The following is a 72089-nucleotide window of genomic DNA, read 5'->3' as shown; positions in this document are numbered from 1 at the left end:
GTGTGTTGTGTTTGTCTTCATGCTGGTGTCCTCATATCTACAACTTTGGGATATACTAATGATACTGTGCTCCATGCAGTTAGTGTATCTGTCATCCTCTTTACAGCTGTGGACAGATAAGGAGCACGAGTTAGTTATTCTGTTCGATGGAAGACAGAAACATTGGTTAGCACATTTCATGACAAAACTGTAAAATCCAATAAGTATGAAGACATGCAGTTAACAAGTGGTGTTCTGATTTAGGACTTCCAGGACCAAAAGGACCTGCTGGCCCAATGGGTCTTTCAGGAACTCAGGTGGGTGTTGTAATATTGTTGTGTGAATTTGAAGCAAAAGATGCTCCACATTGATAATACTGTAGGAACAATCACAATAATATTTAGGGGGTTATTCCAAACATGTGTTTTATGTATATTATTACACTTGTAAGAACCACGTCCATCAGGTGTGGTGAAAGCAGATGGATTTTATTCACTGCAATTGCAGCAGCCACTGCGGAGCAAATATCAGGTCTTCCAACAACAGAAGGTTATTTTTCTTAGATTAAAGCAATCACAGCAGTGGGGTCACATCTTCAGCTGTACACAAAGACAGTGGTCCGTCCTTATCCTGGCAGCTTGACACTAAACTCCCATCTGGCCTATCACCTGGCCATCTTGTTCAACATCAGGAGCCCTGAACCTTGTTCCCAGGGAATTTTTAAGCCAAGCTCTCAGGAACTGGCTGATGCCAGCTGGTACTTTCAGTCAGCTACAGAACCTGGACCAGACCTGCCATACACCCTACACCCAGGTAACCAGGCGGTATGTCCCAAGTCACTCTGCTCCTGAAAACCAACAAACACACAAACATACACACACACATACGTATGTATACACACACACACAAACCAAAGGCTGGAGAGAGGAGGAGCCCAATAACAGGGCATGCACAGCTCCCTCTGCCATCTGTATCCAGTGCAAAGAGCTCCGACAATCAGAATTTTGATCACATTGATGTGAAGAGAAAAAAATTTGGTCCCTCAGTGGGGTTACTACTGTGCAGTAGCCTGAATTTGTGATTATTATTTTTTTCACACGTCTGATGAATAATAAGGTATTAAAATGTATTTTTCCCATGGACAGGAGCTACCAGCCAATATACATCACTTCAGTTTAAAAATATATTAGTTTGAGTTCACGAATTTAAGCCAATATGGCAACCTAACAATTCATGTATTTGTTAGAATCAGTTTTGTGCTTCAGATTGTTGGCAACTAGAGTCAAAGTCATTTATTAACTATTGAATGTACACAGAATTGGGGGGGCGAGGTTTAGGCTGTACAGTTATTTTTAACTGTTTTTTTTTGTGCTGTTGCTTTTGAAACCTTATTGCATTGAGCAAAACAATTGCCTTTCCAGGAAGTTGGAGGTGACTCACAATTTTTGGTAATCCTCCTCACCCCCAGAAGAGATATCCGCAGATATCTGTACCCCCCCCCCCCCCCCCACACACACACACACACACACACACACACTTCCTAGTGAAGCGGGCAGGATGTGGGAGAAAACACTTGGAATTGTGGTGCTGTTTTCAGGAGGCAGGGCTAAATGATGTGAATATGGACCCTGCCAATCGTGCCGCTACAGTGGGGTGTGGGGGTAATGACTTTGCCCCCCAAAGTTGGCTGCATAGTCTCCTCTCTGGGATTCTCCAGGATAGGATTCCAATAAAACTGGCAAATATATGTTAGGTGCAGAGAAGATGTGCTTTAAAAAAGTTATTTGTATACCACTGAAAAGAAAGAATATGTTTAAATCACATTACTTTCAGTTGCCTTGGAAAATAAGTGGTCATCTCCATTATTCTCTAATAATAAACATATTGGGGGAGATGTGTGAACAGTTATATGGGGGAGAAGTGGTATGTGCGCCTATACTGCTTCTACCCAAGGTATGAAGGGGCCATTATTCATGAAATGACATGGGCACTATGCGTGAGCAGCGAGATTTTTTGTATGGCCAGTAGAGATAGCCGGGCAGGGAGAGATAGCGCACGCTTATACGCTGGGCACACAAGGGGGCATCACCTGATTACCCGGCCGTTACCTGTTAGATAATATTTTCTTTTTTATGCAATTCACAGGGTAAACCAGGACATCCCGGCCAACCAGGAGCAAAGGGTGAGAAAGGTGACCAAGGAGACAGAGTGAGTGTATTGAGCACATTTCATTATTTGATTCAGTGATTCTGCCAGGATCAGCTTTGCTTTAAAGACCAAAGGATAAAGGAAAAAAGTCGCCCTTACCAATGAGGAATTACAGTAAAAAACATTTAATGTACATACACATAACAATAAAAATTACATGGACATAATAAAAATCTCTCATACTGTATACGGCCCTTTGTGTGCGCCACTGTGTGGATATAGGTAATATATGTTAGGATCCGCTCCTATTATGCCGCCTGAATAATGTCCCTATTTGGAACGGTGCAGTTCTTAAGAGGGAATAGGTTAGCTTTCCACTGGATTCAAAAATATTTATTGGAAGTAGATATATTTACCACTGCGGGTCCCCTCTGAGTCTTGTATCCATTTAGGATTGCATGAAAAGCTGTGATCTCCGTTGGGTAAAGTAGGTGGAACTTTCTCCGCTTTAGGAATTGCGATGATTTGTGGAAAGAGGTGTATATTTTTCCCAAATAGGCAGTTCTCCGAAATGTGAGGAGATAAAGACGGCTGGTTGGATCCAAAAGGTGCACAGTGCAGCGATGGCAGTTAGGGGCCTTGAGAGTAGCAGCTTCCAACGCGTTTCACTGCCTCTAGGGGCAGCTTTTTCAAGGATATGAAATCCAGCAGCTTCACTTTGACCTCACATCCCACGGCAGCGCCCTCTGACCACCCTAGGGTGGTCTTTTTTCTGGTTGCTTTAAAGACCAGTACAGTTACTTTGTTTCTGATTTGCAGGCTCACCTTTCTCGAATGTGTGAGAAAAAAAACACTTCATTATTTGTTATTATTAATAATATTCACTTTTGTTTTGTTGCACGCCAACTAATTAAAAAGTTAATTACAAAAACTGTATACGGAAAATAATCTAGTATATAAATAAATAACAAACAATAGACGATAGACTATTGTTCAATATCAGGGCATTTAGTATATGCATTGAATCACTCAATAAAAACATTAAGGTCAAAAAATACCTCTCTGCATGTACAGTATGTAACATTTTTCCCTCTGTTATTGTCACCAGGGTGAACATGGCCTACCGGGAAAGCAAGGCCTTACGGGTCCTCCTGTAAGTCTTTAATAAAACAGACCTCATGAAAACTATGTGTGATATATTTATGAAAAGTATAAAACGAAAGAGAAAAAAATATAAGAAAGCACAAGCAATCAGATTAATAATAAAAGTAATACAAGTTTTATTAACTCAAGCACATTACTCATACACAGTAGGTCTTATCTCAAAGAGACAGGCACTCAGCGCCTATACTTATATAAACTATTACTAAGAAAATCAAGTAGTTTTTTCTAGTGAACTGAAGGTTCACACACACACTGGAGGCGTTTTTGCCCCGCTTCGATGCACAGCGATGAAGGGAAAAATCTCATGCACACTGAGCGATTTCCCCCTGTCCAAGTGATTTTCCCAGGGGTGGATGTCCTTCCATAGCAGGATGCTATGGAAAGCCGTCCACCCGATGCTCATCTGTTGGAAATACCAGCACTCCTCACTGGCCCATACACACCTGGCGGCTATTGAGCTGCGCAATTTCCTGCCGTTTAAAACATAAATTATGTGGCACTGATGATCAATGGATCCAATAGTATTAGTCCTTTATGGCCATGAGCTTTAAATGATGGATTTACCACTCTTTTCTTTGTAGCTTTGCGGTTGCCCCTGGGTAATGTCCTCACAGATTTGTAGGGCCGTTTTTCAGAGACCCTGTTAAAAATTGCAGTTTGTCCCAGGCAAGGTATTGACCAGCTGGTATAATATAGTAATCATCGAGACACATTTCCCCCCCTTTACGTTATCGCGGAGGCTTTCTCAGATGACTGAGTGGTGCCATACACATATAAATAGCACCTATTATGATGCAGTGGCATCAGTGGTGCAAGTACAAAAAATGTCTTAGTGGTACTGAAGGCGCGCAGTGAAAAATGGGCGTGGTTAGGGGTGTGGTCATATGACACGAGGAGGAGTAGCTACATGACAAAACTTTAGAACACGATGACATCTCTGTTTGGGCCTGTGCATTGCATCCTGAACACAAAATGTAGGGGCCAGGATCAAAGTGTAGGAGCCAAACAAACCATAAATAGGGATATTGCACGCCGAAGGCGCGCGGCAAAAATCTACACAGTACTGACTGTTACATGTCACACAACCAATACATATTACCCATGCCATAATGCCCATTACACATTATGCCACACATCGTAATGGCCATTACACATGCCACACACCGTAATACCTATTACAAATAATACTACACACCGTAATGCGCATTACACATTATATACCAAACACCATTATGCCACGCACTGTAATGTCCATTACATATAATACCACACACCGTAATGCCCATTATATATAATAAAACACGCTGTAATGCTCACTACATGATAAGTCACATAAGTGCCGCTTACTTACATGCTCGTTGATATGGGTTTCATGCTCAATGCCAAGGGTTTCAATGTTTCATGCTCGGTGCCAGGGATTGCATGCTCTCCATCAGGGGTTGCATGGGCTCTGCCAGGGGTCACATGCTTTCTGCCAGGGACTGCATGCTATATGCCAGGGGTCACATGCTCTGCCAGGGCTTGCAAAATGCCAGATGACAGTAGCTTGTCGCTGTGAGGAAGCTAGCTTAGGGTCAGGCATCACTGACAGGACATGCTGGGATCTGTAGTTCCACAGGGGACCCTAGGCGATTCCACATCCTGTCAGGATGTGGAATCGCCTAGGGTCCCCTGTGGAACTACAGATCCCAGCATGTCCCGCCTCTCTCTGTAACCCCCTAAGCGGCTGGGCCATTACCTGCATGGCCTTTCCAGCAGCCGGTGCAACAGTTCCCCGGTCAGGGCCTCCCCGATCAGAACACCTGGTTCTCCTCGTCCCCCGACCGGCCTCCACCCACTCCTCCTCAGCCGGCCATTCAGGCGGGTCCCCAGCTCCCACCGTGAGCTCCAGGCAGAGGTGCGGGCAGACGGGGAAGCCAGGGTGCACCGGCTGGGCTGCGCATGCGCAGTGCGCATCGGGGGTCATTTGTTATCGCGGTACGGGGTACCAGCACCATATGTTTTACCAGTACGCCATACCACCCCGTAACGCCATACTTACACCACTGAGTGGCATAGGATAGTGATGGTTATGACTTTGGGAATAATATACCATCTCTGGTCTGTTATAATATTATAAAAAAAACTATTAAGGCTTTGTACAGGTCATGGACCTGTAGCATCATTTCCAGTGGGAATATATTTAATTGCAGATTGGCAGAACACATGATTTGCATGGTACAAAACTCATGTTGTCTAACAATAGCATAAAAAAATCTGTATGCACGATAAAAGTTTTTATTTTAAAGACATAATTGAAACCTCAGATTGTGTGCTTATAAATCTTTACAGCATCAAGAATATGCAGGCCATGCCGGATTATAAAAAGGACCCTCTTTGCAATAGTGGAAAAATTAGACCTAACTTTAAATTTGAAAAATTAAAATAGAAAAAAAAAATTAGCCACGCCCAAGATCAACACAAACTACGTTTACACCTACCAAACCACATCCAGAGCCATCTAAACCAAAACCCATTGTCTCAAAACTATGTCCAATTTTGGTCTGTGAATCATGGAAATTCTATCAGAATTCAAAATAAGGATTTTCAGAAGATACTAACTAACTAGGCCTAATATGCCGGTTCATTTTATAAGAAACACACTCACAAGCATACAATACAGGTACACTACTGATTTTCCGGCAAACAATGGTCCGGAATGGCGTCGAAGGGACTGTGGGGGGCTTAGAAGTAGTTACGAGGGCAGTGGGAGGGTTTAGAGAGGCAATGGGAGGGTATTGGGGTGCCGGGGGGATCGCATTGCATGTAGGGGGGGGGGGGTCACACACTGCGGAGACTGATACACACTGCGGGAGCTGGAATGCCCTGTGAGATGAAAAATAAGCTGCGGGTGGTGTGGCAGAGGAGCAAGCTGTGCTGTGGGGTATCACCGATATTCCGGAAAATTCTGTAATCTGGCTCAGTGCTGGAACCGAGGATGCCGGATAATCGATGTCCAACCTGTACCACATTGGTGTACCCCAGTGGTTCCCAACCCTGGTCCTCAAGTACCCCCAACAGTGCATGTTTTCCAGGTCTCCACACGGAATCACAAGTGACATAATTAGCTCCACCTATGATCTTTTAAAATGTGTTTAAATAATGAGTGCACCTGCTGGGTGACCTGGAAAATGTGCACTATTGGGGGTACTTCCACTGGTGTAGCCTTTAAGGATACATGCAACAACGGAGGCTATAAGCAAATTTTTTATATCCGCCTTTAACCAGCTGTTTGGGAAACCACAGCTTCGTGAATTACTGCCAGGCCTTTAATTCAGCATTGAAGTTTCACTAGCAAGGGGGTAGAATGCAGATGGGTGACCTAATCTCTCTGAAGTATAGGAACCTTCCAAAAAATTGGTAGTGTCCTGGACATTCTAGGACAAAATAGGGGTCTTCCAAAAACACATAATCTTGCTTTACTTTCCTATTTTGGTTGTGTTAGAATACTTTATGATACTGCCAGTGGGTGAACATACAACTTTTGATACTTGCAGGTTTGTAAAATAAATAATATTCTCTTACTAGGGGGAACCTGGAATGAAAGGAGAAGAAGGACCTAAAGGAGAGGAGGTAAGACACAAATGTAATTCTCATTTAATCTCACCACAAATTAGGATACATTACATATATGGTTCATTTAGTTTTGGCTCATAACATGGTTCAACATATACTGTGAAAGAAATGCAGACCTTCCCCTCTTTCCAATCCCTCTATGGTTACACTATGGTGCAATTACAAGTGACCAGTTTGGTTGGTCTCAAAGAAAATGTAGAACATACTGTACAATAAAAGCTTCAGTACATACTATGGCCCTTATTCTGGTTGGTGCGGTCAGAGCCGCACACGGGGCTCTGACCGCACAAACCAATCCCCGCCCACCCTACGGATCGCCACGGCCGTCCGTACACGGACGGCTGGCGATCCGCATAAAAATGGTGGAGGCGTACGCCTCCACCATGCTGGGAGCTGCCCCCTGCATTCGATGGTCGTCGACCATCGAAGGCAGGTCCGCACGCCGCGGCAGCTCCCGCAAGCTGAGACCACACGGACGATTGTCCGTGTGGTAGCTTGTATGGGGGCTGAAAGCTGACATCCGGCGACGTCAGCTTTCCGCCCCCATGAGTGGCGTCATGCCCTCATTACCATGCATACGCCCCGCGTTTGCATGGGAACGCCCATGAAACGCGGGGCGTACACATAGGGAAATGAGGGCATGATGCCTCTCACGCCCCTATACGCCCCCTTTGCGGCGGACGAAAGACGTCTGCGGCGAAGGGGGCTGCACATGCGCAGAATGACCTCTGCGCATGTGCAGAACAAAAACATCGGCGGTACGGCCGCACGCGGGCCGTACCGATCCGATCAGAATAAGGGCCATAGCATGTACTGTACATAATAATGGTAAATTTGAGTATTCTCAGTCCATATGGGTTAACTAGAATAACATGTTTACACTGAGGGGTATATTCAATCTCCCACAGCCATTCCCGAAGGGGGAGATGGCTGCGGGGCCCTATTCAATGCGGTCTTCCTCGACAGCATTGAACAGGGGTTCTTGGCAGAACGAGCCCCGACTTCAAAAGCAGTCAGGCATGTTCTGCCGAGAACGGCTGGGAATTGATGAGCTCCCGGCCGCAGCGTGCCGATTCCCGGCTACGCCCCTTCTCGACCCGCGGCAATCGGGCCTACAAAATCTTGGTCGAGCAAACTCAGAATGGGACATGGCCCGACAGTCGTGACCCAACATTGAATATCCCCCTGAATGTTTGAACTGATACTCAACCCATTGTCTTCAGAATTTTTTTGAATAATGTAATTGGGCCTTATTGGGCCTTATTACATTTTCATTTCCTAAAACTGTCCACTGGGAATACGCAGAGAGCCGCATGTAGGGCCATTTATACAGAGAATAGAAAAAAAAGAGTGTGAGTGAGTGAGGCTAAATCTGAGCAGAACACGATATAAGCAAGAATGATGTCTGTGTCCGGCTGTTTTTTTTTTATCATTATCATCATTACCATTATATAATTATCATCAGCATTATGCTATTATGGGAATGACCTGTTAGTGCTTCAGACAAACGTCTTAGACACTTATATCACAGCAGAGGAGCTCTTTTTTCAAGCAGCCAGATGTGAGATCTGGCTGCTTGAAAATCTCTTAGAGTTGTTGTGTAGCGTCTTCCCTGTGTTCCACTTATATTGCACCCTTTCCCTCCAGATTCTGATGTACTAACATGGGAATTTCTCTTGCAGGGAGAGTCCGTCCAGCAGCTCAAAGAAGCTCTGAAAATTTTAGCAGAGAGAGTATTAATTTTGGAGCACATGATAGGAATACATGGTGAGTATGGCACGCGTTAGATGCATGTCTATGTATTTCTAACTTCCAGGAAGACATAAGTGCCCTCATAGCTGATGTGTGACACCCCTTTACAAACAATACAACCAACTTATCAACTATAATGGCATAAAGACACAGAGGCATGTACAGTTTATGGGGAAAGGAATGGTCCGCTTTATTTTACATGTAACCGATTTATATCCTCAAACTACAAAGTACTTAAAATAAGAGGAAAAGACAAATAAAGTATGGAGGCGTAAAAAGAACAGCCCCATACCTAACAACTGTCCCGGTTACCGCAGGAACGTCCCAGTATTTGGGACGTTCCCACGGCCCACCCGGGCCCGGCAGTGTCCCGCGGCAAGGTGGGGCAGTTGGGAGTCCCTTCCTGTCACCTGTGAGTAGACGCTGGGGGCATGCGCACAGCGTCTATTCATGCCCTACAGTGCCGGATATGGGGGCGTTGCCTCGTAGGAGCGTCGTGAGTATAGCCAATATCCGCCCTCACCAAAGACGCTTCTAGAGAGGAAGAGGCCCATGTGAGACTCTGTCTTGGCCCCTCCTATCTAATCGGCAGTATCATTGCCTCAGGGCACTAGGAGAACCTAGTGCTGTCTGAGAGTCTACTGGTCATGCGCAGGTCTCCAGGAAAATGGTGCGGCAGCCATTTTCTCAGTAATTTTCTTACTGTGGACTCTTGAATGACAGGAAAATGGTGTCTACACAACTGCTGCCTATTGGGGGACTCCAGATGGCAAGTATTGAAAAAAATGTGTGCAGGGTGTATGGTGTGGGATCCCCTGACTGTTCAGGATTGGTTCACTTTTATCTATTTTAAAGCAAAGTATGTACTAAGACTTGGAGAGAGCTAAAGTGGAGAGAGATAAAGTACCAGTCAGTAAGCTACTAACAGCCATGTTAGAGGCTGTGTTTGAAAAAAGACAGGACCTGATTGGTTGGTACTTTATTTCTGTCCACTTTATTTACCACCAAAGATTGGAACATGTAGTGATGTCACAAAGGGAGTGCGGGAGGTTGGCAGGACCCGCGTGTCACTCACAGGAGGGTGACACCAAAATACGAGTTAACATGGCACCTGTCACAGCGTAGGAACTGGCTCTGCAGTCTGTCTCCAGGGCCAAACTCGGGGACCCCTGAAGTGAAGAGCTTCCCACCCCACAAGGCCACGCCCCTTATGCCGGTGCACTCCTTTAGCACACTAGGTGTCACAGATGCTAGTGATGCCTCTGGTTACATAAACTCCTCTATGTTTCTTAACTTGTACCGTTCCTTTTCTTCCAGATACAGTTTTGGAGTCAGGCTCTGGTCTGGACATTTTGGGCACAATAACCACTAAAAACTTAAGACAGAAGCGGGGACAGCAAAAAAGATATCAGACATTGGATTTCTTCTCATCACTGCTGGATGACAGTGAATTAAGCCAGAACTGATAGCGCGGACCTCATTGCATTATTGTGAAATCCAAAATCTCCAGCCCACAGATTAAAACCAAACTTTTTCTTTGTAGGGAACTGAGAACAGGTGTAGTCAGTCGCACAGAAATACATAGGTTGGTATACATAAATGGACCCTCAGTGTATTAATGACAGTAATCAATTTCAATGTATACGAGGGTGTGCTACCATAGACACGGAAAGGACAGAGTTTATTGGTAGAGAAAAGAGTGTCTTTTTATGGTGCACCTGGAGAAAAATTAATCATAAAACGTCACTTTTATTTCATTAATTAAAATAGTTGCGAAGTATAAAAGAATAATGACAGGACATAAGACAACATTTAGTGAAAATAAAAAAGGATAAAAATCCTTCACCTAGTGGAAAAACCCCACTAACCAATCTCCCAATGATAGCTTAATTATATTGCTGCTGAACTGCGTTGTGCAGTAATCATTTATTGATTCTAATTAACTTTAATAGTCTGCAGAGTTGCTCTATGCTCTCAAAGGTAACTGCTGGCAAGCGCCTGAGCACGGATACAATTCCGTCTCAGCGCTGCTGCTAGTTTACTGGAGCCAGTGAAATCACGTCCTGTGTTCTTCCACAGAGCTACATCAAAGGAGTGCCTACCTGCACCTCCTTGCTCTCGTGGATTTTTTAGAACAGACAGGGACACTACCGGTTCTGGCGCCAGATACCGAGTCAGTGTCTAGGGTAGGGGACCGTGTCCAACGGTAACCCCTCACGCAGCCAACAGTTCAAAAATATACAATTAGTAAGTGGGGAGGGGAGAGTGGGGTATTAGACACACTAGGTGTGTAGTGTCGAGCGTACGCTTTCGCAAAAAAGCTTCCTCAGGTCCTGAGGAAGCTTTTTTGCGAAAGCGTACGCTCGACACTACACACCTAGTGTGTCTAATACCCCACTCTCCCCTCCCCACTTACTAATTGTATATTTTTGAACTGTTGGCTGCGTGAGGGGTTACCGTTGGACACGGTCCCCTACCCTAGACACTGACTCGGTATCTGGCGCCAGAACCGGTAGTGTCCCTGTCTGTTCTAAAAAATCCACGAGAGCAAGGAGGTGCAGGTAGGCACTCCTTTGATGTAGCTCTGTGGAAGAACACAGGACGTGATTTCACTGGCTCCAGTAAACTAGCAGCAGCGCTGAGACGGAATTGTATCCGTGCTCAGGCGCTTGCCAGCAGTTACCTTTGAGAGCATAGAGCAACTCTGCAGACTATTAAAGTTAATTAGAATCAATAAATGATTACTGCACAACGCAGTTCAGCAGCAATATAATTAAGCTATCATTGGGAGATTGGTTAGTGGGGTTTTTCCACTAGGTGAAGGATTTTTATCCTTTTTTATTTTCACTAAATGTTGTCTTATGTCCTGTCATTATTCTTTTATACTTCGCAACTATTTTAATTAATGAAATAAAAGTGACGTTTTATGATTAATTTTTCTCCAGGTGCACCATAAAAAGACACTCTTTTCTCTACCAATAAACTCAAACTTTTTCTTTACTGCAGAAAGATGAATTGCAAGAGCTTTAAATAATATAACGGCGTGTCAGAGCAAGAAATTATAATGGGAACCAGATCCTTTCATTTACTTCAAGTTTCTTAATTAGCGTTTGAATCAATGTACCATTTGTAAATCAAGTCTTCTTAAAAAAGGTTATTTGTAACATTATTTGTGCAGATTTTTACCGGATGAGTCAAATGTATGATTGCCACCAGCTTTGTTGTGTAATATATATGAATGTCTTGGATATAATTTGTGTAAGATAATATGTTTGTTTGAAGATACCAAGTCTCAAGTCACATAACAATTGACCTTATAATGCATATATACAGTATATATATATATATATATACATATATATTTTTTTTAGGCCACATGTCATCAAAATTAGAACAATATGGAGCCTAAATGGTTCCAGATGCAATTTATTTAACAAGTCACTGATAAAATATAAATGTCTCATCAATATGTGTTACAGCACTAAGTTGGAAACATTTTATACAGGTGCAGATGCAAATTATTTTTACAGTATGTCTAAATCTCTTATTACAGGGGTTTGTCTCGTGACTATAAATCATTGGAGGATAAATATGCCATATTCTTATGTAATCAGGAACACTGCTTCTAACCCATTTGTTATAGTAATTTCTTATCAACAATGAGTATTGTTACAAGTAAATATGGGAGGTCTGGACCCTCTCTCGTCATTTGCACTCCAGTTTGTTATTTAAATTTGAAAGATTTGTCTAAAACATCTTAATCTAAAAAAAAATCAACAAGAAAAATCATTGACCGGTAAAGATTGACAGGACCAGCACCTATTTTGGACAAACAGATACTGTAGGTCAGGCATGTCCAAACTATGGCCCTCCAGCTGCTGTGAAACTACACGTCTCATCATGCCTTACCACAGTTTTGGTATTAGGGAATACTAAAACTATAGCAAGGCATACTGGGATGTGTAGTTTCACAACAGCTGGAGGGCCACAATTTGGACATGCCTGCTGTAGGTGGAGGGATGAGATCCAGCCAATTGGTACATGGGCCAAGTAGATAATTTCTAACACCATGTTAGTGTAGACAGTAGTCGACCACATCCTGGCCAATAATCTTGTCTAAATACAATTAAACTAACTCCAATCCCGGGATTGAAATCCCGGTGTTTTGGGGGCCAAATCCCAGGATCCCGCCAATCCCAGGATTGGCCACCCTAGTCCACACGTGTGCCGTGATATATATTATTTTGCCTACTCTGGACCACATCTGTGGGGCGAGTGTGATTGGCTTGACAGCATGCTTTGCATCATTGTTGTGCCATCTTCTACAATCCACATCCTCATGCAGTGGTGGCTTACACTCCTAGAAGTCCAGGAAGAGTCTGTAAAAACAGGATGAAAAAGGCAGGTTCCGGATGACTGCCCAACAGGGGGATCCCGACGGTCAGTATCCCGACGTTGGAATCCTGACTCCCGGTGCTCCGACGAGGGGATCCTGACTCACAGGGGCTAATCTCCCTTGTGGGGATCCATGACCGCCATAGAGGGAGAAGAGAACCTGTGGCGAGTGAGCCACCAAGCCAGCAGCGTGGCGAGCGCAGCGAGCCCTCTAGGGGCTTCTTTGCGCTCACCTCCCTGTCGGAGCACCGGCAGTCGGGATTCTGACATCGGGATACTGATCGTCGGATCACCATACCACACCCAAAAAGGGCATCTTAAAATACTGACCAGTATAGAAAAGTTTTATAGAAGACAAAACTTTTTCCATTAAAATATACAAGTCCAATTAACATTGCACATTTAAACATTACAAAGCATAACATTAAATATTATCAATGCTACTAAGTATATCCGCCATTATAAATCCCATATTTTTTTATCTTAAGTACAAAGCACATATATGATATTTCAAACCTCTAAACAGTGTTTTATGTACAGTATACAGTGCATAGTAAGTAATAAAACTACTACTACTTATGTGATAATTTATACAGTAGAACAGCCTTGGCAGTTGCTAAATCATTATGCAGATGGTTAAATCGCTACCCATAACTGATATCATAACTACTACAGTCAATATATAATCAATTATTATTTGATATAATGCTCTGACTTTAAGCAATATACTATTAGTTATATAACATGAACTATATGTTTGTTATTAATTAGCAGCGATTCATTTACTAATGTCCAGCATTGGACAACCGAGTGGCTGAGTCTTTATTACGGATTTTTTACCATTGAACAAGTTTATTTTTATATATCATCCTGTAACCGTTTCTAATGGCGTTGTTTTCCAGGAGTTTTTGTTTTTAAACCAAAAAGTTATATTGTTCAAAGCAATGTTTATTTTATGTTTAATTCTGTTTCCATATAACATTGGAGGTGATTCTGGTTTTCTCACTATTTAGCGAGTTTGGACCCGTCCCGATGTTTTGGCGACTGCGCATGGTCTATTATGCGCAAAGGCAGCTCCCCTTTGTGAATTACTACTGTAACTTGCACAGTTGGTGTGCCGTTCGTAGGTATCAGGGCGGGCTGGGGGTGGAGGGTGGTGGGGTCAGCGATCGCCCATGGGAAAGTCAAGCGTTTTATGGGTGTCTCCATGAAAATGCTGGGCAGGAAAATGTCTGCCGTGTCTCCATGGGTACGCGGGCAGGACAATGTCTGCCGGGGCTGGCGGCTGATGTCACAGGTCAGCCACCTGCCCCGTCTTCTTTACGGTGCTCGCAAATAATAGTTAGTTCCCACTGGTTAAGCTAGGAGAAATCATTTGATGGTCGAATGATTTCTCCTGCAGCGGAGGCATTGGAGGGAATGTGTCTTCTTTACACATCCCCTTACATGTTAATGAGGGGAACTGATGGCGGTGGGGGGCCTCCATCCGGACAGGCGGCAGACAGTGTCTCAGGCGATCGGTAAGCTGCGATTTTATCAGCTTACGAGCCAACCTTAATCGCTCCGATTATTTGTCTATTTGCACCAAATCCAAAGACAAAAACCTAAACAAATATGCCTGGATAATATAACTGGCTTTGGGGGGAAAAAAAAAACAGAAAAATGCATGGAATATTAAGTAATGTATTTACAAAGGTTGATTGAGCCAATTAGTTAAAATAGTCTGGAAGTGAAAATACCTTTTTTAAATATGTATTTTTGTGTGTTTATTTTTTATGGAAATACAATAAGCGGCCTTGATGGTCACAACTATTTTTACAGTTACACCAGTTTTGTAAATCTCTGTAGATTCTGTAGGTTCCTTTGAAATTATGTATAAAATGTATAAATACTGTAATCCGCTGTAGAGATAAAACACACTACTCTATACATTAGTCTGTCTGGACAGATTCTAAGACGATCAATAAATACAGGCAGAGACATTGCTGACTGCGTTGTGGAAGGCTGTGCTTTATTTGTACATTGGTAGATGTGTACGTGACCGAAAATATACTGCTGCATCTTATTTTCACAAATACATTGACATACCATGGTATTGGTTAATTTGCAAACAAAACAAAGGAAGATGCTTCATTTTTTCATGACATAATTTGGGGTTTGAATTTTTCTGTAAGGTATATCCTCTGAAGAGAAATTCCGCTTGCAAAAATATGCAGATGCCATTTCTGTTTGAATAATAATAATAATTTTAAACAACAAATCAATAATTCAATATATTTTTGCAAGATTCTGAATAATTCCTTTTCTAGAAATCTAGCTTTCATACTTTCATCATAGGATGTTACAGTCTTACCAAACAAGTAGAAACTATTCAAATTGAAATGGTTTCATCAGAATACAGTATGTTCATCAATCAGGTGATTTCAAAGTAAATACAAGAATGTAAAATGTTATTGTTACCATGGGATCTGCTTATTTACTGAATCACAATGATATGGAAACTTGTATCGCAAGAATTTATTAACCCTTTGAGTGCCAAGTGAATTTGTCAAAATAGGTGTGAAAATTGCCAAGCAAGCATTGTTATTCATCGCAATGGCCTGTAATATTTACCTTATATAGGAAATATAATCTTTGTTTACACAAAAAAATTGTATTTGAATTTATATAACAAATGTTGAGCCATGTTGACATTTTGAATGGGTATTTTGCACATCTCTCACAGAGATGTTGGCCCTCAAAGGGTTAACCTAGACCCACTATGATATCCACCCCTCAGTCCCCTTAGATGTGTAATTGCTTATTACTATATCTGCAAAAGTCTTTGCTTCTTATGGGCAGATTTATCAAAGCTTAAAAAAAATAAAAAAGTGGACAAAAAAAAAAGTAACAATAAATAAGCTGCTGGTATTTTTCAAACACATACAGTAAAGTGACAGTTAGGGGCTGATTGGTTAGCACTTTGAGCCGACGAGTTCGGCCGCCGGACTCACACCGCAAAGCGGTCCCTTATTTCTCTTCACTCTATTTCCAGGCTTTGATACATTTCTCTCTTATCCTTTTAACTGAATATGATTTGAGGCAGCAAATGGTAAGTGGATGGTAAGCGGACTGAAATGTCTGGAGCTCACTTTGGGTGAATGTTCAGAAACCAACTACCGTCAGTCTTTGCTCCAATCGCTAATGTTTCTCCACTTTTGTGTGTGTTTGATTATTTATCCTGGGATATTGTTATGATTGGAAAAACAAATGACCATAACACAGTTCGATAAATTGCAAGTACAGTAGGCTGCATTCCTGATGGGGATCCCGTCCAGGGGCCACAGTGTCTTGGTCAACAGTGAATAGGTTGACCACTATTGGTTGACAGGCAAAAGGTTGACACATAAAAAAAGGGGGATATGGCAATGGTCAACACAGTAAAGGTTGACACAAGATTTCATGTGTTTTTCTTTTTAAACCAACTTGTTCTTACTTCACGATCCAAGTAGGCATAGCGAATGCCGAAAGTCATGTGAGAAGACACAGTATTCTAATAGTGGCCATGTCGCCAGATGTCAACATAGGCTCCAAAAAAAGGGGAAAAAATTTCCTGTGTTGACCTTTTGTCAGTGTCGACCTTTTGCTTGTACCAACCTTTTGTCAATATTGACCTAAATGATGATGTGTTGACATATTGCCTTTTGACCAATAGTGGTCAAACTTTTGAATGTCGAACGAGACATTGTCAACCCCCTCCCCCATAGCCCATGTCAAGGCCCCCATCAATAATGAACAGGAAATCTGCAAGTACCTGTATGCTTAAAACTTAGACCCCATACTTTGATGAACTTGCTAAATTCAGTATGAGCAGGAAAGTCACTTTAATTGTTCCATACAAAGGTCGGTATTCAATGCCGGTGAGGGGGTTTCTGTGGTGAGGGCAGGGCCGGTGCAAGGCACCCCAGCTGCTCCACCCTCTCGGGGGGGGGGGGGGGGGCAGGATGCCGGTTACGCTCATGGCGGGGGGAGCTACACGGGGGGGGGGGGGGGGGCGCGTTGTGCCGGGGGGAAAGGAGCAGTCATACCGCTACACAGGGGTGGGGAGATGGGGTGCATGCGGACGTATCTGGCTTGTTCCAGGGGAGGGAGGGGGGTTTGCGACGCCGCTCACCTGACTCCACAGGTGGGGTGCGGCAGCCCCACCGCTATTCCGCCGCCGACCTGCTCCAGGCTGCAGGGGAGGGAGGGGGTTTGCGGCACTGCTCACCAGGCTCCAATGAGGCGGGGGGTGGCTGCTCCCAAGTGCCGCCCACAAGTGGTCAGAGCCCCAGGTGAATGCCTAAAGCTACCTACTAGTGGCACCGGCCCTGGGCAAGGGTGGCTTGTTTTCAGCAAGGATAGCCATCTAACCCCCTCGCTGGCCCCTCACTCTATTCTACGTTCTGGGGGAATCCTCGCCGTCAAAGGACAGTAAGGATTCAGCCGATTCACCGTTAATGCAGACAGCCTGCTGCATATAGCGGTGACCCTCTGGAAAAACCCAGTGAGATGGAAACGGTGAGTGCAGCGGGTTAGTTGAATACTGACCCGCGAGCTGTGACGGCGAGCAATAGGCACTGCTCGCCATCACAGCTCGCCATGGGGCATTGGATATACCCCAAACTAGTGGACTATCTCCATTGCCAAAACAGGATGATATTTCTGATCAATAATAGAATCTTGTAATGCAGATTTTTGTATGTCTCATACATAATTTAAATATCTCTTTGAATATGAGTGCCAAAAACATGTTGCATATTTAACTACCTACAGTACTGTGGTTAAATAAAAATTGATGTAAAAGAAAATATATTACAGTACATTCAATCAAAAAATTGAATACACTTAATTTAAAAGTCTATATTTGTTAGTCGGGCCACCAAAAACCCATATACTGTAAGCAATCTGGAAATGATTGTGATAAATCTATTTATAAGAACTACACCCTAGCGAGATGATCTGAAGATTCTCAGTACAGAAAGAATTTTAATGAGGAGTTCTCATTAGATGAAATGCTTAACTCTTTCATTATCAACTGCAGTGCATACAATAAAATAATATGGCCTTCCTTTTTAAAGGTCCTCAACATGGAAAATTCAAACAATAATGGCTTCATATACAGTAGTTTGTGTGATATCTCTGAGCAAATTATGTGTATTATATTAATAATAATAATCATCATATTTTGTACTAGTATTATGTAATTGCTTTTCATGACAATATTGTATTATATAAAGATGGCAGATTTGTCCAGGGACAAATAGCATTGTATTGTTAACTGGCTAATTTGCATTCATCATATTTATGTTCCTGTGTTCTCTGTGGGTTGCATTGTTTTTGTATGTTCCATTTATTACATTTTCTAATTATAGTCTATGGTTCTATCTGATAACAGATATACTAGTGTACTGTAATGCTAGTTTACTTATTACTTACTTATTTGCTGCAAAGTTTTATGTACTGTACTATAAATAACGAGCCTGAAAATTAGTTATATGCCGTTTTGATTTTCAAGGAGTTAATGGGGGATTGACAGCACAGAATTTTATTATATTGTTTTCTTTTGTTTTTATATTTTTGCAAAAGCATCAGAATTCTAAAAATAAGATTTTAACGGGTGACTTGAAATTAGCTTTAACCCATGTTTACTTTGACATTCAAAATACTGACTCTCAAAGATGCTAGCCTGCCCACAGGATCTCCCATCACTGTGATTAGATTCCATAGGCTGTAGTCTGCGGGTGGGACAGCAGGACAATCTTAGAAAATCATGACTGTCCCGCTGAATGCGGAACATTTGAGAGGTATGGTAATGTACAATATGCGTTGCTGTTATACTGTGCAAATCCTAACACTGTAGCATGCATGTTTCCTCTGATGCAGTGGCGGAACTTGTGAAACGGGCCTTTGTCTTCAGGGGAGCTGGTGCAATACACCTGCTGCACCATTGGTAGATCCGCCTCTGCTCTGATGGTTTTCTGCTGAATGCTGTCAATATTTACCATTATCCAGCAGCACAAGACACACACATACACACTGCTTATCATTGTATTATGCTTGAACTTTATTGCAATATGTCAAGCTCGTAGAGTCAAATGAGGGTGATATCACCTTTCATCCTTTACATAAAACTTATCTGTGCAGTATGTTTTATGTCAGCGCCATTTTCCTGAAGACCATCAGATGAATGCAGCAGCTTCCTGAAATGGAGACATTTGATTTTGCTCCTGTAAACCAGAAAGCAATTATGGTCTGTGGAAATGGAAATAAGTGTTGATCAGTATGGAACTGTCATTTTACATTGGTACATAGTTATCGGTAGTAAGGCATCGATTTAATAAAGCTTCTAAGAATGAAAAGTGGAGGTTTTGTGTCGATCATTTCTCTTTCTATTCCATCCTATAGAATCCACAACATCCACTTGTCTGTTTTAGAAGTTTTACTTAATCTAGATTTTATTTCTTCTTTTTTTTTCTCAATAAAACATTTGGTAGCGATGGCATTGTAAAGCACAAGAGGGTTTTATTCTAAACAGAACTGGTGTGCACAATTCATTTTAACCTTTGTATGTTATGTTTTCTTTGTATCCTATATGCTGCATTTGCTTGAATTACAGTAGTGTTTATATAAAAACACTGTGGGGTGTTTCATATTTTTTTTTATCTCTCGTGTTTGGTGGGGACACCCATATGCAATCCACACGTATGATGGACTTATTTTTTTATAATGCACTGAAAAAATAAACGTACTGTAACTTAAAAATTGTCTCTTGTTATTTAACATCGACATATTCTTTAGTAATACATTTAGAGAAGCGAGAGAAGCACATTTAGAGAAGCACTATCCCACAGACGTTACTCTGTCAGGAGCAAATTTAGTACGCAGGGTGCTCCTAGGCAAAACCATTGTCGGTTGCCCCCTTCAATGCTTTGGACTACCACTGAAGACCCAAACCATGGTTGCCTACCCTTCCAGAATGGCCGGGAGGTTCCCGAAAATATAGTGCTACGGATTGTTGGAGAGAGGAGGGCCCCAAACTGGTATTTTGCCTAGGGCCCCATGAGGTGTAAATCCACCTCTGGCTGGCACGTTTAGAGCATGTAACCTCCTGGCAATGAGCATGTAGCTAATTATAATTAATGTATAGGGGGGAGGGGGGAGTGCAATTACGTTTTTTGGTAGGGGGCACGGCAATTCTAGTTATACCACTGGTCTTTTTATGTGTAAATATTCATTTTGGTTGTGATAATAAATAAGAAACATGCAAATGCATTAATTCCAAAGCAGAAATCAGGACAGCTGTCCGCAAGGAATAGTAAATAACAGGCTTGATACTGTAGGTGACATGGAGCACCTAAACGGCACACCTTTACCTGTGTTATATCAGGCACAATGCCTCCCTGTAGTGTTGCCTAGCAGGTCGGCAGCTGCGTCAGCAGGTTACACTTTTATAGTTTAAACATAAACTTGTGAAGGAGACAAACTTTGAACTGCAGTAAATTCAGAGATAATTGTGGATGTGAAGCATCCAATACAACACACAGCTGCTTGGTGACAGGTAAGAGACACAAGTATATTATTGAAAGACTGTAGAAGCCGGCTTGTCTGGCTGAAAACAGCATAAACTCACCTGGCTATTGGCAGGAATCCTTAGCTCACACACTTGATCTGGGCCCGGGGGTTCGGCTTATCTTGATTGAAGGGTTGGCTGATTTGAATGACGGTTCAGGATAGGCTGGTTGAGGTCAGAGGTGGAGATTGATGGGGTGATGTTCTTGCTTCCAGAAGATTCTGTCTCTTGCTACAGGAAACGTTGGACTGTTGAGTACAGAGATTCAGTTGATTATCTATATACTGTCTTTATTGCTGTATTTTCCTTCAATAACCCTTTCTTAACCCATCTATATCTCTCTAGATAATATACCTCTTATTTCTGTCACCTTTCCTTTCTTTTCTAGCTGTTCTATCCCCTCTATTCTATAATGCCTGCCAGGCCCAAGCGTTCTGTGGGGGCTCCCACTAGATATGTCAGCCTGGATGAGGCTGATGTTAGGGCTAGGGCCAGGCCTCCTGCGCGCGGCGACGTAAGGGGCTTATCCCCTTCGCCACGCAGGAGAAATGCAGGCGCCAGGGTTCTTTCCCCCTCCCAGGTATTGCCCAGGGTTGGTGGGGCTGGTGCAGGGCGTCGCGGGGCTCAATCCGCGTCGCCGCGTGCACCCACTTACAATGGCGGCGGGGGAGATCGCGCAGTGGTCTGTTAGGAGCACCGTCGCTGGTCCCTCCTCCCCCCGCCCGAGTAGTCAGCAGGCGCCGGGGGTCGCGGTCTGCTGCGGTAACCGCAGCGTACCACGCAGCGGACGGGGAGGGGGATGCCGGGATACAGCCTGCTCCGGCTCCCCCTTCACCAGCGCTGCTCTCTTCTCCCCCCGGCAGGGCACGTAGTAAGCGCCGGGCGTCGCGCCCAGCCGCAGACACCGCGGCGCGAGTAAGCGGTGATGTGATGGGTGAGGGGGATGCCGGGATGCAGCCCGGCCCGGCTCCCTCTCCCCTTGTTCAAAATAATGGCAGGCGCGCTGGGGGATGGGATAGACATCCCGTTGCCCCTAGCAACAACAGTGCGCCGGCCAGTAAAAGAGGCAGGGGAAAAGGTGTGTTGCCAAAGGGATCAAGGCGCGACGGTCGGGGGACCGGAGCGCCAAATAAAGGCAAAAAAGGGGGTGCAGTGCCTATGAGCACTGGGAGTGAAATGGCAGCCAGAGGTAGAAATGGCCGCAGGGGTGCAGCCAGAGATGCTGCAGAGGGTGTTGCAGGCACTTCTATGCCTGGAGCGCCCTCTGCTGGAGGAAAGGGAAATAGCAGGAGGTCTCATAAAAAAGGAGAAAATAGCAATGTGGCAGCAGCGCCATCTGGTGGCATTAATTTTAATGGCAACCCTAGGGGGAAATTTATTGAGGACATGAGGCATAAGTTAACTTATGCCGAATTTGAAATATTTAAGTCGGCCGTAGCTTCGTGGCAGGATAATAGCGAGGATTCGGCCGAATCCGTATCCTCAAGCTCTAACTCAGGTGAAGTGGATTCGCAAAGCAGCGAATCCGGTCCACCAGAGGAAGCTCCCTTTGCTGTTTCAAACGGAGAAGGCGAGACTAGCGACGGGGACCAACAAAGTGATTCTGCAATGAATCCTGTAGAGGGGGTTAGAAATTCTAACGCCAGATCAAGACGGGCAGCGAGGAGAAGGTTGGTCGCGGAGAAAGCTAGGGAGACCAATATGGCGCCACAAGGGGCCAGGACGCAACCGGGTCGCTCATACGCAGACGCGGTTGCAGGGAGGAACACAGAGGGTAACACCGTGTCATTAGACACATCGGCGCTTACATCTATATGCGCGGCGGTGGTGTCGGCAGTGGCTCCTCTGTTAACCACCGGGCCAGGTGGGCAGGGGGAAACTGCCCCTTCGGCAACTTTGGAGTCAGTATCTGACCTTATAGCCAAAGCGATAGCTCCGACTATTACTGCGGCGCGAGGGGGAAATGCCATTTCCCCTGCTGAAAGGGTATCGCCGAATGTCCCAACTGTGATGGGGGTTGTTAACGAACCTCTATTGACAGGTCAAGATTCCGCGAAACAAGCCATGGAAGGACATTCGTCAAGTCAAGAAGGAAGTGAACGTAGAAGAAGGAGGGCAGCATCATCTGATACTGGTGAGTCCACGAATGATCCTGACTGGTCAGAGGATGATAATGCAGGGTCTAGCAGTGGGGGGTCAGAGGATTCATCGGTAGAGAAGAAAGCTAAGCGGAAAAGAGCTGCAAAGTCTCGTAAGAGACGGCGCAGAAATGAAACCTCTGATTCCTCATTGGCATCGACGTCTTCCGAGGATAAGTCATCTTCGGACGGCGTCGCGAGGAGACGAAGGCGGAAAAGGCGTAGAGAATATAGGTCCCATAGCTCAGGATCCTCTAACGTATCGGTCGAGTCCGATGCAGTGCAATGCGCAAACACCGCTGTTAAGCGGGGTTTGCGTCCTAGGGCTAGGGATAGGATCAGAAAAGGGCGCTATGTAGATATCTTTGCTTTAACAAGCAAAGATAGGCGGGCCCTCCTAGCCGCTAGCGAGGATGCCTTTCGTACTTATAATAATTGGGTGAGAGGCATACTTATTTTTGCGGCCTGTTATTTAGAGACACATCCAGATGAGTATGTGAACCTGGTGAGATACCAGTTCCTTATTCATAAACTCTACACCTCTTACGTCGGACCCGGATGGCGGGTCTATGACGAAGAGTTTAGGAGGAAGCAGCATGGCCGGGAGGTGTACGATTTTGGTAAAAAAGACGTAGAGTTATACGGAGAGGTTGCCGAATCAGCTACACCTATTAGGGCTCCAGAAAATAAGGGGTGGGTAAGGCAGTATGGGAGTAGGCCTTACAATAATATTAATAAGGGAAGTAATACGAAGCATGGCCATGGTAGGTGCTACTCATTTAATAATGGGCAATGCAGCCTGGGAAATCGGTGTCGTTTTCGGCACCTTTGTATCAGATGCGGAGGTCCACACGCAATCAAGGATTGCACTAAACCACCAACTGGAGGGGGAGGTGGGGCTCAGTCCACGACAAAACAAAGCCGCGGTCCAGCGGCACCTGTCGTTGGATAGAGCCCCAACTCCAATAATATTGGTCAGGATGTTACCATGGCTGGAACGGTATCCGGACAAAGATGGAGCAAGATTTTTGCAGTCCGGATTTTCAGAAGGTTTTCAATTACCTGTTTCCGCTCCAATTAGTACGGGAAGTAAGGGAAACTTACGCTCCGCCATGGAACATCCTGACATAATATCACAAAAAGTTGAAGCCGAGGTAAAACTAGGTCGCATGGCAGGCCCGTTTTCAACACCACCAGTTGAGGGACTAATTTTGTCCCCTATTGGGGTGGTTCCCAAAAAAGTTAAAGGGAAGTTCAGGCTGATTCAGCATCTTTCTTGTCCTAGAGGGTCGTCTGTCAATGACGCCATCAATGACGATTTATGCACAGTTAATTATTGTTTATTTGAGGATGCTATAGACATCATTAGAAAAATTGGTCCTGGTGCCCTCATGTGCAAATTGGATGTTGAATCAGCTTTTAGACTATTACCTTTGCATAAGAACGCATTTCAGTACATGGGATTTAAATTGAATGGGGGTTTTTACATAGACAAATGTTTGCCCATGGGTTGCTCCATTTCATGTGCTTATTTTGAGCGCTTTAGCACATTTTTGCAGTGGTGCCTGCAGGAAGTGTCGGGAGTTGACAGCATTACTCATTATTTGGATGACTTTCTTTTAGTGGGTCCTCCAAGTTCTGACCTGTGCCTTAGGTTACTAGAAGCAGCGCTTGATTTATTTAGAGATTTCGGGGTTCCCGTGGCAGGGGAAAAAACCGAGGGACCCACTACTGATTTGGTGTACCTCGGAATCGAAATTGATTCCGAACTAGGTCTGTGTAAGCTTCCTCTAGATAAAGTACGCCGGTTACATGACGAAATACGTTATGCCATCGCGGCTGCTAAGTTAACACTTAGACAGGCTCAATCTTTATTGGGCCTGTTTAATTTCGCATGTAGAGTTATACCCATGGGCAAAATATTTTGTAGAAAACTTCAGCGAGCGACTGTCGGGATTCGCAAACCCCACCATTTTCTACGTCTATCTTCAGAAATGAAGAGGGATTTGAAAGTGTGGGAAATGTTTCTGGATAATTTCAACGGCATATGCATATGGCAAGCTCCAGCCGTTGCAAATGCGGAGTTGGAATTATATACAGATGCTGCAGGATCTTCTGGATTCGGCGCATTTTATGCGGGACGTTGGCGCGCAGAGGCATGGCCCGAATCTTGGGCTCGAGACGGCATGACCAAGAATATGCTATTATTGGAAATATTTCCAATAATGGTCGCCTTAGAGCTCTGGGGCGCAGAACTGGGAAACAGGGAGGTTGTTTTTTGGTGCGATAACCTAGGGGTGGTCCAATCCATTACACAACTAAGGTCAACCTCTCTCCCAGTTTTGCGTATTTTAGCACGGATGGTGATGATGTGCTTGGCGAACAACATTACGTTGCGAGCCAAGCACGTCCCAGGCGTTCTCAATGAAGTAGCGGATGCATTGTCCCGTTTCGAATGGGTAAGATTCAGGCAACTTGTGCCTTTAGCCCAGAAGTATGGTGAACAATGTCCATCTTTTTTATGGCAGGTGCCTCTGGAGGGGTAAAGGAGCTGGCCCTGCGGTCGCTAGCGCCAGCTACATTTAGAGCTTATCTGGCCTCATGGGAGCGCTGGAGCGAGTTCATGCGTGAACAGGGTGGCACAGGTAAGAGCTCCAAGCGTCTTATTAATGCCTATGTATGGAACCTGTACACAGAGGGTAAGTCCAGATGTTTTGTTGGACGCTCTCTGGCAGGCATATCATTCTTTTTGCGTCTTGGTGGGAAGAGAGACATCACCAAGTCTTTCATGCTTTCCAGGATGCTAAAGGGATGGGCCAGAGCCAGGCCGGTTTTGCCCGACAGGCGACGGCCGATTGATGCCGGCTTGTTGCGTCGAATCTCGAGGTCCCTAAGAGTAATTTGCTCAAACGATTACGAGGTTCGACTTTTCAGGCTGGCCTTTGCCATGGCTTTCCATGGGGCGTTCAGAGTAGGCGAACTGGTGTCCGCAACCAGGGCATCTCCCTCGCCTATGCTGTTCGGCCATGTCGACGTGCACCACGACGGTTTATGGTGCAAGATACAGCGCTCAAAGACTGATGTAGCGGGCAGGGGGCAGTGGGTCCATTTGGGTCGGAGTGGCGACCGCCGGATCTGTCCGGTGGCGGCGGCTCTGGCTTACGTGGAGTTGCGGCCCCAATTGCCCGGGGCCTGGCTGATGCACATCGACGGGTCCCCCCTTACCAACTTCCAGTTCAGGTCGGTTTTCAGGCGCTGTATATTGCATCAGGGTCTTTCTCCAGCCGACTTTGGGACACACTCTTTCCGTATCGGCGCCGCTTCGGCAGCCGCTGCGGCGGGTTGGTCTCAGGTCGACATAAGAGCACTCGGAAGATGGCGGTCTGGTGCATTTAAGCGATACATCAGGCCGACATAGTCCAGTGAGCCCATTTGAGGAGTAGCCGCTCGCCCAAACACGCTTTAGTGTTTGAGGGGCCTTGAGGAATTTTTTGTGTTATCACCAGTCTTAAATTAGGCTCTAGCCAACTGGTGGAAGATTTGTGTTTTTTGCCTCAAGTCAAATCGGGTGACCCACCACCTCCCCCCCCCCCTTCCCCACCACAGAATAAGAAACAGCAGGTAGAGATTATACATAATTCAAGTGGGTCAAATAATCAATTAGTCTTAAATAGATCACCCAAATCACAGTCCGATTAGTTATCAACAATTTAATTTAGAACTTAAAAATCACCTTTAAGGGAATCTCCCGGGCCCCCTTTAAAGTTTGGCCAGATGTTTGCATTTATTTCAAATTTTCTAACAGTATATATCATTTCAACTTACAGGTCAACGCTTGGACACCAATATGATTTGGATGGTGGGGCATTCATTTATTTATTGGTTGTCCTTGTCCCAGGTAACCACGGATACGGAACGTTTCCCTGAGACGCGATTTATCCGTTGGCTGGGGCGTAGAGGCATGAGGTGGTCCGCGTTGAGGGGTCTGTTGGAGGAGTCAGTTAGGGCGTTTGGTTACCCAATTTTTGTCATCATCCACTTGGGGGGCAACGACCTCACGCATAATTCCGGTCTCAATATTCGATTTGAGATTAGGAATTTATTGCTGGACCTGATCAGAGAATGGAGATTTTGCCGTTTCTTCTGGTCAGAGATTATACCTAGGAGGGTTTGGAGAGATGCACTCAATCCGGGTGCCATTGATTTGGTACGTAGGCGGATCAATTCCGTAGTCGGCAGGGCTATAGTGACGGAGGGCGGAGTGGTCGTCAGGCACGAGGCCATATCCTTTAGAAACGAGACCCTGTACAGGCCGGATGGGGTGCACCTCTCTTTAGTCGGGATGGATTTGTTTTTTCAGAATTTAATAGACGCATTGAGAAGTTTAGAGTTTTAGTTGAGGGAGTATTTGGAATTAGGTTGGTGGCGGGTCAGTTCAAGTTGAACTGATATGGCGGAAAGAACGGTAGTTAAATTAGAGATGTATTTACACTTAGCTGGTGGTTGATGTCGAGATGTGGGCATCACCGATCCAGGTGGGCCCGCATCTGGACCTTAACGATCATCTACTTCGGATAGCGAAAATTCTTGCGGACATTTGTAGTTTAGGGCAGGTGGCCCAATTTTTTGATGACTCGGGCAGAGTGGTGAGCTCTGCCTTAGTGATATTTGCGAGGTCAGGGGCAGAAGCAGAAGGTCAACCCCCTGACCTTAAGGGCAATTGGCCCCTTTTGAAAAGTCTGCTTCATAATTGAGCCGTTGTCTTGGACGCTGGCAGGTGGCCGGTCCTTGGCAATTAAGGGCAGGAGGCCCTTAGATCCGGAGTTTGTTATTTTTATTACTTTGTTATTTTCCAGCAATGTTATTTATTTTGCATGCCGTTCTTTGCCCGCCACCTTAGTTAGAGCAGGGACATAAATTTTAGTTAGATTCAAATAGGCCGCCCCTGCTCAAAATAAATAAGCTGTCCCCTTTAAGCCCATTCAGTTGTACGCGTCTTTATTTCTTAGATAAGTGGTGTGAGTGTGGATGAATGCCTATGTCTGTGTGGAGTTTAAGACTGTAGAAGCCGGCTTGTCTGGCTGAAAACAGCATAAACTCACCTGGCTATTGGCAGGAATCCTTAGCTCACACACTTGATCTGGGCCCGGGGGTTCGGCTTATCTTGATTGAAGGGTTGGCTGATTTGAATGACGGTTCAGGATAGGCTGGTTGAGGTCAGAGGTGGAGATTGATGGGGTGATGTTCTTGCTTCCAGAAGATTCTGTCTCTTGCTACAGGAAACGTTGCCCTCCCGCCCGCCCCAATTATTAGTTAGAATTAGGTTGTTTTTTTTTGAGAAGTCGTTTGCATTTATTCGTTTAGTTGTTGTCGGCTTATTTTTGTCTTGGCGGAAAGAACGGTAGTTAAATTAGAGATGTATTTAAGTGGTGTGAGTGTGGATGAATGCCTATGTCTGTTTGGAGTTTATGCATCTCGTATGCATTTCTCTGCAGCATTTATTTAAAGAAAAGTTCCAGAGATGTTGCTAATACTCATTAGGCTGAGAGATGAACCTCAGTGATGTCTCAACTCATTATAGCAATAACATTATGATTGCGTATATATATATATATATATATATATATATATATATATATATATATATATTGTAACACTGTAGGGGAATTTGGATGCCTTTTCCTGGGGTAGAAGGCAGCCAACAGCAGCTGAGTAATCACACCAGTCCAGTCTTTGCGGTACAACTGGCCGCAACCAGTTTTATTTCAGCAGAAAACAAAATAAACATAAAAGAAAATACCTTGCCTGTCCGGCACTAACTATACACAGGGTGCTCCTAACTGTCACTAAAGAAAAATACAAAGTTTCCCAGTCAACACTGGGTGGCTCACTTGTAAAAGGCAGGTTTGCTTCTCACACAGAGACTCTGCAATCTCCCAGGCAATCCTCTCACACTGTTCACTCTGGCAGCCTTTTTACAGCTTGCTTGCTGGTTAGCCCTCTGTGAGGCAAAACACCTGTTTCTAAAAGGTGTAGGACAAGAACCTGGGACAAATATACCTGCCCTCAAACACTACTCCAGTGTTCTTGTCACAATATATATATATATATATATATATATATATATATATATATATATAGTTCTCTCTCCTTGCTGATCGAGACTGTGGATAGCTGATTTGGAATCAACTGCATACCTGAAATTGACTTCAGTCGGAGAGGTGTGTCATTTCGCCTTTTTATCTTGATATCGCTATTTTGCTTCAGTGGAAGCACTACCGGGTCATTTGACTCACAACGGTGACCACAACTTCTTTCCTCTTTAATTCATTAAGAGTGTACTTCAATTTGTATGCATAAAGATTCCATAGATCTTGGTGTATTACCCCTGAGGAAGTCCCTAGTGGACGAAACGCGTAGGGTTATCTCGCATGATCAAATCTACACCATTGTACAGAATCATTATGAATTACTACCTTCAACAATCTCTGTAAACCATCAACAATTTCTGTAAATCACCCATGACCTATGTATTTTAAACCATTTTATTGTACGAAATAAATTTTGTATTTTTACAATTGTCGATTGGTGATATTACCTTCTGAGCGCACCTCTACATCCCTGTCTCTCTATCTTGTACTTCAGACTCCCATTAGCGGCGGAGTTTTTAGAGGAGTGCTGCTCACCTATTGGCGCAGAACGGGGACACAACCCCCTTTTGTTTTTTTATATATATATATATATATATATATATATATATATTATATATATTCTTCTTAAATAAAAATTGCCAAAGCAAGAATAGAGTAAGAATTAATAATTTCCATAGCAGGAAAAATAATACATAGATTATTTTTATTAGAACATTTGGGTCAGTATTCTAAACATCTATTTCCGTAGACAATAATTTCCCTGGGAATAACAATATTGCCAAATAATTTAATCTACAGTAACATCAAATGAATAAATAAATATAGTTTAGAATTGTAATCTGTTTGCATAAAATATTTGATAGTTTTTACTGTTTAACAGAAGTTAGCGATGCTCTCCCTAATTATATGATAACATTCATATGAATCTATATGTATATCTGGACACCATCGGAGGAGTCTTTGGTGTTGTTTACTACTCAACTTTAGTTGTGACAAAGGTTAAAGCATAAAATAAACCACACAATTTAAAACTAAATAAATACCTTCTACCACATTTGGAACCGCAAATAAATAAATAGATAAATAAATAAAATAATGTGTGGTAAAACATTGTGTGGCAGCTTTGTTAAGCTCGGTAAAGTGATAAAGTGCCTGGTTTTTAACACCGGCCAATCAGCTCCTAACTGTGAATCTACAGGCTTAGTTTGAAAAATGACAGGTAGGAGATGATTGGCCGGTGATAAAAACCAGACACTTTATCACTTCACCGAGCTTAATAAATCTAACCCTGTGTAACAATAATCAGTACTTGTTTCCTAGCACGGCCACACCGATCAGAATCGCGGTCATCGGGGGTAAAATCGGGGCCATCGCGGGCATCGCGGCCACTAAAAAAATCGGGTGCGATGGCCAGACGCGATGCCCGCGATTTCCCCATAGAGAACAATGTTAAATGCCTCAATTTACCCGCGATGACCACGATTTCCCATAGGAAACAATGTCTAAATGGCTCAATTTAGCAAAATTATCATAGGGAACAATGGTAAATGGGCCAAAAACACCCCTGAACATTGAAATGTCCCCCCAAAAGTTATTGACGCCACCCCGCCATCAACGTGAACCCGAAGCGTGGTGAGCGCAGCGAGCCCGCGAGGGGCGGCGGTATGTGTCCTCCGACCTTTTCATGCCCTACTATCCACTAGGGCGTGGATTGAGAATAGAATAGTGTGGCGAGCGCAGCGAGCCACCGAGCCCGAAGCGTGGCGAGCGCAGCGAGTCCTGCGAGGGGACGCGGATACCTTCACAGTTATACGCGTCCCCTCGCGGGCTTCCCAGGTGTCCATGGCGACGCGGACACCTGGGAAGCCCGCGAAGGGCCGCGTTTACCTGTGAAGGTATCCGCGTCCCCTCGCGGGGCTCGCTGCGCTCGCCACGCTTCGGGCTCGGTGGCTCGCTGCGCTCGCCACACTATTCTATTCTCGCTCCACGCCCTAGTGGATAGTAAGGCATGAAAAGGTCGGAGGACGCGTACCGCCGCCCCTCGCGGGCTCGCTACGCTCGCCACGCTTCGGGTTCACGTTGATGGCGGGGTGGCGTCAACTACTTTTGGGGGGACATTTCAATGTTCAGGGGTGTTTTTGGCCCATTTACTATTGTTCCTATGCTGATTTGGGTAAATTGATCCATTTAACATTGTTTCCTATGGGAAATCGTGGTCATCGCGGGTAAATTGAGGCATTTAACATTGTTCCCTATGGGGAAATCGGGGGCATCGCGTCTGGACCATTTAAGCATTTTTAGGTGCACACGACGCGACCGACCCGATTTTTCACTGTTTTCAATGCATTTTAATGGAAAAATTGGGGGCATCGCGTCGGTCGCGTCGCAGGCCACTCAAATTACCCCCGATGGCCAAGATTTGTGGCCGTGCTAGGAAACAAGTACCCAATAATCACATACATCATTGGTTCCCAAACTGTGTGCCTAGGCAATCTGGGGTGTCTTGGGATGTTTGCAAGGTGCTTCTGGTTGGTGGACCATGATTAAAACAAATTATTTATGCTCAAAGTGATAGGCGAAACCAATGCTGGTGGCTGCCAATAATAAAATATAAGAACAATTAAAACCAAAGCTATGTTCACCGCGATGACCTAAGCCCTCCTCCTCCCTCCGCTAGAAAATTTAAGAGAGTTAAGTTTTCATCAAAAACACAACAAACAACTGTGCCTTCTAAAGACATGGTATCACAAATCCCCTCGTAGAGTCCAAGGGTGTTGGTGGTTGCAATGCCTGACCTTCCCATCAAAGTATGGGGAGAGGTGACTCCATCCACCATTTGCACGCCCTCTGCAAATTCTGGAAGGATCACCCACAGTCCTGTTCCTGATTTTGAGATTGAAGGTGTCAATGTTGTACACCAGGAGGAGGATATTGATGTAGCTGGCAATGAGGAGGAAGTTGATGAGGAGGATGCTGCTGATGATGATGTGGTTTCCTTAAATGAGGCACCAGGTGAGACAGTTGTTGTCCGTGGGATACAAAAGGCCATCGCCATGCCTGGGCAGAAGACCAAAAATCCACCTCTGGAATTATTTTTATCCAGATCCGAACATATGTAGCTTATGCAATGCTGCAATAAGCAGGGGTTAGGCCGTTGGCCACCTAGGAAGATCCTCACTTATGCGTCGGGTATGGAACATATGGTCGAGAGTCATTAGGTCGAAACCACTAGGTCGACATACTGCAAGGTCGACATTGGTCTAGGTCGACATGGGACAATGTCGACACAAGCATTATTTTTACAGTCAAAAGGTCGACATGGGGTTTTTCACTGTTTTTTACCCAAATGTCGACACAGTGACATTGACACAGGATTAAATGCACCGCATTCCCTTGCATGGCTCGCTTCATGCTTCGGGCAAGGTGCCTCGCTGTGCTCGGCACACTATTTTATTCTCCCACTATGCCCTAGTTGATGGAAGGGCATGAAATATCGCCTGTCGGCACATGCCAGCTCAAAAAACAGTAAAAAACCTCATGTCGACCTTTTGACTGTCCACCTAGACCATGTCAACCTAATGCTTGTGTCGGCCTAATGACCTGTCAACCTTGTCCCATCTCGACCTAGACCCATGTCGACCTTTCAGTATGCTGACCTAGTGGTATCGACATAATGACTGTCGACCATCTTTAGGTCGACCAACCGACTGTATCCCGTTGTATCCAAGTGAATGAAAACAACACCAGCAAGTCAATCTTGGTCAATTTCCTCCTCGATCTGGATCAGATGTAGTCCTGCAGGCCATGTCACCAGCATGACAAACTCCTCTTCTATCCAGAATTCCTCCGGAGGATCCTGCAGCGCTATGCCTACTGTTGGTGCTGCTGGGAGTCATTCATCATCCCAGAGGGGAAGTTGACCGCTTCGTCTTTCACTAAGAAACTGACTGTCCGAATGTCATTTGCGATGAGGACGAAGTACGACAGTGGTCATTCTGTGGCAAAGTGAATAACTGCGGCCTTGACAGCTATGTTGGTGTTAGACGTGCATCTGGTGTCCGCCATGAGTGGAGTGGGATTTAGATGATTGATGGAGGTATTGTGTCCCCAGTACTGACTCCCACCTAGATTCCACTTCATTAGGCAGGTGATACCCAGGATGCACAGAGACATCAAAAAAAGTGTCCTCAGTGCCCTGAAAATGCGGTTGTTCCCACTGTCCACTTAACCATGGACAAGTGGATAAATGGTACAGGTAGGGTCCGGACGGGTGACATTCCCGGACTATACAATGTCCTGGGAACAAGCATTGGCCCCCTGATTGCAGCCTATATATGCAGAATAATACAGCAGGAGGTGCGGTGCTGCCGCAGATGAGCGCCCGCCCCGCACAGCATTACTGGGAGTGTGGGAGGTGGCACGGTCACGTGACGGCCACACCAACCAATGGCGGGGAGGCCGACTGTCGCCTCACAGCCGGCGCACAGTAGGAGCGCGGCAGCCCGCTGAACTCTCAATGGAGCAGAGGAGAGAGCATAATTACTTACCCGGGGGTCACTATCAGCAGGAGGAACTCCTCATTGGTGTCACTAGTGCACACTGAACCATCTCATGTAAGTGATGCCACTATTTCCTAATTAATTTAATAATTTCTCATTGATGTCACTAGTGCCCACTGAATTACCTCATCTAAGTGATGTCACTAGTGCCCACCTAGTGCTCACTGAATTTCCTCATGTCGAAGTGATGTCGCTGGTGCACACTGAATTGCCTCATATCTCAATGATGTCAATAGTGCTCACTGAATGGTCTCATCTCAGTGATGTCACAAATCCCCTCGTAGAGTCCAAGGGTGTTGGTGGTTGCAATGCCTGACCTTCCCATCAAAGTATGGGGAGAGGTGACTCCATCCACCATTTGCACGCCCTCTGCAAATTCTGGAAGGATCACCCACAGTCCTGTTCCTGATTTTGAGATTGAAGGTGTCAATGTTGTACACCAGGAGGAGGATATTGATGTAGCTGGCAATGAGGAGGAAGTTGATGAGGAGGATGCTGCTGATGATGATGTGGTTTCCTTAAATGAGGCACCAGGTGAGACAGTTGTTGTCCGTGGGATACAAAAGGCCATCGCCATGCCTGGGCAGAAGACCAAAAATCCACCTCTGGAATTATTTTTATCCAGATCCGAACATATGTAGCTTATGCAATGCTGCAATAAGCAGGGGTTAGGCCGTTGGCCACCTAGGAAGATCCTCACTTATGCGTCGGGTATGGAACATATGGTCGAGAGTCATTAGGTCGAAACCACTAGGTCGACATACTGCAAGGTCGACATTGGTCTAGGTCGACATGGGACAATGTCGACACAAGCATTATTTTTACAGTCAAAAGGTCGACATGGGGTTTTTCACTGTTTTTTACCCAAATGTCGACACAGTGACATTGACACAGGATTAAATGCACCGCATTCCCTTGCATGGCTCGCTTCATGCTTCGGGCAAGGTGCCTCGCTGTGCTCGGCACACTATTTTATTCTCCCACTATGCCCTAGTTGATGGAAGGGCATGAAATATCGCCTGTCGGCACATGCCAGCTCAAAAAACAGTAAAAAACCTCATGTCGACCTTTTGACTGTCCACCTAGACCATGTCAACCTAATGCTTGTGTCGGCCTAATGACCTGTCAACCTTGTCCCATCTCGACCTAGACCCATGTCGACCTTTCAGTATGCTGACCTAGTGGTATCGACATAATGACTGTCGACCATCTTTAGGTCGACCAACCGACTGTATCCCGTTGTATCCAAGTGAATGAAAACAACACCAGCAAGTCAATCTTGGTCAATTTCCTCCTCGATCTGGATCAGATGTAGTCCTGCAGGCCATGTCACCAGCATGACAAACTCCTCTTCTATCCAGAATTCCTCCGGAGGATCCTGCAGCGCTATGCCTACTGTTGGTGCTGCTGGGAGTCATTCATCATCCCAGAGGGGAAGTTGACCGCTTCGTCTTTCACTAAGAAACTGACTGTCCGAATGTCATTTGCGATGAGGACGAAGTACGACAGTGGTCATTCTGTGGCAAAGTGAATAACTGCGGCCTTGACAGCTATGTTGGTGTTAGACGTGCATCTGGTGTCCGCCATGAGTGGAGTGGGATTTAGATGATTGATGGAGGTATTGTGTCCCCAGTACTGACTCCCACCTAGATTCCACTTCATTAGGCAGGTGATACCCAGGATGCACAGAGACATCAAAAAAAGTGTCCTCAGTGCCCTGAAAATGCGGTTGTTCCCACTGTCCACTTAACCATGGACAAGTGGATAAATGGTACAGGTAGGGTCCGGACGGGTGACATTCCCGGACTATACAATGTCCTGGGAACAAGCATTGGCCCCCTGATTGCAGCCTATATATGCAGAATAATACAGCAGGAGGTGCGGTGCTGCCGCAGATGAGCGCCCGCCCCGCACAGCATTACTGGGAGTGTGGGAGGTGGCACGGTCACGTGACGGCCACACCAACCAATGGCGGGGAGGCCGACTGTCGCCTCACAGCCGGCGCACAGTAGGAGCGCGGCAGCCCGCTGAACTCTCAATGGAGCAGAGGAGAGAGCATAATTACTTACCCGGGGGTCACTATCAGCAGGAGGAACTCCTCATTGGTGTCACTAGTGCACACTGAACCATCTCATGTAAGTGATGCCACTATTTCCTAATTAATTTAATAATTTCTCATTGATGTCACTAGTGCCCACTGAATTACCTCATCTAAGTGATGTCACTAGTGCCCACCTAGTGCTCACTGAATTTCCTCATGTCGAAGTGATGTCGCTGGTGCACACTGAATTGCCTCATATCTCAATGATGTCAATAGTGCTCACTGAATGGTCTCATCTCAGTGATGTCACAAATCCCCTCGTAGAGTCCAAGGGTGTTGGTGGTTGCAATGCCTGACCTTCCCATCAAAGTATGGGGAGAGGTGACTCCATCCACCATTTGCACGCCCTCTGCAAATTCTGGAAGGATCACCCACAGTCCTGTTCCTGATTTTGAGATTGAAGGTGTCAATGTTGTACACCAGGAGGAGGATATTGATGTAGCTGGCAATGAGGAGGAAGTTGATGAGGAGGATGCTGCTGATGATGATGTGGTTTCCTTAAATGAGGCACCAGGTGAGACAGTTGTTGTCCGTGGGATACAAAAGGCCATCGCCATGCCTGGGCAGAAGACCAAAAATCCACCTCTGGAATTATTTTTATCCAGATCCGAACATATGTAGCTTATGCAATGCTGCAATAAGCAGGGGTTAGGCCGTTGGCCACCTAGGAAGATCCTCACTTATGCGTCGGGTATGGAACATATGGTCGAGAGTCATTAGGTCGAAACCACTAGGTCGACATACTGCAAGGTCGACATTGGTCTAGGTCGACATGGGACAATGTCGACACAAGCATTATTTTTACAGTCAAAAGGTCGACATGGGGTTTTTCACTGTTTTTTACCCAAATGTCGACACAGTGACATTGACACAGGATTAAATGCACCGCATTCCCTTGCATGGCTCGCTTCATGCTTCGGGCAAGGTGCCTCGCTGTGCTCGGCACACTATTTTATTCTCCCACTATGCCCTAGTTGATGGAAGGGCATGAAATATCGCCTGTCGGCACATGCCAGCTCAAAAAACAGTAAAAAACCTCATGTCGACCTTTTGACTGTCCACCTAGACCATGTCAACCTAATGCTTGTGTCGGCCTAATGACCTGTCAACCTTGTCCCATCTCGACCTAGACCCATGTCGACCTTTCAGTATGCTGACCTAGTGGTATCGACATAATGACTGTCGACCATCTTTAGGTCGACCAACCGACTGTATCCCGTTGTATCCAAGTGAATGAAAACAACACCAGCAAGTCAATCTTGGTCAATTTCCTCCTCGATCTGGATCAGATGTAGTCCTGCAGGCCATGTCACCAGCATGACAAACTCCTCTTCTATCCAGAATTCCTCCGGAGGATCCTGCAGCGCTATGCCTACTGTTGGTGCTGCTGGGAGTCATTCATCATCCCAGAGGGGAAGTTGACCGCTTCGTCTTTCACTAAGAAACTGACTGTCCGAATGTCATTTGCGATGAGGACGAAGTACGACAGTGGTCATTCTGTGGCAAAGTGAATAACTGCGGCCTTGACAGCTATGTTGGTGTTAGACGTGCATCTGGTGTCCGCCATGAGTGGAGTGGGATTTAGATGATTGATGGAGGTATTGTGTCCCCAGTACTGACTCCCACCTAGATTCCACTTCATTAGGCAGGTGATACCCAGGATGCACAGAGACATCAAAAAAAGTGTCCTCAGTGCCCTGAAAATGCGGTTGTTCCCACTGTCCACTTAACCATGGACAAGTGGATAAATGGTACAGGTAGGGTCCGGACGGGTGACATTCCCGGACTATACAATGTCCTGGGAACAAGCATTGGCCCCCTGATTGCAGCCTATATATGCAGAATAATACAGCAGGAGGTGCGGTGCTGCCGCAGATGAGCGCCCGCCCCGCACAGCATTACTGGGAGTGTGGGAGGTGGCACGGTCACGTGACGGCCACACCAACCAATGGCGGGGAGGCCGACTGTCGCCTCACAGCCGGCGCACAGTAGGAGCGCGGCAGCCCGCTGAACTCTCAATGGAGCAGAGGAGAGAGCATAATTACTTACCCGGGGGTCACTATCAGCAGGAGGAACTCCTCATTGGTGTCACTAGTGCACACTGAACCATCTCATGTAAGTGATGCCACTATTTCCTAATTAATTTAATAATTTCTCATTGATGTCACTAGTGCCCACTGAATTACCTCATCTAAGTGATGTCACTAGTGCCCACCTAGTGCTCACTGAATTTCCTCATGTCGAAGTGATGTCGCTGGTGCACACTGAATTGCCTCATATCTCAATGATGTCAATAGTGCTCACTGAATGGTCTCATCTCAGTGATGTCACTAGTGCCAATGAATTGCCTTGTCTCTGTGATGTCACTAGGACCCACTTTATTGAAACATGCCCCAGTGATTTCACTATCGCCCACAGAATTTCCTCATGTCCCAATGATGTCGCTGGTACCAACTGAAAGGCTGCATGTCCCATGCACTGAAGTGTCTCATGTAATGGATGTCATTTGTCCAAACTATATTGTCTCATGTCTCAATGACATTAGTGCCCACTGAATTGCCTCATCTTAGGGATGTCACTAGTACCCACTGAATTGCCTAATGTCCCATTGAAGTCAATAGTGCCCAGAAATTTGCCTCATATCCCAGTGATGTTGCTGGTATCAACTGAATTGCTTCATGTCCCATCACTAATACAAACAGAATCTTCTGATGTCTCAGTGATATCACTAGTATCCTCCTGCTGGGCAACGATGGGCATTTGCACCCCCCCCCCCTTGGCAATGATGAGCATTTGCACTCCCCCTTGGCAACAGGCATTTGCTCTCCCCCTTGGCACCAAGCATTTTCAACTCCCCTGGAATTGAACATGAAGACCCTGGCATCAAGCATGAAGGCACAGGCAAGGCATTTATATGGCATAACATGTAATAGCCATTATGATGTGTGGTATATGTAATGGGCAATACAGTGTGTGGCATAACGTATAATGGGCAGTACGATGTTTGGTATAACGTAATGGGCATTACGGTGTTTGGTCTAACTTGTAATGGGCATTACAGTGTATGGGATAATGTATATTGGGCATTACGGTGTTTGGTATAACGTGTAATGGGCATTACGGTGTTTGGCATAACGTTAAATAGGCATTATGACATGTGGTATACTATGTAATGGGTGTGTGACGTGTAATCGGCATTACGGTGAAATTCTTTGGTGCGCGCCTTAGGCGCGTACTATGCATTTTGTCCCTGCTTTAGAAAACGTGTTGAGTCCTGGCATAATGAGTAATGGGCATAATGTTGTGTGGCATAATGTGTAATGGGCATCACGGTGTGTGTGGTGTAATGGGCATTATGGCATGTGGTATACTATGTAATGGGTGAGTGACGTGTAATGGGCACGCACTGTCCATGTTCCTGCTTTACAAAAAAATATCTTGAGTCCTGGCATAACGAGTAATGGGCATCACGGTGTGTGACATAACGTGTAATGGCCATTACCAGGGAAGTCAAAGAAGAGAGCGTTTTCTCCCTGAAGGAGAGGGTCAGGTAGGCAACCCTGTGTTAAGCTCCAGCTATAATACTGTTTTGTGTTTGTTACTTGTGTATACTTTCTGTATATATTGTATATAAATAATTTAGGAATGTAAATTCCCTATAGAAGCAGCAAATATTGCTTTATTTATAATGCTAGCCTAAATAAGATACTTTTCTGTTTGTTAAAATCACTTATTTATAATTATATTAATACCATAGCCACAGTCAGCTAAATGGAAACACGAAAATGTGTGTGGATGACTTTTGATCAAGGAAACTTGCTGATGACCAAGTCTATGTATATGTTTTAGTAGAGTAAACATTTTCATATGTGCTGTGTCTCGGCAACAAAAGTCCTGGAATAGTTTTAAGGACATGACACTGCATAGTTTAATATTTTGGCCCCCTCTTCAAACAATGGGGCAGATGTATTAAGCCTTAACAAGAGCTAAATGCAAGGGTGATAAAGAGAGATAAACATCCAGCCAATAACAGCCCAACTTCCATGTTACAGGCTATGTTTGAAAAAAGTCAGTAAGGAGCTGATTGGCTGGACATTTATCTCTCTTTATCAACTTGCATTTATCTCTTGTTAAAGCTTAATACATCTGCCCCAATGAAACCACTGTAGGATGTAGGATTTGGAGTGATATTTTGGCTCACAGTTTACTTCCTCTTTCTCAGTATGGCAAAGGAGCTGGTGTACCTGGTCACAGGTGGAAGTGGTTTTATTGGGGAACGCATTGTTCAACTTTTGCTGAAGGAAGATCGTGTAAAAGAGGTGATCATTTTTGACCTCTATGAAAATGAATCCATAAAACAATGGAACACAGGTAATTACAGTATATAGTAACTAGCAAAACAAAAACATAGCACACTACATACTAGTTAGATAATATTAGCAGGGATTTAATCACCAATTTCTATTATACAAATTCCTTTAGTTATATGAACCTTCTTGACAGTCACAATTTTTGGAGCATCTGCTGTAGGGGAAAATCCGGTATCTGTACTTCGTATCTGACATCATGGGACAAATGTAATAGGGTGTGAGAATCATACAGTGAGAGATTTTGGGAGCGTTTTCCCAAATTCTTTTTTTTTTTAAAGCGGCAATCATTTTCACTAAAAAAAACAGGTTGATTTTGCCATGTAAATGATTGCCGCTTTAAAAAATGGGAGCACTCTCACTTTATGATTCTCAGACCATATTACATTTGGCCCCATATAGTAGTTCGCCATCCCGTTTGCACCCACCAGTGGGGGCGGCGGGGTGGGAGCAGCGAGCGGAAGCGCACTTAGGAACACCCATCTTTCATGGGTGTTACCATGAAAATGCTGGGCGTTCCCATGGAAATTAGGCAGCCGGACGGGCATCTGACATTACCGGAATTCCACAGTTCGAACCACACTTAACGCATTTTGGATCTTAGGGATCCTTCTTCAGAAGCATGGAGAGGATCTCTTATTGTATATCCGGTATGTATACCAAATAGTGACAATAAACAGTTGGGAACAATCTGCTTCTGATTGGCATGTCGGGTTACCACATGGGAAAGTAAAGGTATATCTGCCAGGTCCAAAACTAGGACAAAGCTGATAACACACCTTATTCTCCTGATCTCCCTAGCCAGGCCCATGTTGTTACCCCCATAAGTACAGTATGGGAGCTGGTAATGTGCATGATAAGGCGTCAAATATGCTCATTTTCTGTCTTTTGCATCTTTAGCTTTTACCACCGTGACTTTCATTAAAGGAGATATCACCAATTTTAACCAGATTCTAGCAGCCGTCGAAGGCGTCCATGTTGTTATACACACGGCTGCCATTGTGGACTATTTGGACATATTTCCTTTTAAAAAACTGGAGGCAACAAATGTTGGAGGTGAGATTAAACGAATACTATTTATGTATCTTCTTGTATGTGCAACCAATCAGAATCTACTTCTTATTTATTTAGCACCCTCTAGAAGATAGTTGACAGGATCTGATTGGTTACTCATAGCAACATCACATGTGAAGTAGAATACACATCTTAGTTTTCCCTCTAAGTCCTATCGCCTGAACCTAAACTATTTATTGGCAATATACCGCACCAGTAAGTACATAATGTATATGGGCTTCCCTCAAACTGTAGGATTCAAACTCATTCACACGATGCCAGCACAGATGAGTCAGGGGGAAGAGGTGGAGTCTGCAAATGGTGGAGAACTAGGGGCAGGTCAGGGCTTGGCCGTGGTATTTTTGGCGGCAAATTACTAAAGTGAGATGAAGTTATTTTGCGAATCCAGCTTTTATTTATTAATTGCTAACTGAGAGATGCATAAAGACATTGCTTTAGTTCTGTATGATGTATTCGTGCTGGTGACAACACATTATTATTGTTCTCCAGTTAAGCATACTGCATCTCCCAACTGTTTTGAATATGGAGGCAGAGGCAGAACTCTGGGAGGCAATGGAGTCATCTGCCGCTGGGCTCCTGCCCCCAAGGGGCCACCTCTCCTCCCCCTGGAAGTTTAAATCAGTTATTTAAAAGCCAACGATATTGCTTCTGAAATATATATGTGTTCTCTATCTATCTATCTGAACAGAAATATATATTTCATATAAGGTTATATAGGGTTGTATGTGTGTGTGTGTGTGTGGGGGGGGGGGGGGCACCAGTATATATCTTGCCTCCGGGCAACTGGAACGAACTTACGCCACTGTATGGAGGGATGTTTCTGACTTCACTGTAGGTAACTACATTTTCATTCAAACGTGGCTCTTGTCTGTGTTGCCAGGAATGTTGGGACGTGTGTCCCAGGATTTATCAAAGTGTAGAGAGAGATAAAGTGGCCGTAGATAAAGGGCCTAATTCTGCTTGGCAAGCAGCGAAGTTAGCTGCTTACCGAGCTCTGAAACACCGTCCCGCCAAATGACTGCCGGTGCTCGGGTTTCCACATATGCAGAAATGCCACAGAGTGATCCTGAATCAGCCCCAAAGTATCAGCCAACCAGCTCCTAACAGCACTGTTAAAGGATACGTTTGACAAATGACAGAAGCTGTTTAGTTGGTACGTTATCTCTCTCCACCTAATCTCTTACCAAGTTTTGATGAATCCCACACCAGTCACCTCCATAAGTGTGCCCATTTGCATGTGCACCTGGTTCACCTATACAGGGCACAAGAGAGGGCAGGGGATTTTCAAATTGCCACAGAATTCATTGTCAAAAAATGGTGGCTGTAACTGGCGTATCCTCATACTACAGGAGTGGTGTCAAACTCACAGGCCAACAGCTGTTGTGGAAATACACATCCCAGCATGCCCTTACACAGATTTTATACAATGGATTGCTTACACTGTGGCAAGGCATGCTGGGATGTGTAGTTCTATAACAACTGGAGGGACATAGGTTTGACACCACTGTTCTACACTGAAATCAAAGCACTGAGCCACATGGATAGGGCAGATGATATTCTGAAGGAAAATATATTTAAATGTAATGATTAATTGATTGATGTGTGGATTTATGCTTTTATGCAGGGGTGGCCAACCGGTCAGAGGTAAAGAGCCGAAAATATCGGTAGTCAAGCTAAAGAGCCGACATCATGCGCGCGCCGAAGGCCTATTTTGACCCCTTGGGTGGGTGTGATACAGATATGCCTCCAATAGTGCAGTGCCATATATACATATGCCCCCAATAGTGCCAGATACACATATGCCCCCAACGGTGCCAGGTATGCACCACACGGTGCCGGGTATGCCCCCACAGTGCCAAAAAGCTGGTATGCCCCCACAGTGCCACAAACTGCTATGCCCCCACAGTGCCACAAACTGCTTTGCCCCCACAGTGCCACAAACTGCTATGCCCCCACAGTGCAAATTTCCCAGCAGCAGCACTCACCGTTGTTGCTGCTGCTGCCAGGTGGGAGAGGACAGTCTGGTGTCCCCCTGCAGTCCTCCTATCATGTCACCGATGGGAGAAGAGCACAGCACACCGCGCGTCTCCTTCCCCCTCACTTCCCTGTGACTGGGCCGCCCACCAATCAAAGCTCACTGGCCGGCTCCTGATTGGCTGCTGGCCCACGAGCTCTGATTGGCGGACGGCCCAGTCACAAGGATGCACAGTAAGGGGTAAGAGAGATGCGCGATGCGCGCTCTCCTCCCCTCAGAAGGAGAAGGGATTCAGGGAACCGGCAGCAGGGGGGACTGGGACAGACGGTGGACGGCAGGCAGCAGTGGGAGCAGGAGCTGCACTTTACAAGGGGAAGAGCCGCATGAGGCTCAAGAGCCACAGGTTGGCCACCACTGCTTTTATGCATACTGTAGTTGCCGACTTTTAAGCTGCCCTCTCCGGGAGAGGGCAGCCAGCCAGCTCACTGAAGTAGGGGGGGGGGGGCCATCACCGGGAGGGGAAAGGTCGGTTCAGGGGCAGAGCCACAGACAGGGTGCTCTATCGGGGGCGTGTCTATAGCAAACGCGTGATTTTAGCCCCGCCCCCCGCAGTGCAATGTCGGTATTTCAGTCATTGCACTGCCAGGGGCTGGGCTAAAATGACGCAATCGCGTCATTTGACCCGCGGACACACACCCCCCCCCGCCAGGTGGAGGTTCGCAGGTGATGGATGGATATGCAGGAGGGTTGCCCCCCTTAAACTCCTGGCCATTCCGGGAGGGTTGGCAACCCTGCTTTTATGTCATCATAACCAAGAGTAACCAATCTATTACCTTTGTGAATAGGGACAGAACATGTTGTGAAAGCCTGTCTGGCCATGGGAGTCCCCTACCTACTGTACACAAGCTCAGTAGCAGCTGCGGGGCCAAAGACGGATTTAAATCCCATGGTGAGGTAAGAGCTGCATTGTTTGTATCCAAATTTTCATAAGTGAATGGGGTTTATTTACTAAGATGGGATGTTGCTGTGGGCAACCAATCTTCTAGAAGGTGCTAAATAAATAAGAAGATTCTTTTTGGTTGCCCATAGCAACATCCCATATTCATGCATTCGGTCAACCACTGATGGTCTACAGGGCTTAGGTCGACACCCAAAATAGGTGGACATGGTTAAGTTTGACAGTTTTGGAAGGTCGACAGTCAAAAGGTTGACATACATTTTTTACATTTTTCTTGAGCTGACATGCCGACAGGCGGTATTTCATGCCCTACCTTCCGCTACGGCATGGTGGGAGAATAAAATAGTGTGCCCGAAGTATGGCGAGCGCAGTGTCCATGTCGACTATGCTGGGCAAAAAAAATGTGAAAAACATTTGACTGTCGTCCTTTCCATTGTCGACCTAATGCTTGTGTCACCCTTCCAACCCGGTCGACCTGTGAATCAGGCCCAATGCCTGAAATGAAAATGGCTGAAATGAAAACAGTAACCATTGAGCATGCCAGGTAAAACAGGAACAATCATACTAATTAAAAACCGCTTACAATAAAAAAATAAAGTATCACAAACAATGAACTGCAAAGTGATGACAATAGCCGTTTCACTGCAATTAAAAAAATTCCACTTCTTTAGTCAGTGCAATTCCATTGCTGACCTCCTCCCCACTACAGGAGTTCAGTGATCCCAGCTTATGACAAGATCCTGTACATTCATTTGCTACAATTGGATTGTGCTTGAATTTGTTTGTCAATGTTATTGACCTCTGTGTGATTTTCTGTAGATATACATTGTTTAATTGGCATATAATAAACATAAATGACTGTTATCAATTATAATAGCAGATTCAGTTAAGTGTGGAGGCTGTTGTAATTTATGAGGCCGTTCAAGTCAAAATTATGGCCCTTATTCTGAATCGTGCGGCCGGAGCCGCACACGGTGCTCCGGCCGCACAAACCAATCCCCGCCCACACTACGGATCGCCACGGCCGTCCGTACACGGACGGCTGGCGATCCGCATGAAAATGGTGGGGCGTACGCCTCCACCATGGTGGGAGCTGCCCCCTGCATTCGATGGTCGTCGACCATCGAAGGCAGGGCCGCACGCCCCAGCAGCTCCCGCAAGCTGAGACCACACGGACAATCGTCCGTGTGATAGCTTGTATGGGGCCGGAGAACTGACATCCGGCGACGTCAGCTTTCCGCCCCCATCACTGGCGTCATACCCTCATTACCATGCATACGCCCCGCGTTTGCATGGGAACGCCCATGAAACGCGGGGCGTATGCATAGGGAAATGAGGGTATGAAGCCCCTCACGCCCCTATACGCCCCCTTTGCGGCGGACGAAATACGTCTGCGGCGAATTCGGCTGCACATGCGCAGATTGACCTCTGCGCATGTGCAGACTGAAAACATCGGCGGTACGGCCGCACGCGGCCCGTACCGCACGATTCAGAATAAGGGCCCATGTCTCCATGAATATGATGTATGGATATGAATATGAAGAACTGGATATGATGTATGGCGAGCCAGATATGATGTATAGTGAGCTGGGTATGACGTATGATGAGCTGGATATAATGAATGATGAGCTGGATATAATGAATGATGAGCTGGATATGACATTTGACAAGCCTTGGGTGTGGGGGAGAAATCATTTGATGGTTGGCGACCATTGAATGATTTCTCCAACGCTCGCAGAACGCACGGGGAATCAAAGCAATTAGAATAACCCCCATAATGTATGAAGAGCTGGATATGACATATGATGAGTTGGATATAACATATGGTGTGCTGGATATAAATGTGTATACCATCACAGAGGCAAGTGTGAGCGGATTTATGGAGACCCGAAACCTCCTAAGAGCATACTTTGATTGCCATTTTTACACATAGAGGTTTTTTTTTTTGTCAATCGCACAAGACTAGATTAGTCAATTAACGGACCCCTAAATATGTCCTTTATACTGTAATTGATCACTTATAGGAACAGCGGTGTGCTACCATTGGACACTGCAAATTTGAGCAAAACACAAGAAGAAAGAAAGGGAGTGTCCTATGTCGGTGCACCTCAGAAAAAATATAAAATTTAACCTTTATTAAGTCATTCTAAAAGGCTGAGAAAATATTAAAAAACAACAACATTGAACGTACAAAGGTGGGGTTTCATTAAACAAAGGTGGCAGGCGGATGTTGCTTTATATTTGTTTATTTATGAATTCCGTTGAAAGTGTGTCTTGATTGTACAGTGTGTGGCTACCCAGGTCTGTGGGGTATATAGTGATCTTTATAGGATCCAATCACTCCCTGCTAGCAGATCCTAATACCGGGTGCCCAAAGAGACTGGGTTAGAATAACCTCTTACAGCTCTAAGTATCAAGAAAAACCCACTGCAATACGTGACAAAGTTTCTTAATACCCTTGTTGAAGAGGACACTGTAACCTTAAATGATAGGGCGCTAAGCGTGATATATTATACACAGTCAGAAAATAGCTGCTGCTGGTATGTCTTTTGTGGGGTGCCTTTCTGCATATATGTTACATAGCCTTGATAATAAGGCCAGAAACAGTACTACGCCCCTTGTTTTATATTTTTTATTCTATATGTGATTGCTTTTGAATAAAACTTACTTACACTATATGGGGTAATTTCATCTCTACCCGAGGTACTGTATATGAAGCATTTTTAACAGTGGAACGTATTTGGAAACATTCAAGGATTCAATACAAGATATCTTATAGACTAAGATAAGGCTCCCATCTGGTACGCAATATATATATTCCGTGTCTTTGGTTTACATTTTCAATATATTATAAGATCATCTACACTAAAGCTGGGTACACATATGTACAATCGTCGGGCCGTTCTTCCGATCTGCGGACGAACGGCCGTTCGATTGGATATATGTGTACGCTGTCCCGATCCCTTCGTTGCGATCAATAAACGGCCAAAAACGCTCTTGGCCGTCCACGGACGGTCGGTCGCAGGTTCTTTGCTGCTTAATATTCTTCCGACAGGACGGCTCCATATCGAAAGAAAAGTGACATGTGTACGCACGTTCGATCGATATGCAGCCCGTTCCTGCGATCATTCCTCCCAAAAGCAGCACGCCCATGTGGGTGTTGACTAGCTGCGTCATCCCTCCATCAGCGCAGCATGTAAACAACAGGAAGTCTTCTCCCCCGTACTTTCCGCGCCATGCTGTTAAAGAATATTCGTTGTGTGTGCATTCCTTTTGAAATAAATAATCGTGTGTGCATTCCTGACAGATATAGTTATAGAAGATAGATAGATAGATAGATAGGTAGATAGATAGATAGATAGATAGATAGATAGATAGATATGTGATGTTCATTGTTCTGCATAAACACTTAACATTTATTAAGAAATACTGACAAAAAATACTGTGAACACTTTGTTTATTTGGGTGGTCGGACCTGAACAGAGTATCACATACAGGTGCTTGCGTGAAGGTGTAGCAGGAACGCCCACCCACCCAAAAAACATAAAAACACATGTGAACATGGTGGTGTATGTAGTGGAAAGCGGTCCCACCGCAGCAACGCATCACATGGGAACATCCCGGCCTGCTCACATGTGATGCATTGCTGCCGTGAGACTGCTTGCCATGACATAAGTGCCACGTGTGAAGGTGTAGCAGGAAAGCCCACCCACCCAAAAAACATAAAAACACATTTGAACATGGTGGTGTATGTAGTGGAAAGCGGTCTCACGGCAGCAACGCATCACATGGGAACATCCCGGCCTGCTCACATGTGATGCATTGCTGCCGTGAGACTGCTTGCCATGACATAAGTGCCACGTGTGAAGGTGTAGCAGGAACGCCCACCCACCCAAAAAACATAAAAACACATGTGAACATGGTGGTGTATGTAGTGGAAAGCGGTCCCACGGCAGCAACGCATCACATGGGAACATCCCGGCCTGTTCACATGTGATGCATTGCTGCCGTGAGACTGCTTGCCATGACATAAGTGCCACGTGTGAAGGTGTAGCAGGAACGCCCACCCACCCAAAAAACATAAAAACACATTTGAACATGGTGGTGTATGTAGTGGAAATCGGTTCCACGGCAGCAACGCATCACATGGGAACATCCCGGCCTGCTCACATGTGATGCATTGCTGCCGTGGGACTGCTTGCCATGACATGCACCATTTTAAGGTGCATGCTGCTGGCCTCCAAATAAACAAGAAGGAGAAAAAAAGTAAAATAAAGTACACAAACTATTTTTTGACTTTATAATGCAAACCGTTATAAATTTTTTCATATAAAGAGTGTACTACTGCTACGCCTTTTTGGATTTTCGTAATTTTTTGGGCTACGGTATGGACTTTTCCGCTTAGTTCTTGTAGACATTTATGGACTTGTGTCATGTTTTCTTGCATTGTGCTTTCATCGCTGGACGTGTCAGGTGATGGTGTGTTCTTCTCCCCCTCTGCACTGACATTTGAAATCTCGATGATATCTATAATAAGTACAGATAAAGAAATGTTTACCTTTCCACAAATGATACGTCACTATCCCATAAAGATGATTTGCAGTATACACTCACCATCTACACTGCTGGTGATCGCAATCACTTGGTGGCCCTCTGTGGTCCCTTCCATCGGCTGCGCAGCCTGGATATCATCTATAGTGACAAGGTAAAGTGACATATTACTACCCCTTGTTTTGTGTATAAAACATGTGTTGTTGTGTTGGTGTGCTGGTACAAAACCTTACCTGTTGTACTCTCCTTCTTTATTTTCAGGTTGGAGGCCCTGTCTCTGCCTTCCTCATGTCTTCTCCTGGATTGGATTTCCTCTGAGTAAAAACAAGCAACATGTCAGCAAAACACACAAAATGTAATGGATCAAGACAGTATATTAATAAAGCCACCTAGGGCATTGTACTCACTTCTTTTAATAATTCCACGAATTTTCTTGAGCTTGGCCTGCTCCTTGTGCTTCAGGTCCGACCACCGTTTTTGTAGCTGGTATTTGGACCTTCTTTTCCCAAACTTCTCCTTTATCTCCTTGCATACACGCTGCATAATAATTTCTTTTCTATAATTTGTCTTGGGGTATGTTTTTCGCGAACAATCGTAGTCCCTTCTATCCAGCATTTTGACCATCAGTTCCACCTCTGCAGATGACATGGCGGAGGCGCGCGTCACTTTTTTCTCCTTGTTGTCCTGTCTCTCAGCGATTTCTTTATCTGTTGTTATCAGTGCTGAATTTGAAATCAAAGGTGCTGTACTGGTCTCCCCCATATGCGGTGGCGCCAGACCCTCCGACATGGCTCCTCGATGTCCCGTGTCTGTGTGACGCGAAGCACGTGAGTGGGGCGGAGATTCCTGCGCTCATCCAATCACTGTGTTTCAAGCCACGTTCAGCACGAAAGAATATTCCGTCGTTGCTGTTCGAGTGATCGGAGCTGCGCTGCGAATTTTCCGGACTGTTTATCGACATTTCTTTCGGTGAGTATTAAAACAAAATGTGTAGTTTTCTATGACAGGGACTTCAATCTGTGGGCCATGGGTATGCTGGGGCTTGTAGTGACCGTGTATCCTATGTCCCACAGAGTTTCAACTCCTGTACTATAGCTACAGTATATCTAGTGGCCCACAGACTGAACACCTGTACATTAAATGGTTTATGGTGTGCTTTGTGTATCAAGAAAATAATATGCCTTTTTATTTTATTTTTTGGAACAGAAATTCAACCATGGCAGAAAAAAATGTCGAATTTATGAAGGACTTCATTGAGGCCTACAGGGATCAGAATTGTCTCTGGAACACCAAATCCAGAGACCATTCCAATCGGCAGAAGAGGCTATCTGCTCTGGAGGAGCAGGTGAGGGTGAGCCAGACATACTACCCCACAGCAAATGTAGAGTGGGTCCGGACTCGGATTGCTAATATGAGGACCGTCTTTAAAAAAGAACTAAATAAGGTGGAGTCCTCAAAGCGGTCTGGGGCAGGGGCAGACCAAGTCTATGTGCCCAGGCTGTGGTACTACGACCTGCTGGCCTTCACGGTGGACCGGGAGCTGCCCAGGGAATCGGTCAGCAACACTGCAAGGGACCAGCCTGCCCCCTCCACCTCCTCGTGCAACCAAGAGGTTTCTGATGACACCATTTGCGGCACAGTAAGTAGACGGATTTTATTTTAAATATTTTTTTTTAAACAAGATAAATATAACAACAAGTACAGTATAAAAATTGTGAACATGTATAACCAAAAGGGGGGGTATCGCCCCCTGCAACTGACCTCTCTGTTGGGCACAACAGAGAGGTCAGTTGCAGGGGGCGATACCCCCCCCTTTTGGTTATACATCGTCAATTTGACCTTCTCTGTGGCCCTAATTCTGGTTCTTCTCAGTGGTGGAGGTATACTCTTATCCGCCTGAGAACACAGTGATCAATATTCAGACATCGCAAGTGCATTGACCACATTTTTTGTATTTGGAACTTTTGGTTGGGATTGGTAATCCCTGGTATCTACACTGTTGTAGTCTTTCTGGCGCGGATTATTGTAATATTTTTTTGTGGTGTAAAATGAACGAAATAATATCATTCTGCCAATCCACAGCGCCAACACCAATAAAATACTGCATGTATTCATCCCTGGTTAATTTAGCACGCATAGATGCATTTCTGGTATTTAAATTAGTATTTGGTATGTCTGGTATCTAAATAATTAGTTTCCAGAGATGCCAGTCATAACGCCTCTTCAACTAGCTCACTTTCATCCATGGCAGCAACATGGTGGTGTGTGGGCTGCGTTCTTCTGCGTAGATATAAAAATATATGGAAGTCTTAAAAATCGATAGTGATACATCATCTTGTTTTGTTACAGCCATCGCTATTTGCCGAGGAGGAATCTTCGGCATCGCTGGAGGTGGCATCACAGCTGCCTTCACCGGCCCTCTGCTCCACCCCCACACCAACCGCCACGACCAGCGCTGAACCTCAAACAAGCGCTCAACCTCCAGCAGAAGCAACATCAAGAAGAGGGCGCAAAAGGCCGAGGCAGACTCCAGATGCTGCGGACGTGGCAACCACCAAGATCCTGGAGTCTGCCAACAGATTGATGACCATGGAGGAGGATGATGCGGACCGGGTGGGGAGTGTATTGGCTGACAATTTAGGAAAGTTAGACCCGGCTACAAGGGTGGAGGTAGAGCGCATATTTTATGAAACGCTGTACCGGGCCCGTGTGGGGACTCTGTCCCGGCACACACGGCTCACCGATGAGACCCCTCTGCCTAGGGTTGAATTTCAACCCATCAGCCCTGCCCCTATACCCCAACAAGCGGTATTTCACCCGGTGCAATATCCGCAGTACCAACATTTCCAGCCACCAACTGGGCAAAGGCAGCACCAACCGGCAACGTTGGCTAATACACTCCCACCAGGTCCACCTGGTGGCCCCTTCCAGAGTTTAGTGGAAAGTCCATCTCCCTCCCAACCACCGATGGATACAGGGGATTATGGGGTGGGACAAGTTTACCACCAGATGTAAATATTTTATATAGTTGATTTAATTGCATTATTGTTTTAATAATATAGTTTAAATATTTTTATGTTTAAGTATTTATTTATTATTTATTTCATTGTTATTTATGTTATATTTGTTATAAGTTTATAAGTTAATAATTTATATAAAAATTAAAAATTCTCTAATCTAGTTGGTGTCCGTGTGAAAATATCATTTACCATGCAGGGTGACTATAGGGCACAGATATACATATGGGGTACATGCATGTTGTTTCAATATTTACCTTCATGTATTGCTCCTGGAGACTGTACAAAAGTACCAGGAGAAATTGGCATAGAAATAGGTGTGGTGGAGCAACTACTTGCTAGTACATAAACACCAGTACTGGGTACAGTCTGCACTCCAGGTGTCGTGGCATTGTGCCCTCCAGGAATGCCTGGCACCTGAGTACTACCACTCACTTGCCGTGATTCGGCCTCCACCTCCCCCTCCTTGCTGCAAGAAGACGCAGAGGACAACTGGTGCGGAACTGTGAGTATACAAATTTTATTGACAAAATATTGATTAGTACACACCAAAAAACAATATATTTACAATGACAAAAACGTACATTTTTAAGCAATCATGTCATTCTGCCACTCCACAGCCCCAACACCATTGAAATAATTCAAATACTCGTCTCTTGACAACTTTGCTTGCGTTGATGCATTTCTGGTGTTTAAATTATTTGCCAAAGCTGTCAGACCAATAGGCTCGTCAACAACTTGGCTGTCGTCCACTGTAGCCCCCAGTTGTTGTGTGTGCACCGCTTTTCTGCGCATGTAGTTGTGCAGCACACAACAGGCCAGCACCACTTTGTCAATCTTATCTAGGCGCAGATTGATGGCACTGTGAAAAATTCTGAATTTATTACTCAGAATCCCAAACGCTCTTTCAACCACTCGCCTGGCACGTGACAGGCGATAGTTAAAAATGCGTCGTTCCCTGTTCAGTGCCCTTTGTGGGTAGGGTTTAAGGACATTAGGGTGCAATGCAAAGGCCTCATCCACCACAAAAACAAAGTTCAAACCGTGCTCATTTTCAGTCCGCTCTGGCAGATTCAGTTCATTTTTTTTCAGTTTGTCATGGAAAAATGTATTCTCCAGGGCTCCTCCATCTGAAACTCTACCATTTTTCCCAATGTCCACAAATACAAACTCGTATCGAGCATTAGCGATGGCCATTAGAACAATGCTGAAGAACCCCTTATAGTTATAATAAAAAGAGCCACTCTTTGCAGGGGGCATGATTCTGACGTGTTTGCCATCGATAGCTCCACCACAATTAGGGAAATTCCAAAGATCACGGAAATCACGTGCAATATTTTGCCACTCCTCCTTGGTCGATGGAAACTGCAATATAAAAGTATATGCGTATTAATAATCTGTTGGGTTAATTTTAGACCCATCAGCCCTCCCCCATTGCAGCCTCAAAGCTATTACCCGCCTTATCAAAATGACCCCCCACCCACTGGTGTAAAAGATTAAATTAACAGGCATTGTAAAGATATACATATAGGGTACAGGTATGTGCACAGCTATACATATGGGGGGCATGTATGTAATTTCCATATTTACCTTCATGTATTTGTCCTGTAGAACTTGGACGATGGCATCACAGGTGTCTGGTATTATCAACCCCAGCGCTTGAGATGATATTGCGGTGGTGAATCTCAGGTCGGCAAGGGTCCTGCCTGTTGCCAGGTAACGCAGCGTTGCCACCAGTCTCTGCTCTGCAGAAATAGGCCTCCTGAAATAGGTGTCCTCTCTCTCTATTAAAGGGGTAACTAGTGTCAGCAGCTCCATGAAGGTAGCGTCATCCATACGGAGATAATTCCTGAAATCATCAGGATTGTTCTCCCGTATCTCCTGTAGCAATGGCATGTGGGAGAAGGTGTCTCTCCTCAGAAGCCAGTCTCTGGTCCAGCAGCTCCGATTCTTGGTCCTTTTTCTTTTTTTAATAGCCTGCAATCTAATGGCCATAGCAGCCAAAATGCACGCACGAGCCTTCCTTCTCCTCAAGCTCATAATTAAAAAAGGCCCAAATGCACCGATAGACGAACGTACGTACGTATATCCTGTACAGCTAGCAATGGATCTGAATAGTCACGGCTCTATTCACTGTACTACACGAACGATTCTTTGTTCCGTGATCACGCCTCGTTTTGGTATGCTCTTTTAATCCAGCCCATTATGATAATGTTGTGTACATTTTTATCGTGCGAATAGCCAGAACGGGAGAGTGTGTACGGTGGTACAATCTTTTTCTTGCGATCGTTTGGACGGGTGTACATCGGACGTCGCAAGTAAAATTGTACATATGTGTACGCGCAGATCGGTCGTATGTTTCGGACGGCCGAACGTGTATTCGGTCGATCGAACGGTCGCAAGAAAAATGAAATTGTACATATGTGTACCCAGCTTAAGAGAAGTGCAATTTGTCTGTGTTTTCTTTGAGGTTCACTGAATTAGACCATTGGGACGACCACCATTGAGTATGCATCTATTTTATGGACCAAGTGGGAGCACTTGATCTGTCTTTTGTATGTTACACAGCCAGATATGACAATATATCTGCAGATGTGCCGGGTATGCTGCAGAGCCAACGCAATATGTCTGTGAATTACTTCGTTCACAGACATATCTGTATACAACCTGGTGATCTATCTGCCAGTGTGCACCCAGCATTACTTTTGGTTCCAAAAATGTTGACTGCCATTTATCGCCCATGACCCTTAGCCGGGACAGCGGGTCCCTTAGCTGTACTGATCCATGTTTATTAAAAATATCATGTTCATTTGTTTTTAAGATTCACAGAAGAAACCATATTTGAGGGTGAACTCTTACTTTCATATGGAAAAACCAAGGCCCATGCAGAGCAACTGATCCGCTTGGCAAATGGTCAGAAGGTAAAATGGAAATATGGGCCGAGATAAAATACCAACTATTGGCAGTTACGAGCTGATTGCATTGTACTTTACCTCTTTCCACTTTACCTCTCTTGAAGGCATGGTAATATAGACCACTAAGACCACATTGACATTCTAGTGTTAACATTCATTATCGACATTCATAACATTGACATGCAATACCACGCACTGGGCATCAGTTTGAACGATTAATTGGAAAGAAAGCAAGTATCAACCAACCAGCTCCAAACTGTCATTTTCAAACACTGATTGACAGGTACCATGTCTCTCTCCAAGCATTGAAGCATATGATCCTGTGAGATACAGGTAGCTAGCCTGTCTTTGTTGCAAGTAAAGAATACGTTTTATACAGACCTGTTCACATGCAGCAGCCAGTGTTCATTTAAGAACCGCCCACCTCCATTGAAATCCCACCTTGTGAATCAATGTGCTCGCTGTGCTAATTGATGTGTATGGGCTCCCATCCTGTTGCACATGTGTGAATATGTCCAAATTCCTTTGTAATAGTCTCACCATCTAATGCTTTTTACATTGGCCACAAGTCATCGGAGGTGCCGCGTAGCCCTGGACTTACTAGGCATTGTGATGAAAAACGGCATATCCGGGCTGGTGCTGATGTCACACAACCTCTGTTAGCAGGCTTACCAGCTCCTCGCATTTTCCTAGGCAATCCCAGTGGGTTTTTTTTACACGCCTAGGTTTTTGTTAGCACTCCCACTAAATGGCTGGTTCCCACCCCCAAATGCCTACTTCCTGTCAATCACTGTGCAGCGATCAGAAAAAGTTGCAGGAGTTCATCGCGAGCATCGGGCGGTTCATCGATAATTGGCCGCTGTGCGTTCAAGTCTGGATCGCCCCTATGTACAATTCATTACCTGTTATTGTTTTCCAGACCAGCAAAGGCGATAAACTCGTCACTTGTGTCATTCGACCAAGTACTATCTATGGTGAAAAGGTGCAAACTTTGCTGGATAGTTACCAATCTGCAAAATCTAAGAATAATCAGATAAACTACATTGAACCTGAAAATGTTGAGATGAATTTTACATATGTAGGTAAGGAAGAGGAATCAATCATTAGGTTGCCACAAGTGTGTTATTTGTATTTATGGGGGTCAATCCTATTAACCCCGATGTCTCTTATCATCTCTGGCATTGACTACTGCAACATCCTTCTCTCCGGGCTATCTCTCGCCCGCCTCGCCCCTCTCCAATCCATTCTTAATGCCGCTGCTAGGCTCATCTTCCTCTCTCGCCGCTCTACCTCCGCCTCCTCCCTCTGTCTATCTCTTCACTGGCTCCCCATTTCTTTCCGAGTTCTCTTTAAGCTCGTCACCACCACCACAAGGCTCTCTCCTCCTCCACCGCTCCTTACCTCTCTTCATTGATCTCTATCCACACTCCCTCCCGTCCTCTTCGCTCTGCCACCTGACCTCTCACCTAATCACCTCCTCCCACTCCCGTGTTCAAGACTTCTCTCACACTGCCCCCCTGCACTGGAACAACCTCCCGCCACCCATCAGGCTTTGTGATTCCCTTACCTTCTTCAAGCACTCCCTCAAAACCCACTTCTTCCGACTAGCCTTTCCCTCCTCCTCCTAACCTCTTTCGCTCCTCCTATCCACTCTACCCTACCCCTCCATCATTTCCTACTATTACTATTGTTTTTCGTTCGTCCACCCACCTCCTTTTAGTCTGTTTACTCTTATGAGTAGGGTCCTCCTTCCTCACGTACTCACCCTACCTCTTTACCTCACCAGCGCTCCTGCCCTGTTATTCCCTTCCTCTACTTCATCTTCAGTCTCCTTGACAATTTTGACACCTAAGTGATGCTGATTTTAGTTCTACCAGCTATACCCCTATTTATGCTGTATTTTATCATCACACCCTGTACGTTACCTTGTAATTTGTTTTTATGTTTGCTATGTACGGTGCTGCGGACACTTTGTGGCGCCTTATAAATAAACAAACTACTACTACTACATGTGTGCGGATGATTCGCCGAGTGCGAATCATCACGACACTGGGCGCACTTTACGGTGGGCCGAATTCACTGAAAAGTGCTCGCCCCTCCATAGGGGTGTGAGCAAATTTCAGTGAATTGTCCCTGCAAAGGGTGCGAATTAGGGTTAATTCGGGTGCCATTTTCAACATTAAAACTGCTCCCGAACAGCAACTCACGCCCTTCGGGGTTAATAGGATCGACCCCATATGCTGTAATGGAGGCACTGTCAATTTTATTTGTCAATATATAGTAAATACTGTATTGAACTATATACAAAATACTAACCTATGTAGAGATCTGCTCTGTTCATTCTATCTGTTAAGCGCCTATTGGAGAAAGAGTCCTATAGAAATATAATTACTACTGCTACTATTTACATTTGATTTATATACTGTCAAAGAAGTCAGCATCCTTCATTGCATGTGCCTGAAAAGGGGGCCGAGCATCATATGAAGGGCATTCATGGAATGCCCCCCTTTACTTCATTGTAGGGATATGTTGCCCAGCCCTGAGGCTGAAAATGTTTTACATGCATATACTGTTTTGGTGTGGTCAGTTCTGCGAGGGTGTGGCCAAAATTAGGGTTACCACCTTTGTGCTGAGATATTCCTGGATAGTGGCCCGACCCACCCCGCCCCTTGACCCAACCCAGTCCCGCCCCTTGATCCACCTTATCGTGTGTTTTTTTTTTACTTTTGCTTCAATTGTTTTCTTGATATTGCACACCGTAATGCCACTTACACATTGGGTGAAATTTACTAAAAGAAATTTGTAAAAAATAGGTGTATTTGTATCCAGAAATACACTTATTTTTGACATTTACTATCCTGAAAATACGGCAATTCATATTCGTATTGATAGCACATCAATATGAATACGAATTGCCGTATTTTCGGGATAGTAAATGTAAAAAATAAGTGTATTTCTGGATACAAATACACCTATTTTTTTACAAATTTCCTTTAGTAAATTTCCCCCATTACGTCACACAACATAATGCCTATTACACATTATGCCACACACTGTGATGCTAATTGCACAATATGTCTCACACTGTGATGCCCATTACACATTATACCACACACCGTGATACCGATTACACATTATGCCACACAACATGATGCCCATTACACATTATGCCACATGCTATGATGCCCATTACACATTTTGCCACAAACTGTGATGCCCAGTACGCATTATGCCACAAATCGTGTTTTTTCTCCATGGCTCCCACCAACAGGAAGTCACACCAGGAACCCAAGCACTCAGACATCCCAGACTATTTGTCATCCGCCTGTGACTTTTCCATCGAAATTCATCTAGTGAAAGGCCCAGAACACGCTCACTGGGTGAAAGGTCTGACCGCATAAACCAATCTGACATGGGACAGAGGTCCTGGCCACTCCAATAGGCATGACAGTCAATTTACCATTCCTGTCTGAAGTTCTCAACCAAATACATCCAGTGGAAGGCCCTGAACATGCTCCCCATGCCCATGGTGTCCCTGGCATACACCATTCTGTGGTCGGTTCCTGAATCTGGCCACAATTTTTTCTTAGACCCCCATGTCATCTACCCCCTCTATGTTATGCAACTTTGCCAGATCTTGCTTCCCTGACTCACTTTGTGTAGTGGCTGGATCCATTGTTGTGCCCCGATACCCCCGACAAGATTGGAATTGGGATTTTAGTGGCCATGAACCTAATCTCACCCAGTCCTTTATTTCTTAAACCCATGTCCTCTACCCCCTCTATGTTATGCAACTTTGCCATATCTTGCTTCTCTGACCCACTTTGTGTAGTGGGCAGATCCCTTTATGGGCCCCCGAAACCCCCACAGGGTTGGATTGGCGGACTTAGTGGCTTTGAACCTAATCAAGGCAGCTCGCGTTGGTTTCATCCAACTTGGTCCAACAGTGTCCAAATGCATACTGGACAAACAGACAACAAATATGTAAGGGATGTAACAAAAACTGGTTTGTAAAGTATAGCAACATATTTAAAAACTTTTTGGAAACATACAAGAGAAGAAATTGGAGACTTAATGAAATCAACCCTTTGTGAAGGTTGTAATTGTTAGTGGGAATATAGGGCGTGATTCAGCCCTGATTGCAGGGCTGAGAATTCATGATTATTGGAGGACTGCACATGCTCATGGTCCTCAATGCACATACATGACCCCCGTGTGGAAACAACCGATGACGGCCTGTGATCTCAGTCTGTAAGCTGATTGCCGTGGACCCCGGGGGACTTGGTAAGTATAAAAAAAGGGTTGGGGGGGGGGGGGGGTAAAAAAAATATTTGGTACTTATATGTTAGTTGGGCGCCCATTATAGTTAGTAAGCTCATACCCCCACTATCCATGTTGGCATGGAGTTGATTTTATATGGTGTGGCGAGTTTTTGGAATAATTCGGATAAGGGATTCCCGGATACAGGATACTCAACCTGTATAACCAACCAGAGTCCAGTTAAACAGAGGAAATGCTCTCTTGTTGCCTTGACCAACCACACCCCAGTTTCACATAAATCATGCTACATCTACACAAGACTTACAAGCAATCCGAAACCCACAATTCTGATTTTAAATCCCAGGTGCAAACCGAAAGAAGCTATGAATCTAAACTCGGTTCGACAGGATCCCCTAAATTCAGATGAGCTTGGATTAAATAAATAAATAAAATCTGCACATTTCTAATATATATTCTCCAAACTTTGTCTTTGCCCTATCCATAAATATGAGAAAAGGTGAATTGCACCACCTAGTGGTTGGTTCAAAAACAACAGCCATTTCAAAAGAATTTTCACCACAATTCATTCGAAATCCAGAATAAAGTGTTTGTTTTTTTATTTAAATTATAATTAAACTATAAGGAACAGGTGAGAAGCATGGGGTGAATATTTAATATAGAAAGGTGTAGATTCTAAAATGTACCGCAAAATCATAAGTACATTTTCTGCAATTTCTAAATTTCACCTTAATTTGGTGGTTCCCAAACCTAGATTATCAGCATTTTATTCACAGCCCCTAGTATAAAAGTTTTTTGCTGATAAATTAGCCAAAAATATTAAATTAAGCAAATTGTGCCTAACTTTAATTTTAAGCTTTATATATAGAGGGCTGTACAGTTGTGCTTTTGATTGTCCACATGTTTTATGTTTGGCAGTCACTGAAATGTTTGGCACCTCTGAAAGTGTCCCGGGGTAACTCAGGGTGCCTAAGCACACACATAGACACATAGGCGAATCTAAGGGATGTTCCGGGGGTGTACCGGACCACCCATTAGACTGCCGGCCGCTGCTGCTCACACAATTTAAAGAAATGACAGCCGGGCATCAAGAGCTGTGCGCTGCCCGGCTGTATAGTCACTGTCTAAGCAAAGCAAAAGCAGCAGCTCCGTCTATATCTTCAATGCTCCCGTTGGAACGAGAAATTCCCTCCCCCTTAGCAACAAGCAACCCCCCCCCCCCCCCCCCCCCCTTGGCAACAAGCAATTTCTCTTCCCCTTTGCAATGAGCATGTAACAACTCCCTCTTGGCAATGAGTAGGAAGCCCCCTTGGCATCGAGCATGAAACCCCTGGCATCAAGTAAGAACCCCCTAGCAATGAGCATGTAGGCAAGGGGCACTTATGCGTCAAATATGTAATTGGCAATACGGTTTGTTATATAGTATGTAATGGGCATTATGGTGTGTGGCCTTATGTGTAATTGGCATTACGGCGTGTGGATTTATTTGTAATGGGTATTACAGAGTTTGCTAAAATATGTAATGGGCATTACAGTGTGTGCTCTAATGTGTAATACCACACCCCTTTTGTGATGACCCACCTCCTTTCCATTAGGCCACTCCCCTTTTCGCTGAGTGGGTTCGCAGCGCAAAGGACTGACTTTCTTCAGTATTTGGATCTGAGACCATCCATTACCATATTTCTAGATTCGCCTATGGGCACACAGTATGGGAACCACTGCTAATACCTCTTTTACACCAAAATCCCTGGTCAGACCCTGGTCAATGGACACAGGATTTTACAGGGTGGGACCTAGGCTCATACCCTAGCACTGTGACCCAGGTCAGACACAGATCTGCACCGTTTACACTGAACCTAAGTCAGCCCTGCTTTTTCCTATAGATGACATAAAAATGTCCATTTGTGATAAGCTGCCAGCCAACCTTCCGATAATGATTTAAAATTAAAATTAAGACATGACAAGTTAGCATTGAAAAATTTAGTTTTATTTTATAAAATATTTTTTCAAAACGTTATATTCAATGCTCAAGCACACATGTGCTACCCCCAACCCCCTTACCCTATATATCCCTCAAAAAGAATGGAGAGTGGGAGGCACATCACACACCCTCCTCCTTTAAACTGTTAGTCCCGCTACTGCCTGTCTGTGCTGCTTCCTAGGGCTGTGTCAGGGCCACCTGTAGAGCACCAGGTAGCAGGGGTGGCCGAAGCCTCAAAGTAGAAGTAGTAGTACGTTTATTTATAAGGCGCCACAAAGTGTCTGCAGCGCTGTACACTGCAAACAAAAAACAAATTACAAGGTAACGTACAGGGTGTGTTGATAAAATACAGCATAAATAGGGGTATAGGTGGTAGAACTAAAATCAGCATCAGTTCTGAAGTAGGTGTCGAAATTGTTGAGGAGACTGAAGATGAAGTAGAGGAAGGGAAGAACGGGAAGGGAAGGAGCGCTGGTGAGGTAAAGAGGTAGGGTGAGTATGTGAGGAAGGAGGGCCCTACTCATAAGAGTAAACAGACTAAAAGGAGGTGGGTGGACGAACGAAAAACAAAAGGATAAGTAGGAACAGATGGGAAAGGATAGGAGGAGCAAAAGAGGTTAGGATGAGGAGGGATAGGCTAGTTGGAAGAAGTGGGTTTTGAGGCAGCGCTTGAAGGAGGTAAGGGAATCAAAAAGCCTGATGGGTGGCGGGAGGTTGTTCCAGTGCAGGGGGGCAGCGTGAGAGAAGTCTTGGACATGGGAGTGGGAGGACGTGATTAGGTGAGAGGTCAGTCGGCGGTCGAGCGAAGAGGACGCCAGAGGTTATCCCTTACCACCTTTACCATGCAGCTCACTCCAATTGACATTGATAGAACTGGTAGAAGCATGACATGAGCATGTTTTATGGTAAGATTTACTTTTGTCTCATAACTCACTCTTTGATCTAGAATCTCTATATCACAGATTCTCAAACTCGGTCCTCAGGACCCCACACAGTTCATGTTTTGCGGGTCTCCTCACAGAATCACAAGTGAAATAATTAGCTCCACCTGTGGATCTTTTAAAATGTGTCAATGAGTAATGAGTGCACCTGTGTACCTGCTGGGTGACCTAAAAACCGCAAACTGTGTGGGGTCCTGAGGACTGAGTTTGAGAAACCCTGTTCCTTTGAAAGAGCTCCAGTCTGATGGGGATAGGAGTGTTTAACAAACCACTGCATCAAGTATTATTACCTTGGTGACACCCGGTGCAGGTGGCAGACGCACTGCTAAAAATGGAGCATGGCTTCATAGAAAAGGGCATGGCTTTCCCAGGAAGGGGCTTGTGGCTCCACCTACATTTTGGTCATTATGGGGTCCTGGAGATGCTGTCTGCTGTGCCCGCTCCTACACTGTGACATGAGCGCTGCATCCAGCTCCTGTCACTGCAGAGGAGCCAGCATTTTGGTGTCGCCCATATGTGGGTGACCCCTGGGAGCAGCCTGCACCCCATAGTAAGTTAAAGCTTGACCCACATTTGTAGTACAGTGCTCCAATGGATTCTGATATACAGTAGGTAAGAACCAACTGACCTGGCCAAAGTTTTAAGTCTGTGCATCGGTCTCATTCGCACAGCACATGCTGGTGTCAGCACTCGGTGGTCTGTCAACTTTAGTGGGCACTCCTGGGAGGTATCAAAAGGGTGGGAGGACATGTTGTGGGCGTGTAACTGAAAGTGGCTACTTCCATAGACTTAGAGGGGGGTATTCAATGTTAATTCCGACTGTCGGAATATTGGCCAATCCGATGTCAGTTCCGCAGTCGGCATTCAATTTTCCGAATGTCGGAATACATATGGATTTTGCCAAAAATCGCAACAGATTCAACAATCCAGCAGCTACTTTCGACAATTCAGATTTGACTTTTTAAATCTGTATGGGCTTCAATGTGGTCAGAAATGGGCGCATTGAAAAGATGTGTGCCAATAATTCTGATTGTCGGAAATATAGGCTTACATTGAAACCAGCCCCCCCCCCCCCTCCCCACCACACACACACACACGTATATAGGAGGCTATACAAAGATGGAGAAACTGTGTCTACCATATGCGCTGTGAATGTTTTGATGGCGCAGTGAAAGTTACTGTAGGTCTAAAGAGGCACAGTTTCTAAATAAGATGTTTTCAGAAAAGCAGCTGTAGCATTAGCACATAAAGCAGATGCGACTGCAGCAGAAGACAGAGCATGGGGACGTATTCAGTTAAGTATAATCACTGTAGTTATTTTGCCTTACTCTTTTCAGTTTCGCACATCCTTGCGCCAATTAATAAACTGATGTAAATTATTTTGTCTCCTTTCAATTTTTTGTATTGGTCAGATGATCTTTAGATATGTCCTACTACAAGGTCTATATAACCCCCAACCCCCTCCAGCTACAACACAGGGTCTTGACTTTTGCAGTTCATTCTCCTAATCAGCTTTCAGGAGAGTGTTTGAATGTAATCACTGTTGACAACGTTTTTGTCAGAAGGCTTTGTGGTGGACTTCTACTATTATGATCTTTGTTGACAGTAGAAATTGGCTTTGCAGCTGTAGAGCATCTGTACATACACAATGGGCCTGATTCGGTCCTGATCGCACAGCTGCTAATTTTCAGACCCCAGCGATCAGGTATATGCAGCCCTGCCAGAGTGAAATCCCGCTCCGTGCATATCTGCAAATTGCTCTGCATGGGGAATATATTGTAAGCCTCCGCATAGCTGCAAATCCATACGCAAGTCATCGAATGATTTTTCTCCTGTGTGCAGTCCGTACGTAGCCCAGAATTACTCCGGACTGTTACAATCGGTTACGTTTACAATCCATATGCATTTTCTGATGCTGTTCGGGCTGGCGCATACATGTACGCATATGCAGTCATTTCAAAAACTCAAAATTTTTCCAGGATCAGACCCTTTCTTACCCATGAAGCCAAAATGATCCTCATCCACTTACTAGTCATCTCCAGATTGGACTACTGTGATCTCCTCCTTTCCGACCTTCCTGACAAACACCTCTCTCCACTCCACTCTATCCCATACCTCCCAACTTTGGATGAGCCGGAGGCGGGACGTACTTGCTGCGCGCCGTAGGCGTGTCGAAAATTTCGGGGGTGTGGTCTAATTTCAGGGGCTTGGCCTATACTCAAGGCTCTCCCGTGAGGCCACACCCCCATTTTGACGCTAAGGGGGCATGACCCAGAGGCTCTGTGAGCCTCTAGCCATGCCCCCAGCCCCCCGGCTATGCGCACAGCGTTTATTCCCCGCTGCTTACAAGCGGACAGGAGGGACTCCCAACAGTCCCCCCTCACCGCGGGACACTGCCGGCCGCGGGAGGGACAGCGGGACAGGCCCTGATAATCGGGACTGTCCCGCTAAAATCGGGACTGTTGGGAGGTATGCTATCCTCAATGCTGCTTCCCAACTCGTCTTCCTCTCCAAACGTACTATGTCCACCTCCCCTCTCTTACAAGCCCTACACTTCCCTTCTGAATACAACTTAAGCTCCTCACACTCACTGGTCATTTCCAGATTGGACTACTGTAATCTCCTTCTTTTCCGACCTTCCTGACAAACACCTCTCTCCACTCCACTCTATCCCATACCTCCCAACTTTGGATGAGCCGGAGGCGGGACGTACTTGCTACGCGCCGTAGGCGTGTCGAAAATTTCGGGGGCGTGGTCTAATTTCAGGGGCGTGGCCTACACTCGAGGCTCTCCCGTGAGGCCACACCCCCATTTTGACGCTAAGGGGGCATGACCCAGAGGCTCTGTGAGCCTCTAGCCATGCCCCCAGCCCCCTGGCTATGCACACAGCGTTTATTCCCCGCTGCTTAGCAGCGGACAGGGGGGACTCCCAACAGTCCCCCCTCACCGCGGGACACTGCCGGCCGCGGGAGGGACAGCGGGACAGGCCCTGATAATCGGGACTGTCCCGCTAAAATCGGGACTGTTGGGAGGTATGCTATCCTCAATGCTGCTTCCCAACTCGTCTTTCTCTCCAAACGTACTATGTCCACCTCCCCTCTCTTACAAGCCCTACACTTCCCTTCTGAATACAACTTAAGCTCCTCACACTCACTGGTCATCTCCAGATTGGACTACTGTAATCTCCTCCTGTCTGGCCTTCCTGACCTCTCTCCACTGCAGTCAGGGGCGTAACTATAGCACCGCAGCCCCCGCCACCGCGGGGGGGCGCTGTGCATGTGGGGGCGCCGGGGGCTGCGGTGCTATAGTTACCTACCCCCCATCCCCCGCAGACTTACGTATCTTGCGGTCCCGGCGGCTCCGTTCTTCTGATGAGGACCACAACAAAATGGCCGCCCCCATATAGCAAACAGTTCTCTGAAACTGTCTGCTGTACAGGGGCGGCCATTTTGTGGTGGTCCTCAGCAGATGAACGGACGGAGCCGCCGGGACCAGCGCGATAGGTAAGACTGCGGGGGAGGGGGTTAGCATAGGCGGCGGGGAGGCTGGGGGGGGTGTTGCTCGACGCGGCGGCGGGGGGTGGGTATGGGCGCCCCCCCCCCTAACGGCGGGGGGGGCACCCAAAACGTAGCTACGCCACTGACTGCAGTCTATCCTCAATGCTGGTACCCGGCTTTTCTTCCCCTCCAAACCTACTATGTCCACCTCCCCTCTCTTACAAGCCCTACACTGGCTCCCCTTTCCCTTCAGAATACAATTCAAGCTCCTCACACTCACTTACAAAACCATCACCCATTCCTCTCCCACCTACATATCTGACCTTATCTCTCATTACACGCCCTTCAGCTCTCATATAGCTCCACAAATGCACGCCGCCTCTCCAGCCAACTGTCTACTTCCTGCAATTCCTGCCTTCAAGGCAGTTGGGCATTGGGCTCCTTATCTCTGGAATTCTCAACCCCTCCCTATCAGATTCTCCATCTCCCTACAAAACATTAAAAGGTCCCTCAAGACCCGCTTCTTTATTTAACGCAGCCATCTCTAACCTCCTGTTGATGCTCAATTCTACCTCTGTCTGCCCCTCCCTTTAGGATGTAAGCTCTCACGAGCAGGGCCCTCTCAGGCTCATGTGCTTTTCTGAGAATATATATATTTCTGCCCTAATAATTGCTTCAGTGTCCTGTCCCCTGATGCAACTGTCTTTATTTACTATGTACTTGTCCTAAATTCCCTTGTACTGTAAATCGTTCTTTAATTGCTTTTTTTTACTTATTTTTGTATTGTTATGCGTTGTTGAAACCTTGTGGGGCCATATAAATAAATGATAATATTCATAATTTGCATATTCCCTGAACAGAAATCAACTCTGAATCATGCCCATTCCAGTATGTACACTTTGGAAACCACATTCTGAACATTAAATTAAATATAGCTGCTGAATAGCACTTAAGCCACATGATGGCGATGTTCACCACAATATATAAACATTTTGAATATCACAGGTCAGCTTGAAAAGCCCAAATGTTATCTCTGTGGACTTTTTAATGTACTGGATTTTTGTTAACATGATGGCTATTTTTTGCATTATGAAGATTTCAGATGCGTCTGCCTTTTACTGATGACAAAACACTACATCAATAGTATTTGGTCACGAACTGATGCAGTTTACCCTAAAAAAAAAAGCTGCACATAGCAAATTTATGATTGTTGGGGCACATGCATCCCAAGATGCATCAAGGTACTGGCTGACAGGCAGTGGAAGACGCTGGGGAGAAGCAGTGGGTGATAGTCAATAGGTGACAGGCAGTAGTTGATGCTGGAGAGTTGCATGGGTGACTGGGCAGAGGCAATGGGTGTCACTGGTGAGAGGCAGTGCACAATGCTGGGGAGAGGCAGTGGGTGACATTGAGGAAAGGCAGCACGTGACAAGCAATGGCTGATGCTAAGAAGAGGCAGTGAGTGAAGCTGGGCAGAGGCAGTGGGTGATGCTGGGGAGAAGTAAAGAAACTCCAGCAGTCTTCACACTTACACCCCCCCCCCCCCTATTCACTGAAGACACCCCAACAGCACTCCCACATATCACTCACTAATATCACCATTCACATGGCCAGTCATCTGACAAGATCTTCTCTATTCTGAAGGCAAGCTGCAGATATATGGCATGGCACCCGTCTGGGTCCCCTCCAGTCTCCCTTTTGTTTGGCAGCAGTCAGGTACCTGAAGATGTCTCATTTCTATCACTGCCACCAGAAGAGGGGACTGTCATAGGATGACGCAGGCCAAGTTACTCTGATCTGCTGCCTGTAGCACCACCCAGCACCCACCCACCACATGCATCAATTCTATTAATATGGGTAGGTGGGCAGTGCTGGCATGTGGCAAGAGCAGGCAGTGCACAGCAGGAAAGATGGAATCCAAAGAGATGCCTGCCTCCATTATAATGCTGCTGTTGCTGGGTAAGGTGGGCAGGCAGCGAGGCATAGAACTGCTGATCACATCCATAATAGAATGTACATTTCTTGGAGGAAATGATTTCATAAAATATTTATATTAACTCTATCTACTGTGTATTTGCAGGTAACGTTGCCTGGATGCATGTTCTTACAGCACGGCAGATGCAACTTAACCCAGAGCTCCTGGGCGGACAAGTGTACTATGCTTATGATGACACGCCATTTAAGATGAGGGTTAAGCTTACCCATGACTTGTTCACGGAAATTGACCCCAGTATCCAAATCGGGGGACACATCCCCTACTGGAAGATGTGGTTGATTGTTTCCCTCTACAGCCTAATGAGATTCCTTGTGAGACCATTTTGGCAATTAAAGCCATTCATTACTCTACCTATTTTGAAATTAATCACAACTACAGTTTACCATGAAACTGACAAAGCTTCGAGGCACTTTAATTACAGGCCCCTTTACACCTGGGTAGAGAGTAAACACTTAACTTGCAAGTGGTTGAAACATGCCATTCACAGTCAGCAGAAAAACTAAATACAAAAAATATGTAGTTTAACATTTGATTTCCATGGCTTCTGCATAAACCGCCGCCCCCAGTGGAGCAATGCTGCCACCCCACCCCCCCCCCCATGTGCAGTGATGTGGCGGAGGCCGCATCACCCAACCCCCCCCCCCCCCCAGCGGATGCCCTTGCCACAACACCCCCCCATGGAGCGATGTGGTGGCCGGTGCCTTGCCTTGCACCAGCCCAGTCTATAACAAGTTGTTATCCTGCTGATGAACATTTGCCCACCTGAGCCTTCTGTGCCCCTTGATCACAAAATGTATATTTCTTACCTATTCCAGTCTCATGAACATAGCCAGCATGTCTTTTTCCTTTGTTCAAAAATGAAATCATGCAAATGTGGCCTAAAAATCATCCTCTCAAGGGGTCCTGGCCAAGCAGGAGGTTGCTATTCAGGAACTCATGAACAGTCACTGTCTGACTTATTTTCTACTCTCTGCAGAAGAGGTCCAACACATTCCATCCTCTGCACTTATCTTAGCCATAGGGGGCCTGACTAGGTTTTAAAGGTCCATGAAGCCAGAAGATATCTTCTGTGTTCCTGCAGGTTGTAGCTCCACCAGTGTGAGCCTGGGACTAGATTTGGGTCTAGATCCAGGATAAGCTTACCATCCACTGGCACAGTGTGCCAAATAGCCACAACTGAGACTTTAGAACCTGCTGAATCTTTCCACTGGAAGTACTCGACCTGGTGGACTGATGGCTGGTCCTGACAGTGGCGAGCCATTCCCTTGGTGATTTTCCATGCCCACAATCATCGGCATCGCTGAAAGGGTGGGACACACACTTCTATCTCTGAAGGATTCTACCTGGTTCCAGAATTTACCCTTGACCTCTTCTATGCTATGGTTGGCTTACAGTCACTTCAGGACCTCATCAGGGTGTGCAGTGTTCAGTTTGACTGGCCACCATTGTAGAGTTTCTCCACAATTCCCACCTGCTACTCCCTGAGTGCTGTTAGTAGAAACCAATCTACTGTATACTTGCTGAGACTCATCTGTGGCTAAATGCATAAGAATCCTGCCCTCCTGAGGCCCCTCACTCCTCACCACTAGGGGACTGAACACCTTAGTGATACAAGGCTCTTTTGATGCTGAACTCACCACTGGTGGTCTCAAGAAATCCCTTCTCTGGCTACAGCTGTTGCATTTTAGCTTTGTTACAGTTCTATAAGCCATATATTTAAATAATAAAGCCTCTCCATTTCATACTCTCTTCCCACTTCCTTACTTTTTGTCTTTTTTGATAAATTGGTGCCACTTGTGATCATTACGGACACTACATCAGTACATTTGTGTTTTAACATACAACTTCAACATCTTCAACATCAACAATCCATAAGTAGATTTGGATTGGTTGCTGCGGGGAACATCCCATCTTCAATAGAACTGCCATCTTAGTAAATATACCCCTTTGTTTGTTACAGTGGAGGTGGGTAAGTGCAGAACAGTGGCACAACATGATAATTGGCCTGTAAAAACATTGGGGTGATGATGGTGAATACGTATCCTAATTAGTTCTGGTGTTCTTTATGGTTTCCCTTGATATTTCTTAATTTTTTTTCTCGGATGTTGTGGTATGTGAAAAGAAGAACATATATCTATGTAACACCCATGTGTAACTGTAATAAATAACATTATCGCTATTTTTGTTTTGAATTTTCAATAGTGATTTTTTTAAACACATACATACCTCACTTACACATGTCTAGTGCCGTTTGTGTGTCTCCAACACACTGCCATCTGTTGGCAGCGAGAGAAACTACATCTTTGTCTCTCACACATGCACAAACACAGAGGCAATCACAAGGTAGCAGACTAGCTTTCAAAGCATTTGCATCGAGCGAGCTTACGACTCGAGTGTGTAGATAATTCACTAATGAGTCATACCTTACTCAGATAAATAATATGCAGTAAAATCACATCATGGTATCTTTGCTCTAAATGCACACTGGTGCGCACAGTGCGGATTGTAGTGACGTTCTCATAACGGTTTCTTTGAGCATGCACGTTCCTTTTAAAAAAGGAGTTTTGTTTTCCGTTTTGAAACAATCTTTTAAAAACTATTATGTAAAACATTTTAAAAAAGGGTACTTGTGTACTAGCACGGCGCCCATCGCATCGCAGACCATATCGCATGTGATGCGATATCGGCCGATGTTGTACAATGGCATACAATTTAAAAATTGTATGCCATTGTATATGGCATACAATGCGATGGGATGCGATTATAAATTGTAAAAGCACCCTAATGGGTGCTTACAATGCTTAAATGCACCCCCACGCCACCCCCCAAGTATAAACGTGAACCCGAAGCGTGGCGAGCGGCGTCGGTACGCGTCCACAGGTATACGGGTCCCCTCGCGGGCTTCACAGGTATCCGTGTCCGCTCGCCATGCTTCGGGCTCGGTGGCTCGCCACACTTTATGAAATCAACTCCACACCGACTTGGATAGTGGGGGTATGAAAAGGTCGTAGGACGCGTACCGCTGCCCCTTGCGGGGGTACTTGGGGGGTGGTGTGTGAGTGCATTTAAGCATTGTAAGCACCCATTAGGGTGCTTATACAATTTAATATCGAATATGCGTTAAAATCGCATCGCATCGCATGCCATCGGGTGTATGGCATGCAATGCGATTAAAAAATCGGGCGACTAATTATCGGGGCGCCGTGCTAGTACACAAGTACCAAAAAAAGTATGTGTGCAGTAGGGGGATCACAGCTACACCAACGATCGGCAGGCCCAGATTGAGTGGAATAACCAGTCAGTTGCACTAAAACTTCAAACAAAGTGGGTCATACCTTTCCTCAGAGGTCCTTTAATAATGGCATTCCATCCTCCTGCCAACGTGTTTCAAGAATGGCTCTCTTTATAAAGGCATGGAGAAAATGGCTGAAGGCTCTATATTTAAGATGTAGCAACGATAAAATTGTAGTATTTACGGTTCAGACAGGATATACGGTTCCGGTCCTAGATGCCAATCTTCAAATATATACTCTGTTTCATGTTCGGTGGGATTGTTCCCACTTACCCAACTTCTGGGCTGACATAAGTGTTTAGTGTCTTAGGCACTACTACTACTACTACTACATTTTGGATATGAATATAAAGCTGACTCCTGCTGCAAATGATCTGTAGGATTGGGTAAAAAAAAAAACTAAGATAGAAAACAAGACAAAATATGGAGGTAAGGTCACTGTGACTTGTGTGGTGAATAAAAGAGAACAAACATGGAGAGATGGCTTGCCTTCACAAATGGTACAGTGCGTGCTCTCATAAAATTATTTATACAATAATTACAGTACCTTATATTGCAAAGAATCATGCATAATTAAACATAGACATACAATTGAAACTGCAATTAAGGGAGTTGTTTGTGTATATATAAAGTAGAGATTAAAATAAAAAATTATATTATTATATTATTATAATATGACAAAAATAAAAATTAACAACAAATGGGTCCGTCAAGGGGCTAAAGACAAAATATTTGGTATAGAAAGCGCTTTAATAAGTATAAAGGTTTAAAATGCCTTTCAACGGACTTCCGGTGGGCGGGGCGCCTAGAGCGGCCGCATTTTAACAGGGCTCCCACCAACCTCAAAGAAATCACCTGCCATCGCCTCCCTACACTACCTAGGGACCATAAAACCCGGCTCAACAAACACCTCAGGCAGCGAGGATCACAGCGATACCCTTCTTGGAGCCCAAAAATAATCCCCCACCGAGGTCCGGCCCTCAGCATAGAAGGCCTGCATGACCGCCCAGCCAAGGGCGCGAAACTCGACGCCATACTGCAGCCGTCGCACGAGCACAAATCCCTCTGAGTGAAGCAACGCTCGGAACTGACGGGCAGAAGTACCTGAGAGAGGTGAGGACCCGGCTTGCTGCCAGCATCGGGGAGCCTGGACGGAGCGGATCCCCGCTGGGTCGGAGTGCGCCCTCCCCCTGCCTGCCGGTCTGAGCGGAGACGCTGGATTCACTCCCGGCGTGTTCACAGTCATCACCGCGCCGGAGGAGACTCACCGCGTCAGAGCTGTGTGCACACAGCCACACTGCCGCACCCCGTCTGGAACCTGCCATCTAGAGATCGTGCTGCGAGGTCTCGCGGCGGCGGCGGCGGCTTGGGCTGAACCCCCCTCTCCACTCCTGACGCACCTGACCATGAGGGGCCCTGAAACAGGCGGATCCGGCCGGGATCCGAGGGGACACTACAGCCCTCGACCCCCCACGGCTGGTGAGTGTTCCGGTGGGGTGGAGCTGCCCATACCGACTCCCAGCTACCCTACAAGGTAACTTACTGTTGGGGACGCTTAAGGTCATCAGTGACCCTACCTATAGCACATCCCGGACCCCATCCCCTATTGCCCCCTACGGGTGCTGTGCAAACGCCCCCAATTGTACCCCTTTT

At 45.3% G+C, this 72089-nt stretch overlaps 2 protein-coding genes across 3 annotated transcripts in view; both read left to right on the top strand.

Annotated features, from left to right (window-relative positions):
• Nucleotides 1–10376, top strand: part of COL26A1 (collagen type XXVI alpha 1 chain) — a 382256-nt gene extending 371880 nt beyond the window's left edge. For both annotated transcript variants that reach the window (XM_083172204.1, XM_083172203.1), the window contains exons 10-15: nucleotides 244–296; nucleotides 2125–2187; nucleotides 3236–3280; nucleotides 6859–6903; nucleotides 8589–8673; nucleotides 9976–10376. In XM_083172204.1, the coding sequence (XP_083028330.1) occupies nucleotides 244–296; nucleotides 2125–2187; nucleotides 3236–3280; nucleotides 6859–6903; nucleotides 8589–8673; nucleotides 9976–10124 (440 nt within the window). In that variant the 3' untranslated portion in view covers nucleotides 10125–10376. The remainder of the gene's footprint in view (nucleotides 1–243; nucleotides 297–2124; nucleotides 2188–3235; nucleotides 3281–6858; nucleotides 6904–8588; nucleotides 8674–9975) is intronic.
• A 29441-nt stretch (nucleotides 10377–39817) lies between these two features.
• Nucleotides 39818–67647, top strand: LOC146058399 (3 beta-hydroxysteroid dehydrogenase type 7-like). Its single transcript, XM_083170681.1, has 6 exons — nucleotides 39818–39965; nucleotides 40862–41017; nucleotides 43856–43964; nucleotides 54358–54457; nucleotides 55371–55533; nucleotides 67229–67647. The coding sequence occupies exons 1-6, from the start codon at nucleotides 39818–39820 to the stop codon at nucleotides 67645–67647; spliced, it is 1095 nt and encodes a 364-aa protein (XP_083026807.1).
• The last annotated feature ends 4442 nt before the right edge of the window (nucleotides 67648–72089 follow it).

Source organism: Crinia signifera, chromosome 2 (genome assembly GCF_055691185.1).
Source record: "Crinia signifera chromosome 2, ASM5569118v1, whole genome shotgun sequence".
NCBI lineage: Eukaryota > Metazoa > Chordata > Amphibia > Anura > Myobatrachidae > Crinia > Crinia signifera.
This window is presented reverse-complemented; position numbering and strand designations above follow the sequence as displayed.

What these genes read in the sequence shown, in the direction of transcription:
- LOC146058399 (XM_083170681.1), top strand. Translation starts at nt 39,818, where the DNA reads ATGGCAAAGGAGCTGGTGTACCTGGTCACAGGTGGAAGTGGTTTTATT. An exon ending in GATTTAAATCCCATGGTGAG is followed by an intron (nt 43,965 to 54,357) that starts GTAAGAGCTGCA and finishes TTTGTTTTTAAG; the next exon opens with ATTCACAGAAGAAACCATAT. An exon ending in GATGAATTTTACATATGTAG is followed by an intron (nt 55,534 to 67,228) that starts GTAAGGAAGAGG and finishes GTGTATTTGCAG; the next exon opens with GTAACGTTGCCTGGATGCAT.